At 50.8% G+C, this 68,452-nt stretch overlaps 4 protein-coding genes across 22 annotated transcripts in view; 2 read left to right on the top strand and 2 right to left on the bottom strand.

The window, feature by feature from the left end:
* Positions 1-8,816: 8,816 nt before the first annotated feature.
* On the top strand, positions 8,817-24,953 carry ARF1 (ADP ribosylation factor 1). 2 transcript variants are annotated; one of them, XM_063095292.1, is made up of 5 exons: positions 8,817-8,909; positions 22,728-22,913; positions 23,046-23,156; positions 23,367-23,491; positions 23,635-24,953. In XM_063095292.1, exons 2-5 carry the CDS (start codon positions 22,766-22,768, stop codon positions 23,794-23,796), a joined length of 546 nt encoding a protein of 181 aa, XP_062951362.1. In that variant the 5' UTR covers positions 8,817-8,909; positions 22,728-22,765; the 3' UTR covers positions 23,797-24,953. The 2 variants fall into 2 exon arrangements, with proteins under 2 accessions (XP_062951362.1, XP_062951363.1); XM_063095293.1 differs by lacking the exon at positions 8,817-8,909 and adding an exon at positions 21,953-21,974.
* A 1,476-nt stretch (positions 24,954-26,429) lies between these two features.
* Positions 26,430-28,813, bottom strand: C4H1orf35 (chromosome 4 C1orf35 homolog). 3 transcript variants are annotated; one of them, XM_063095273.1, is made up of 8 exons: positions 28,652-28,813; positions 28,416-28,566; positions 28,237-28,282; positions 28,053-28,132; positions 27,811-27,883; positions 27,571-27,656; positions 27,201-27,335; positions 26,430-27,111 (listed from the first exon to the last, which is right to left on the bottom strand). In XM_063095273.1, exons 1-8 carry the CDS (start codon positions 28,743-28,745, stop codon positions 26,991-26,993), a joined length of 786 nt encoding a protein of 261 aa, XP_062951343.1. In that variant the 5' UTR covers positions 28,746-28,813; the 3' UTR covers positions 26,430-26,990. The 3 variants fall into 3 exon arrangements, with proteins under 3 accessions (XP_062951343.1, XP_062951344.1, XP_062951342.1); XM_063095274.1 differs by having other exon boundaries at positions 28,237-28,273; XM_063095272.1 differs by lacking the exon at positions 28,237-28,282.
* Positions 28,814-31,077: 2,264 nt separating this feature from the next.
* On the bottom strand, positions 31,078-33,247 carry MRPL55 (mitochondrial ribosomal protein L55). Of its 2 annotated transcripts, none has more exons than XM_063095297.1 (4): positions 33,159-33,247; positions 32,284-32,368; positions 31,700-31,901; positions 31,078-31,307 (listed from the first exon to the last, which is right to left on the bottom strand). In XM_063095297.1, the coding sequence occupies exons 2-4, from the start codon at positions 32,307-32,309 to the stop codon at positions 31,149-31,151; spliced, it is 387 nt and encodes a 128-aa protein (XP_062951367.1). In that variant the 5' UTR covers positions 32,310-32,368; positions 33,159-33,247; the 3' UTR covers positions 31,078-31,148. The 2 variants fall into 2 exon arrangements, with proteins under 2 accessions (XP_062951367.1, XP_062951366.1); XM_063095296.1 differs by having other exon boundaries at positions 32,284-32,371; positions 33,159-33,245.
* Positions 33,248-59,024: 25,777 nt separating this feature from the next.
* GUK1 (guanylate kinase 1) overlaps positions 59,025-68,452 on the top strand; it is an 11,213-nt gene continuing 1,785 nt past the window's right edge. The window contains exons 1-10 of one of the 15 annotated variants that reach the window (XM_063095286.1): positions 59,298-59,312; positions 62,841-62,892; positions 63,241-63,337; positions 64,252-64,293; positions 64,780-64,911; positions 65,262-65,286; positions 66,783-66,896; positions 67,303-67,344; positions 67,854-67,950; position 68,452. The exon at position 68,452 is cut by the window's right edge and continues 138 nt beyond it. In XM_063095286.1, the coding sequence (XP_062951356.1) occupies positions 66,785-66,896; positions 67,303-67,344; positions 67,854-67,950; position 68,452 (252 nt within the window). In that variant the 5' untranslated portion in view covers positions 59,298-59,312; positions 62,841-62,892; positions 63,241-63,337; ... (2 more) ...; positions 65,262-65,286; positions 66,783-66,784. The other 14 variants (XM_063095284.1, XM_063095285.1, XM_063095282.1 and 11 more) reach the window with 14 other exon arrangements.

The raw sequence follows: 68,452 nt of genomic DNA, 5'->3' as shown, positions 1-68,452 counted from the left end.
AGATGCTGGAGACACAGAGATGCCTTCAGCTGGGCTTTTTAATTAACCTCAGCTGGCTGCTCTGAAGGGCCCAATTAAGTGGAGAATGCAATGGCAGAGTGAGGTCAAGTAGAGGGGCGGATTTTAATTAAAGTGCAGTGGCCTGGGCAGGAGCGCCCCCACCTGACTGCCTCCTCCCCAGATTGTGCTCCAGAAGGCAGTCACGTGCTTCAGACAGGCAAGTGACAGCCAGCCCTGACCTGCCTACCTGCCCTCTGCCGGGCGGGCTGAGACACAGCCGGCCCCAGCATCCAGTCCCTGCGGCCCCAGACATGCAGCCTGTCTCTGTGCCAGCGTCCCCTGTGGCCCCTGCTCACCTGTCACCTGCCCTGGAATAATTCCATCCACCTGCATGTTGAACAAGCAGTTGCAGAGGCAGATAAAAATGGTAAAGCAAATAAAGACATCGAATGTTCATGTATGATGGGAGAAAGCAGAGTGAGGGGCAGAGAAAGGCAGGAGGCTGTTCTAGCCATTAAAGGTGGCAGAAACCCGCAGGAGGGAAGGAGGAAGCTCACCTGAAGAGCGGATGGCAGTGCAAAGGCCCTGGGGCAAGAGCTTGGGCATGGCTGAGAGCGGAGGGGCCTGCATGGCTGCAGCCAGGAGCACAATGAAAGAGAAGACAGACATTTCTCTAAAGAAGATATGCGAATGGCCAGCAAGCACGTGAAAAGGTGCTCAGTACCACTAAGCAGCAGTGAGACACAAATCAGAACCACAATGAGGTATCACCTCATGCTATTGGGATGGCTTTTATTTTAAAAAAAACAAAAACCCCAGAAAATAGCAAGTGTTGGTGAGAAGACAGAGAATTTGGAACCCTTTTGTGCGGCTGGTGGGAAATGTAAAACAGTGCAGTTGCTATGGAAAACAGGATGGGGTTCCTCAAAATAAAAAACTTAGAATTCCTATATGAGCCAGCCATTCCATTTTGGGGTATATATTGAAAAGAACTGAAAGCAGGGACATGAAGAGATATTTGCAACCCTTCTTCTTAGCAGCGCTTTTCACCATAGCCAAGAGGTGGGAACAGCCCGAGTGTCCATCCACGGATGAATGGATCAACATGATGTGGTGTGTACACACAGTGGAATAGTATTCAGCCTTGAACAGGAAGGGAATTCTGACGCATGCTACAGCATGCACAAAACCTGAGGAATTCATACTAAGTGAAATAAGCCAGTCACAAAAAGATAAATACCATATGACACTCCTATGCGGTCTCTAGAGTGGTCGAGTTCGTAGAGACAGAAAGTGGAATTGTGGGTGCCAGGGGCTGGGGAGGGAGATGGGGCAGTTAGTGTTTCATGGGGACAGAGCTTCAGTTTGGGAAGATAAAAAAGCCCTCGAGATGGTGATGGTTGCACAACAATGTGAATGTCTTAAAGTCACAGAATTGGACACTGAAAAAATTGTTAAAATGTGGGCTGGCTGGTTAGCTCAGTTGGTTAGAGGCACTATGTCATAATACCACGGTCAAGGATTCAGACTCCCATATCGGCCAGATGCCAAAAATAAATAGATAAAAATGATTAAAATGGTAAATTTTGTGGTATGGGTATTTTACCACAATAAAACCAAAAGAGGGACACAGGGACTAATTGCAATTTGAGGTGGGGGGCACGCTGATGGTATTGATCTGATCACCACATCTTGGGCACAAGGGCTGACAGTCAGCTCTGTGCCGCACGAATATGTATAATCATCAACAAAAATAAAAAATAAACATAAAAAGAGGAAAAAACACAAGACAGAAGGCAGAGGGCTGTCTGAGCAGGGACCCTTGCTAGGTGTCTGACCTCTGACAAGACCCTCCAGGCCTTGTGCAGCAGAACATGCAACAGGACCAAGGGCCAAACGCTCAGGGGCCTGGAAGGGAGTCTGAGGGCGGCGACCGGGCAGGGCAGCAGCAAGTGCATCCTGCCCACAGCTGCCTTTCTTCAGACAGCTCTGCAGGAACTGCCCCTGCAGGGCTGAAGTCCTCCACACCTGGTTTCCTCCAGACATGGAGCTTTGGGGGACGATGAGTGAGGGAAGTGGGGGTGGGGCAGGGTCTCCTCCAGGGCCCTCATGAGCCCCCTCACTGCCTAAGAGAGCCAAGCCCCTGCCCGGCCCTGGCTCTCCCCTTAAACCTGAGTGCCCAAGGACCACCCGCCCTGACAAGCTTCATGTGGAGGGCTCCCCCTTGGTTCTGCTGCAGGCTGCAGAGCAGGGTGGAGGGAGGCAGGAGGGGACTGGATTGATTCAGAGAGCCAGAGTCACCCTGGTGACAGGTGGCAGTCAGCCGAGCAGCCATGAACTCACACCTTTCCAGCTGCCCAAAGCAACCCACGGGGGACACATGCCCAGCTGCCCTGTGACTGCCATGTGCAGAGACCACAGAGGGGAGAGAAGGTGTCTGAGGAACCTGGACCCTTTTGGCCAAGTACTTGCCTGTCCCAGCGCAGGTTCTGGATGTGTGAGTGAAGAAGCCTGCATTCATGTCCCAAAGTGGCATTAACAAGTTACCCAAAACTGGGTGGCTTAAAACAAGAGGAATTTAGTGTCTCCCAGGTCTGAAGCCTGGAAGTCCAGAATCAAGGTGTGACAGGTTTGGCTCCCTCTGAAGGCTCCGGGGGAGGATCCTTCCTGCCTCCTGCAGCTCCCAGTGGCTCCTGTGTGCCTGGGCTCCAGTCCCTGCCTTCATCTCCCCGTAGCAGTCTCCCATGCCTGTGTGTCTGAAATCTCCCTCTCTTCTCTGGTATGAGGACACCTGTCACTGGATTCAGGGCCATGCAGATTCAGGTTGATCTTTTCTCAAGATTATACAGTAATTATACCTGCCAAGACCCCATTTCCATATAGGGTCCATTATTAGTCCATTTCTGTTGCTTATAATAGAATATCCAAAACTGGGTAATTTATAAAGAAATAGAATTTCTTTCTGACAGTTTCGGAGGCTGGGAAGTCTGAAGTCCAGAGAGTACATATGGTTAGGGTGTTGTTCTTGGCAGTGACTCTACAGCGATGCAGGGTGTCACATGGAGAATGGGCTGAGCAAGAGAGAGCAAACCTGCTCATCTACTCTCCTTTTAAAGCCACCAGAACCATGCTCATTACTGTATGAATGGATCAATCAATACATTCACCAAGGCATAGTCCTCACAATCTGATCACCTTCTAAAGGCACCACCTTTCAAACACCATGCCAGGATTTCCTACCCTCTTAACACTATTACAATGAGGGTCAAGCTTCCAATGAGTTTTGGGGGGACATTCAATGCACAGCAGGTCCCATTCTGAGATTCCAGGTGGACGTGAATTTAGGGGGCCCGAACTCAACCCACTACAAAGCCCTCGGGAAAAACCCAGGCAGTGCCATCTCCTTTGAGACCTCAAGGCAGAATCCTCTTGCTGAGACAGCCCTAGGTCTTGACCCCCAGGAACATGAGTGATTGTACACTGGGACTGGCATGCTAAACCACTAGGTCTGCAGAACTCATCACCAAGCATTAGAAACCAGATGGGCACCAATGGCTCCCCTCTCCCCTGTGAGAAGAGTGTGTTTGCTGCCAATTCCCATGTCCTTTTCCTCCTGTTTGTCCCATGTGGCACAAGGTCCTTCTGATTTCAAATGTCCTTTTCTGATGCAATCAAAAGTTGGCCACTCTACATGAGTCCTCGACATCGTGTTGAGATGTTACTAGTCAGTGGGGCCACCCATGTGTGGGGACATCACCCATGGAGTGCATGAGGCCACTCCACTGGGGGACATGGCCTCCCAGCCCAGGTAGGGTCCCTTGATCCTGTCATCCTCTGCCTGGGGGCTAGGAAATGGTCCCAGAGAGAGGGGCACAGATGCCAGCCCCCCTCAAACCTGGAGGTGGGCCCTAAGAGAACAGCGTTGTTCTGGGGGAGCCTGGCGTGGCACCCTCACAATCTGCCTCATCCCTCCCCTAGACCCGTGGGCGCCCCCATCCCCTTCTTCAATTCTCCCTTGCTGGGATGTCACCGCGGGGTTGCCACGGCTCCACACCCTGGCCAGCCTCCTGCTGGTGCCCTCCCCACATCCGCACATGGGGCCTCTCTCCCACCTTGAGCAGCCTCATCCAGAGGAGACACCTGCCCCTTGCTTCCAGACAGGCCCCGAGCTGTCCCTTTGCAGAATCTGAGAGAGGATCTTTCCCTACTTCTGAGGGACCCTTCTGAGGGTCCCTGGCTTGGAAGGAGATGGGGAAGGCCCCTTACCTTTCTGTCCCAAGGACCCCTGAGAGCTCAGGGCTCTGGGCTGGCCTACCCTGGCCCACCCAAGATGAGAATGGGCTCTGCTGCAGGAGAGAGGGCAGAGGGCAGTGTCGGGGGTCGCAAGGAAGGGCCAGGACAGTGGTCCCCGACAAGGAAGGGGTGTCCCCTGTGAATGGTGGAGCTAAGGATCTGTCCATGCCAAAACAAAGCTTGGGGGATTGGGTTGCAGGGTGAGAGTCTGATGTGGGGATGTTTTGAATCTTCCTTGGGGTGTGGGTTACACAGATAAATACATTTCCCAAAGTTCATTGGATCATTTGCTTAATATATTATAATATATTCATATTTGTGTGCATGTCATTGTATGCAAATTATACCTCAATGTATAAAGGGAAAACCCGATGTCACCTGGGCAGCCTCCTCCTGTCCTCCACCCTTAGTTTCCCTTTCTGCCAGGGTTGAACAGCCCTAGGATTCTAGAGCAGGATGAATGTCCCCAATGGGACAGGAGTTACAACGGGTCTCTCCTAGGACTTGGGTTCTTGAGGCAGTGGAGTTAGGGGATTCTGGGTTGACAGGCCCCCAGTGGGCCTGGGGCAGAGAGTGGTGACCAGACTGCAGAGTGCTGGCCATCCTGCACAGGTCAGGCCAGTGGCTAGTCTGTCCAGGTTTGTGTGTCTGAGTCCTGGTCAGGGAGGAGGCTTGTGTGTTCCCAGTAGGGCCCATCCTAGCTCCTGGAGAGGTTTCACTAATGCCTAAGTAAATGACACACTGTGGCAAAAGACACACAGACCATTATCAAATGCTTTAAGATTTATGCAGCATGTCGCTTGGGGGTGACAGGTATTTTTCTATCCTGACTGGTGCCATGGATCTGTATGTGAACTTGTAGGTGAGCTCTTCTTTCATTATTGGCACCCGAAATGATAAAACCAGGCAACCTCCATCATTTCAGTTGATCAGAGAGCGTAAACAATATTTACAGATTCTTGCAACAGCTCTGACTGAGACAAAAAGTTCTGAATTTCTGAGTGACAAAAATCACAGGTCCTGCTAATATTCTGTTTGGGAATGTTGCCTGCATTTGAAAGGGGAAGAGATCCTCAGTGTCAATTGGGGGTTAATAAAAGCCAGAAGATGCCTACCAAGTCAGGAACTCACCCCACTCGTCTGCCTGGGGATGGGTTAAGGCTGGAACCAGAGAGAAAACCAGCCTTATGGAGCTGGCCTGCCAGGGTAGGGTTGCTCAGTGGGCAGGGGCCGCCCATCCTCAGCATCCCTGCAGAGGAAGCAAGGGCCCCCGAGAGCTGGGCCTGGGAGAGGAGGGCCACACAGGACCCTGGCATTCACCTAAGGGATGAAGGGCTGGCGTGAGACAGGGAAACTGAGGCTGGGTCATGTAGAAAGGAAAACAGGTGATGCTCCAATGGGATCACAGGTGAGAAAGGGCCCTGAGCCCACCCCCTTGTGTTCAGGAAAGTGGACCATGGTCCTCCGAGCAGTGTGAGTCAAGGCCTGGCTGGGTCCAGACCCCAGCCCAGGCCCAGGCCGTGGGGAAGAGATGCCCAGGATAGGTGGGAGTGGAGCCCACACTATCAGAGCAGCTGTCGTAATTCCTGTGGTGTGCTCCAAGAGTGACCAGCCAGAGAGTGGCTTTGGGAGGCCCAGAGGAGAAGAGGGGAGCATGACAGGGCAGAGGGAAAGGAGTGTCCTGTCCCCAGTCCATCCTCCAGGGAAGTCTTGGAGAGTATGAAGTCCTTGGTGCAACCGATTGTTGGATGTTGAGTGCTTGCACTAAGTGTGGAGTACAGGATGAAATAATGAATCTGGACTGAGACTCAATGCTGCTAAACAGACCCCCTGGCAGTGCTAAGTTTGCAATCCTTCAGCTTTCACTGGCAGCAGGCAGACAGGGTGGGGTGGGGGGAGGTTTCAGCTCGCAAGAAGCCGAACCTTAGCTGTGTGACGTTGCGTACTCATCCAACCTCTCTGAGCACCTATAGCCTGGCATGAATGCCACCCACCTCACGGCCCCAAAACAGAAGCTGCACAAAACACCTGCCAGGCTTGGGGGTGGTCCTGGGGTCATTGGGGATGTGACCGGCTTTTATTCCCCCTTCGCCCAGCCACAGGCCCTCCTGCCTCTGCCCCTTTGCTCCAGCTGGTCCATCCTTCCATCCACCTTCCCCAGGAGGCCAGCCTATTTGGCATCCCCGACTCTGACCTGGTCCTCAGGTGCAGGGATCCCCAGAGGGGAAGAGCCCAGCTCCAACTACTGGTTTCTGGTCAGGCTCAGGCTGAAGATGTGAACTGGAGGCTTCCAGCCGGACAGTGGAGGCAGCCACAGATGCCGGAGGATCCCCGACCAGCGCAGCCTCCAGCTGGCTCACCTCGCCCCCTCCTGGCCAAAGTGGGTCCCATCCTGGGGACCCCAGAGAAGAGGGAAAAAGGTTCCCGTAGGCAACCTTGGGGAAGTACCTGGGCCTCAGTTTCCCCAGGTAGCTGCCTGATACTTCCTATCTCTCTAGCAGGAGCAAGGAAATTTATGGAGGCTCCCTAGTTTTAGCCAGCGGCAGGGATTTATCCCCTGATAAATCTACCTGGGGCTGCCCCGTACCTGTCTGGCCTGAAGAAACCAAACCCCCTTTGCCCTGCTGGGTAGGGGACCAAACCAGGAGCACAGGATTGGAGGAAGGTATATTCCTTGACCTGGGGGTGGGTACACAAGAATCCATTTTATTAGTTTTTAAACTATGCGTGTATCTAACGTCCCCTCCCTCCTGTCTATGTTTTTTCACTTATTATTATTATTCTTATTTTTTTTAATTTTAAAGGAAGGGGAGATGGGCTCTGGTTCCCACACAGTTCCCACTTGGTGTCCCTGGCCACCTTCTCCTTTCATCTCCTCAGCTCAAAAGTAGCCGTAACTGCTGCATCCCTGTGTAGTGGGGCTCACACGACACCCTGTGAATGTCAGGCCATGGCCAGCTCTCTCTGTGGGAGTGGATAGCCACCACCACCAGAAAGTTCCCAGTGCCTCTGCACCCCTCCCTGGGCTTTCTGTCAGTGTTTGCTGTGTGCTAAGGATGGGAGAGACCCACCCTCAAACAGACAACACCATCACAGCTTGAAGGAAGTGAGATTTGAGCTGGGAGCCCCAGGCAGAGGAAAACAAGGGTCACCAATGCTTGGAGTCATCGCAGCCTCAGCAGGCGCAGCCCCAGGAAAGGCTTGGGAGGTCCCATCTACCAGAGCCCAGTGAGGATGTCCTGCCCAAGAGACAGAGTGGGCGAGGGAGGCAGAAAGGGGATTAGGAAGCTGCTGGCGAGGCTGAGTGACCCCTTAGGCCCTGCTTTGGGGTCTCAGCCAGGACACCACAGGGTGATTCCCACCCTCCCCAATATGTAGGGCACTGGGCTGAAAAGATGCTCCCTCAGCAATTTCACCAATGCCTCTTGATTGAGGAACTCTTGCAGCAGCACAAGGGTTGGAGTTGGGGAGACTTGAGGGTGGTGGCCAGAGCCAGGCCTACTGCCTGCAGAAATGGAGAGGGACCACGACAGACCATTGTTCCCTTCTGATCAGGCCAGGTGGGCTTCCTGGCAAGGGGGTGGGGATGTGTGTCCAAAACCTCACCTGGATCCAGGCCCAATGGCCAGGCCACCTCACCAAAGACCACCCTGCCTACCTCCTGGGAAGTACTGTCTCCAAGCCTGAGCTTCTGTCACCTGCTAGCCTGACCATCCTCCCGGGCAGGGCTGTCCCTGGGCCTGGGCTTCCATCCCCGGCTGGCCTGACCATCCTCACAAACAGAACTGTCCCCAGGCCTGGGCTTCCCTTCCCAACACCCTCCCGAGCAGGCCTGTCCTCGGGCTTGGGCTTCTTTCCCCTGCTGAACCCGACACCCTCCCGGGCAGGGCCACTGTCGCGCTTCTTTGTTATATCTGTGGCCTGCTCCTGTGGTACGAGCTGGGGAGGCACGCACGTGTCTGCTCTGATCACTGTGGTCTGCAGGGCGCTGAGGCCAGCTCGAGAACATAGCTGGCGTCCAATAGCCCAGCCTGAGCCCCTTCTCGCTTTGGCCACCTATGGGCGGCATGGGTCGCCACAGTACCCGGGCTTGGTGCCCCGCTTGGCTGAGAGAATGGGGACCCTGAGGACCCAGGAGAGGGGCACCGTGCCTCCGGCTCTCACACGGACCCCAGGACTCGCGGCGACTGCCGGACTGGAGAGAAGGAGGTTGGCAACCGGACCCCGCCACTCCAGTTCCCAAAGGACTGGCCGAGGCCACTGCTTCCGCATCCGCGAAATAGGCGGGGCGAGTCCGCCTGGCGCCTTCTCGGAAGACACTTAGGCGCAGGTGCAGACCGCCCCTGAGGGCACGCCCCACGGCTGGGGTGCGCGCGCCTTGCCCTGATGCGCATGCGCACGAAGGCCTCGACAGGGGCGGGACGTCGCGGGCTACACCCCCTGCAACCCGCCCGTGGTCAGCGCGCGTGCGCTGGGAGCGTGCTGGGCGTGGCCTCCTGTGTGTCCGCCCCTTTCCCCAGCTAGCCCCGCGGCCGCAGGCGCTGACGTGGCCGCCGTCAGAGCCGCCATCTTGTGGGAGCGAAACCAACGCCTGGCTCGGACTAGTAGCCGCCGAGGTGAGGGCGAGGGGTGAGGACCGCGGTGGCGGGCGCTGGCCAGGGCTGGCGGCGTCCGGGGGCGCCTTGGGACTCGCGGGGGAATCTTCGATCCTGGCGGCAGCGGGGCCGGGCGGAGGGCGGGCGAGGCCGGGGCCGGGATCTTGTGGGCCGGGGGCGGGCCGGGCGGAGAGGGTCGGCGGGTGCCTCGCGGCTCCCCGCAGGCCCCCGGCGTCGTCCCACGGTCTCCTTCCCTCTCCCCGCCCGTCCCTTACTCCTGCTGGCCGCCGGCCGCAGCCCGGAAGTGCGCCCGGACGCCGGGCTCTCCTCCAGGAAGCCTAAGCTTCCTGCTTCTCTCTCCTCCTGTCTCTCCTCCTCCTGACGCGCTCCCCGGGTGGAGGGTGGAGGGGAGCAGGCCACCGGGGTTCGGCGGGAGCCGCGCCCGGACGACAGGCGAGCGAACAGAACAGCCTGCGGCCGGTCCCCTCGCCTCGAGGACCGGGAAACTGAGGCTCGGGCTGCCCCGCGACGCCGTCAAGGTCACTCAGGTGGCGGGGACTTGCACGTCGGCCTCCCGACTCCAGTTCCTCTTTGCTCCGAGGTCGGCAGCTGGGGGAGGGGAGGAGGCGAGAGAGACCAGGTGGGCAGGGACCCCGTGCTCTGCCCGGGCTGCTGAACCGAGGGAGCATCTCCGGGGATCGCAGAGAGCCCATTTTTGTCCCCCGTGAGATGTGCTTTGGGCTCACTGAAGGCTCCGGTGGCCTCCAAAGGGCTGCTTTACCCTTGCTTTTACCCCAGGGTTGTTTCACGGATTGTCGTCGGGGACGGATAGGAACCCCCCTTCCGATCTGGTGAACCTTCAGCCTGCCAGCGAAACGACCTGCTCGTAGACTCTGGGCATCCTGGACAGACAGCAGAGGCCAGACCCAGTGCTTTCTCACCCGGGTGGTTGTCGCGAGTGAGACTGTAGCTGGACAATGGCACGGGACTGAGAGTGTTAGATAACTGCGAGGTGGCACTCTCATTCTTTGCAGACAGCGAGTTGCTGCTCTGCAGGAATTGAGCAGAATTACACACGAGACCGCAGGGGGGCGGGAAAGGAAGGGAGGTGGGAAGTTTTGGGTGGTCCCAGAAGTCACCAGTGCTGTTGTTGGAGTGGCAGTTTGTAGTTCTTGTTTCAGAAGTAGTGGTCAGCAGTTTTTCCTGCCGGCTGTTTGCATGGCTGGTTTTGGCATGTTCGTCAGTGTGTCCGAAGGAGTGTGAGGTGCTGGCTCCTGGGGCCCTGCGCCACACGTGTGACTGCATGGATGTGTGCTCACTTAATTCGAGTTTTCAGCAACTCCGCCATGTAGCCAAAACAGCGCTTGAAAGGCAAGGCATACTGTGATTAGCTGGGTCCAGAACTGAGAGGAACTGAGTTGTGAATGTAAATCACAAATCTGGTCGGCCACATTGTTAGAGGAGTGTTGTCTTTGAGGAAAGGTTTTCACAGGTTCACCTGTAGGGGAACATATATCACTAGAATCTTCAGGTATGTCTTATTGAAAATAAATCCAGATCACTGCAGTAATTAGGAATGTGCTGCCTGTGAGGCAGATATTCAGAATTACTACTTGAAAAAAGATGGAAAACGGGTGGTTTGGGTAACAGCTGACTCACTTGCTGTCTACTCATCTTTGAAAGTTGGTAGAAAGCAGAAACTGGTTCTGTCATGTGGTCTAGCTATTTGCTGTACCTCTTGCACAGTATGGGGAGGATATTCAGGCATCTTCACCTGCTGGTGTGCCTCTACTGAAGACTAGATAGGCTTGAAGCTATAGGAAGGTGCATTCGGCTTTACTTTTTCCACTTAAGTAAAATTTAATATGGATGTCACCTCCGATGGCCATACGAGTAAATCAAGAGAAAAAACCTGTTGTGCAAGTTCGCGGAGTAGTATATTTATGTGGTTTGAGAAGTTGAATCCGTTTTTTTTGGTTCTTCAAATTAAATGTTGCTTTGATGTATGCGTTTAAAATCTGCTCTTAATCACTGGCCAAGCTCACCAGTCTTTTCTACACACTCCTTGCAGAGCCGTGACCATTCTAGTGAGCAGGTGTCAGACCCAAGCCCGCCTGTGGTCTCTCATGGGCATGCTCCCCTTTGACCTTTCATCTTCATAAAATTAGGAGGGTGAAAGGAAATAAAGTGCACGTCTGTCAGAGGTAGATGGGAGAGAAACATGAAAATTCATTTCAGTGGGGAATCTTAAATTAGATAAGAACTTGCCTTTTTGTGTGTGCTGTATCTGTTGCTCATTGGCATGGATTGGTTGTTAGGGATGTCCTGCCTGCATTGCCTGAAGTGGTCTTTTGGGAAAGATTTTGGTCACTCTTGCTGGGAAGTAGAGGATGGCTGGGAGGCATGGGAGGAGTGAGGTATGTGTGTGCATACAAGGCAGGAGGTTGGGATTCCAGGTCACATACCACACCTCAGCCCTGCTTTCATCCTCAGGTTCACGTCCTCTTCTGATTGTTGTCAACCCTTTGAAATACAGTTGCAGCTCATGTTACAGCTGTGTTATTCTTGCAGGTGGTTCAGCATATACAGGTGGGTCAAGTGGCCCGATTAGCTGAAAAAAATGTGAAACTTAATAGACACATGTAAGCCCTTTATTCCTAGGAGGGTCTATCAGGCCCTCACCCAGAGTCCTGTCACTCCTGCCTCCCACAGGGGTTGGGATGAGTGGTGGGGCTGTCTTATCAGGGCTCCACCTCTGTACCGTCCCTGATTCCTGTTTCCCGTTGTTTACACATAGTGCTAACAAGGGCTTGGCAGCCTGTCATCAGCCAACAGACAGTGAAGAGTGGCACCTATGCAGGCCCCAATAATAGGGGAGAAGTTTAAGGGCCAAGAAGGGAAGAGACAGGAAAGCATAAAAGGCAGGTAGGGACCGGCCTGTGGCTCACTTGGGAGAGTGCCAAGTCAAGGGTTAAGATCCCCTTACCAGTCACCTTTTTTTAAAAAAGGCAGGTAGATTTTTACAGATATAGCAATTGGGAATGATCCGCTTTAGGAGGCAAACATTTTCCCACACCTCTGAGACACAAGGCGTCATTCAATTATGATCCATGCACATTTCAGGAAGTTAGAAGTGTGTTGTGTATTTTGAAAACTTTCTAATCGGAAACTATTAAAATAAACTAATCCTTAAAGGGACGCTAGCAAGCTAGAAGGATTCACTTCCAAACGGCTTCCAGTGGTGGTATGACTGTATGTAAAACAGTTAATATCTTTCCATTTGTGCCGTATGTCAAATTATTTTTGCAGTACCATATGTGCCAAAGGGGGAGTTCAGTGGTTCTGGTTCTCTATCTACGGAAGTTTGTTTTTTTTTTTTAAGATGACAGGTAAGGAGATCTTAACCCTTGGCTTGTCAGCACCATGCTCACCCATTGAGCTAACCGGCCATCCCTATATGGGATCCGAACCGTGGCCTTGGTGTTATCAGCACTTTTAACAGGAGAGGTTTTTTTTTTTTTTTTTAATTTTTATTTTGTTGATATACAATGTGGTTGATTATTGTGGCCCATCACCGAAACCTCCCTCCCTCCTCCCTCTCCTCCCTCCCACCCAACAATGTCCTTTCTGTTTGCTTGTCGTATCAGCTTCAAGGAATTGTAGTTGTTATATCTTCTCTCCCCCCCCCCCCCCGGTTTTTTTTTTGGTGGGGGGGTGAATTTATTTAATTTTAGCTCCCACCAATAAGTGAGAACATGTGGTATTTCTCTTTCTGTGCCTGACTCGTTTCACTTAATATAATTCTCTCAAGGTCCATCCATGTTGTTGCAAATGGCAGTATTTCATTCGTTTTTATAGCTGAGTAGTATTCCATTGTGTATACCACATTTTCCGTATCCACTCATCCGATGATGGACATTTGGGCTGGTTCCAACTCTTGGCTATTGTAAAGAGTGCTGCAATGAACATTGGGGAACAGGTATACCTTCGACTTGATGATTTCCATTCCTCTGGGTATATTCCCAGCAGTGGGATAACTGGGTCATATGGTAGATCTATCTGCAATTGTTTGAGGAACCTCCATACCATTTTCCATAGAGGCTGCACCATTTTGCAGTCCCACCAACAATGTATGAGAGTTAACAGGAGAGATTTTTAAATATCGTATCAGTGTGATTTAGGTACAAGTGACCAAGAAGATGATTTCTAGGTTTTATATGGATTGTTCCTGAAGAGTGGGAATGAAGGCAGAGTTAGATGTGCCCACTGTTTAATGTCAGGGTTCAGAACAAAGTGCGTTGACTTGTCACACCTTCCTGTCTTAGGTAGATAAGAATGCAATTACTAGTTAAGAGATTGAATCCATTATTTTATAGTAGTCCCCCCTTATCCGCAGGGGATGTGTTCCAAGACCCCCAGTGGGTGTCTGAAACTGTGGTCAGTACTGAAACCTGTATATACTCTGTTTCTTCCTATACACATATATCTTTGGTAAAGATTAATTTATACACTTTGCACAGTAAAAAACGAACAATAGCTGATGATAAAGTAGAACCATTATCACAATATACTATAATAAAAGTTACACGAAGGTGGTCTCTCTCTCAGAATATCTTACTGTACTGTACTTACCTATTTTTGGACAGAGGTTGACCAAAGACACCTGAAACCCTGCATAAGCGGGGGGTCCACTATTTTTAAAATACTACATTTTTTGGCACTTTTGGTGGTGAAACTGCTTAAAATATTTATAGCTTTCAGCATTTCTTTTCTGTCAGAGATACAAAATGGTGAGAATTAGTGGGGGATGAAGTGAAATGTGTTCTTACACTGGAGGCTCCTGGGGCAGGTGTGGAAAGCAGGTTTTGTACCTACACCCTCCCTCCTGGTGATTGGCATCGCTGAGACACCAGGCTTTTGTATTCTGTAATCAGCTGCATTTCTGCACCCCTGGGTGTCCACATTTTACAGTCAGAGCAGTGTTCGGAGTGCACAGCGCATGTGTTCAACTTTAAAGCAGCATTACATTCATTGTTGACTGTATAAGGTTTTTTCTCACCAACTGAGTTTTAGGGAAAGCATATCTATAGATGTGTGTGATTGATCTTTTTGATCCCTGAGGGCCCTGATAAGCATTCTTTTACCATTGTTTTCTTCTCTCCCTGAGGTGAGTCACTTGTGAGGTGCCCAAGGGAGGAAGAGGGGAGGGGTGGGGAGGAAGGTGTGGACTGGGCAGAGGAAGCCCTACTCATCGAGAGGGCCGGGCTAGGCGTGGCAGCGATCAAGCTCTCAATACTTATGGAGCGTCCGCCCTCCTGGGGAAGGCAGGCAGATGCTGAGACCTCACCTGACAGGTGACATTTGAGCAGAGGTGTGAAGGAGTGAGGGATCAGATGGATCTGAGGGAGAAACTGGAAGCTTGTCTCTCACAGGCCAGGACAGCCAGGAGCAGAGTGTGCGAGGGGTGGGAAGACTGCTGACCTGTGGTCCCTGGAGGGGCTAGGTCAGTGCAGTCTCCAGAAAGGAGGTTTGGGAAACTCATGGGAGCATTTTGGTACTCTCAGGTTGAGTGAGGCAGTGCTGGACCTCGTGGCAGTGGCAAAAATGCACCTTATATGTCTGTACCATAGCTAGAAAATCTGTGCTTCCTAAACCTGGCTGTTGTACACACAGGGGCACGACTTTTTTTTTTCTGCATAGTTTGTTATAACAGATGTTCTGAATTTTCCAGGAACACAGTTACCTTGTGAATCAAGGGTGATTGTGTTTTGTTCTTTTCAGAACCTTACCAAGAGTTGTTCTCTGCTTCCAGAGGAGAGCAGCTGTGTTGAGGGGCCCAGCCTGCTCCATTCGCCTTGCAGCGTGGTTGTGCCCAGTGCTGAAGTGCATGTCCTGTTAAGAGTTGCATTCCTGTACTTATGGGCCCCATCCCGTTAATGCTAGGCCAGGGCACTGGGGCTCCTCATGGCATTGGTTGTGTTGTCATTGGCTCCCTTGTGGGATGGCAGAGGAGGGGTATAAAGGGCATTGTGGGCAATGTGTTGCTGGCCACTGTGGCCATGGTAAGGACCCTGATGTGACGGGCACAGACTGCTGGTTCACCTGACTGAGAACGCACGTGCTGTGGGGTGCTGGCAGAGCACAGGGATGCTGGCAGAGCACAGGGATGCCAGGCGAGGTGTCTTCAGGTGCAGGTCTGAGGAGTGGGGAGGGAGTTGCTCGACCACAGTGGAAGAGCCTGGGGCTGCTACCTTCAGCAGGAAGGTTTGGGTGGAAAGGCTGTTGTTTTAGGGGAGGATTTGAGAGGAGGGGGTCTATCTGGGAGTAAAAACATCGGGGGGTCACTGTAGGGGTCACATCACCTAGAAAGCATGGCAGGTGCTGGAGTGTGATGGGGCCTTGTCACCTGAGGGGGGCCTTGGAGGCCCTTAGGTGGCATCAGCAAGTGTGTATTTCAGAAGTTTCCCTGACCCCAGAGCTGCTGGCGGCCTGTGTGTGGCTAGAGATCAGAGGTTGTAGCTGGGACAGTGGCCTCCCAGGGCTTGTGGGGGGTGATTGCTCCAGAGCTGGGGGGATGTTGGTGACAGCTCCAAATCCCTGCCGCACTTGATGTTTCTGTCTCCTCTGGAAGAGCGAGACTGCCATTGCTCAGAAGAGGAGGTGGGGATGCCTTTTTTTTTTTTTTTTCAATTTTATTTTTATTTTTTATTATTATTATTTTTTTTTTTTTTAATTTATTTTTTTTAAAGATGACCAGTAAGGGGATCTTAACCCTTGACTTGGTGTTGTCAGCACCACGCTCAGCCAGTGAGCGAACCGGCCGTCCGTATATGGGATCCGAACCCGGGGCCTTGGTGTTATCAGCACCGCACTCTCCCGAGTGAGCCACGGGCCGGCCCCTCAATTTTATTTTTAAAATGAAAGTTACCTGAAGGCAAAAATCAAGTTTGGAGATTGGCTTAATCATTCATGAAGCCACCACATTATTTTTTGACCTTGCACTGTAAAGCGTCTGAGGGGCCCTGCCCACTCCGAGCAGTTTGAGGAAGAGAACTTGGCTCTCTGAGAGGTTATTTTATGAGAGCATCACTATCCATTTGCTCTTCCAGTTCCCCTTTTTCTTCAAGTGGTGTGGAAGGGGCCTCTGGGATGCTGGGTTCCCAGCCCCGCCCTGGAACAGTGGCTTGCAGCTGCTCGGTGCCCAGCATGTTCTGTGGTGACCACATAGTCACAGAAGTAAACTGACAAAACTACATGGATGCATCTAACTTGGCTGCAGAAGTCAAGAGTCCCCTTACCCTTCTTGTGGGCTCTGGCTGCCCCACCGGATGCTGGATGGTATTGTGTAGCGTAGGTGTGCAGGAGCAGCCTGGCCTGTGTGTGCCTGCCCTCCTTGAGGAGGTTGTGGCCGGAGCTTGTGTCCATCAGCCTCCAGTCATTGCCAGGGCCAGAAGCCTGTGAGCAAGGTGTGAAGAGATGCACTCCTGGACCATTGTGTTCAGCTCAGCTCCGTGAGCGTCTGTTGGGCCTGTCTGTGCCTGACATGTCTCCACTGCACAACTGCTTACTCTTTATCGGTGTGCACCAAGAAGAATGTGATGAGTCAAAGGCTGGTCAGTAGGGAGTGTGGGCACAGCCTGAAGGCTCAGCTGGGCCAGGTCTTCCTGTTAGTGCCAGCCCTGTCCCACACTGCATGTCCTCTGCCCCACTGGGTTGGTGGAGACACAGTTCCAGCTGACTTTCCAAGGTCTGCTAACCAGCAGCCTCCAGAATCAGTTGGGGAGGGGCCTGAGCTGGGGCACTGTCCGCTGGTGGTTTCTCAATTGTATCTTTGCATCATCATTGTAAATTACTGTGGTTTCCTCCATTTTCAGTTTGCGGTGTGCTTTTTTTTTTTTTTTTTTTTGAATAAAGATGACCAGTGAGGGGATCTTACCCTTGGCCATCCCTATATAGGATGTGAACCCGTGGCCCGTGGCCTTGGTGTTATCAGCACCACACTCTCCCGAGTGAGCCACAGGCAGGCCCTGGGGTGTGCATTTTAATGTTTTGGGTGGTGCAGATTTGTGCTCTGATCTTTGGTTTTTTTCCAGCTTCAGGTCCTTCAGGCTTAACTTGATTTGGGGTCAGAGAGAGGTTACCTGTGCCCTTCTTGCCAAAGTAGAAATTTTGCTCATTAGTTGCTAGGCTCTGCTGCTCCATGGGCGTGGAGGCCAGAGCTCACTCACCTGGGTGTGTGCTGCTGCAGGGAAGGCCAGGAAACTGGGCTGTATTCTGGAAGGCCTATGGCCAGTGACAGATCAGGGTTCTGCTTCTGAGAGAGGAGGGAGACCAGTGCCTGTGACGAGGACACGTACACAGAGCTGGCACTCAGTGGGAAGACGCTCCTGATGCAGACACCACAGCCACCACAGTCCTCAAAAACTTGCAGATCTTGTAAACTATTTTAGCTCCCGTCAGAGGCCATGTGACAGAGATGGGTCCTGATAGCCTCCCTGGTTATTTGCTCAGAGCTGCACATCTGTAGATTTCAGAAGGATGTAAGTGTGTTTGGTGAAGTGCTTTGAGGACAGTTCTGTTAAAAAGTACTAATAAATATGAATAAGGAAGACATACAGAATATAAGTTAGCATTTAGTCAATGGACAGTGGCTCTATGGTATTCATCTTGCTATAGTAAAGAACTTGGTTCCTGGGATGGAATCACATGAATGAAACTCATTTCTAGCTGTGCACAACTATTTAAGGATTTCACCTTAAAGCTTAAGCTGGCAAAGAGCAACCTAAGTTGAATTTTACTGATTACCCCATCTAAGAATCAGACCTGATAGGTATTGTCTCTGTCTTAACTCAGAAGGCCAGCCACTGTGGGGAGGCAACGTGTGCAGAGAAACAGACATGTTGTTAGCAAGGTCCTTGGCGTTGAGGAGCTGGCCTGGGTTCCGGGGCATCCCTCATTTTCGATGGGCCTGGAGGGGGCAGTTGGTGCCTACTGAGTTCCTACAAAATGTCCTGAGAGTTTTATTTTTAAAAAACAACTGCAGATTGGGTGATGACTTGAGGATTTATTTAGCTGATGTGCCAGAGTCCTGCGTTGATGTACAAAAAGCAGTTTGTGTGATTTTAGTATGTGACCATATCGCATTTGAAAGTAGAGGACCCCCTTTTAAAATCAAAATTCTCATGTGTGTTGGGGATGATTCAGGTTTGCCTGTAATTGATCATCAACGTACACATGACTGTTGGAAGGCTGTTGCTCTTTAAATGAAACCCTTAAAGAAAATATTTTATAATGTACATATGTTCCTCTGGAAAATCTTCACCTTTGTTAATTTTCCTCAAATTAGATATTAAAGCTGACATTATGAACTATTGATCTGTGCATTTTACTAAATGTAATTTACACTTAAATGTGATTTTAATAAAAGAAAGAAAGCATTCTTGAAGTCACCAGGTTTCCATTCCTGTGAGTCCTGTTCGCAGGAAGATGGGAAGGAGTGGCCATGGGTCAGCAGCAGAGAGCAGAATCGGGAGCATTGGAGCTTGCTCACCTATGCTCTGAATTGGAGGTGTCTCTTCGTGGTGATTCCTGAAGGTTCAGGTTATTACTTAGGGATTCCGTTGAATAGACTAGCTCTGACAATTTGAGGGGAACGGCGAGCTTTCTGCCAGGGCCTGTTCCTCTGCACAGCTGCAGTGTGGCGAGGGCTCTGTCTTGCGCTTGTGCTGAAGTGTCCCTGTGACTTATGGGGACAGTGGACAGTGGCAGTCACTGGTGCCCGTTGGTTACTTTTCAGCAGCTAAACAGGTTAGGTTGGATTCACTCATTGATGTGGAACGGGTTTGGACTCGCAAAGCAACATTTCTCCTATCTCCTGTTGGGAGGTGGCTTCCTCCCCATCAGGCCCCACCTCTGGCAGTGATGTGTCAGGAACATACTCACCAGAGTTCAGTGTCCTGTTCTTTACTTTGATGCCTAAAGGCCACCCCTACCATTGTTCTCTGCTCCTAACAAAGTAACAAAGAGTAAAACCGTTCTTCCTGAAGGTCCTTTCTTCACCTAAGGTGGAGCCTGCAGTCTGGTCAGGAGAGAGAAACAGGCCGATAGTTCCTCTTCTCATCTGGGCTGCGTCTCGTTTAAGTCCTCCTTCCCCGGGCAGCCCTCTTCTGACGGGTGTGGCATCGCACCATGCACAGGCAAGGGGGCTCTCTGAGGAAGTCGGGGTTTTCACTGCTGACTAAGACACAGGATAATTCAGATGGACCTGAAAAACGGGTTTTGGCTTCTGTGCGGTGGTTCTGGTGGAGAAAAGGGTGACACAGGCATGCCTGGGCTGGGCATTACACGAGTTAGGGCCTGTGCCGAGAGGCCTGGAAGTGACTTTAGTGGTCAGTGTGGGGCTTTCCTCCAACCACAGAGATTGTGTGAACCCTGGGCCTCTTATGAAAGCAGCAACAGGGCCAGGGCCCCAGGATCAGGAGCGGCCAGGACCTGGGCCTCGTGAGGACACTGACTGTGTACACAGCAGGGTGGGTACCTGTGTTTGTGGGTCAGTGTGTTGAACCTCAGACTGAGGGAGACTGCAAGCTTACCCCATCCTGGATCCACCACTTTCCCCCTTCGGGGGCCCCAGTGCTCTTATCTATTTTAATAAGGAAAAAACAGCCATGGGGAAAGGCTGGGGTCATGTGGTCATCAGAGGACCCACTGCCTCTGAGGGTGGTACGACTCCAGAGCACAAAGAGGTGGCAGCAGCAGAGATACATGGACTGAGGACAGTGCTTGGTCCCTGCTGCTAGATGTGGTTCACCTGGCATGTTCTGTCCACTGGTGTGGTGGTTGGAGGCAACACGGACCCTTTTGCCCCTCAGTGCCCAGTTTTGTGATTTTTATGGACATGATACTTCAACAGCCACCTCTGCCCACCCCACTCTACCCACGCCCAGTGCCTTTCACCACCTGCCTGGAACTCCGTTCTAAATTGACACACCTACACAATTTCTTGGTTTCTCCATCTTAGATGTGTTAATTTGGACAGTGATGATTGGCCTTTTATCCCATAAGTTTGCACCTCAGCTTCCCATTGTCCCATAGCAACAGTCATAGTGTTAGGACTCCATGCTTATCATTTACTGCTGAGCCAGGTCACCACTGGTTCATGCTTTCCTGGAGTAAATTGCAAAAGGACCTACCTCTCTTTCTGTTCGGTTTCATCCTTGAGTTTTTCTGTGTACCTATTGTTTTTCCCAGCTCCCCCAGAAGTGCCAATCCCCATCATGAAAACATTCAGGTGGTGTGCCCCTGTTCTGCAGGTGTCCACTTGCCTGCTCCAGTCTGCATAGTGGCGACTGAGGCTGCTGCTCTCCCTCTATGTCGCTTTGGGCTCCCACCTTCTCTCTTGTTCCCTGGGTCCTTGTGGGAGCCTCTTGAGGAAGGGGCACAAGAGAGGCCTTGCAGTCTGATATTGTCTTTATTCTACCTTCACAGTGATTGATTCTTTGGCTGGGTGTAGAATTAGAGGTTGAAAATTAATGTTCTCAGAATTCCAAAAGCATCACTGAAATCTTCCCTTCTGGGGTGCTTGTAAAGTGTTGGCTCTGGGTGTCCTGGACTTTGCACTGTATCAGGTTCTCCCCCGTTCTGGAACACTTAAGAATGTCTTCCTCATAATTCTCTAGCTTTTTAATTTTGGGGATTTCTGTTAGTCACATGTTGATCTCTTAAGTTGCTTCTCATTTTCCTTTTTTATCTGTGTATTTTTGTTCTGCTTTCTGAGAGCATTGAATTTTTCATTTTGGCTGTCTGTAGTTTCTACCAGGTCGCTCTTCTTTTCCTTTGTTGTAGTATCCTCTTCTTGTTTTATAGACTGTCTTCTGACTGGTTGATGCTGGTGTTGCGGTGTGTGGTTTTTGTTTTTTTAATTTGGTGTTTTGTTTTTTTTCTTCCTTTTGAATAGTCTCCTGTCTTGCTTGCTGCCCTCCCAATCCCTTGTTTATGTCTCTTATGTTGGAAGCCTTCAAAAAGGAAACAGGGGCTTGGCTCTTTTGGGGGCCTCTGGTTGCTCGTGTGCAGATCTGCTGGGGCACACAGGCCTCTCAGTTCTGGAAACTGAATGGGGATCTCAGGGCTCGAGTGTGTCCATGGGCCCATGTCCCTGTGGTCAGACCCCCATCCCGTCCTGTGTATCTCCAAGCAGTTCAACTTTCTCTACTTGGTCAGGCATTGCTTCCCTCCTCTTTGTCCTTACAGGTCTGTAAGTCATTTTTATTTCTTTATTGGCTATGGTTTCAGGAATGGACTGAAAGAGGTGTATATGGAGTCTATTCTGTGTTCCTGAGGTGTTCTTCACCCTCTTTACTTAGGAAGTTTGGCTGTCCCAGAAAAAGGATTGACGTAGTAAAGGTCTAAGTTTCAGAATTCATGTAATTTTTTGAAAAGGTAATGTGGTTCAAAACCAAAACGAAGAACAAGCTGTCCAAAGACACCAGAGCCAGCTTGCAGGGCCCTGGTGGGACAGGAATGTATGGGCTTACACAGGGTTCAAGAAATGGAGAAGAGGGGGCATCTCCTTTTAGTAGGGTGCTGTAGTGACTGGATCAGAAAGTCACCATCTGACCATCATTCCAGCCAAAATCCAGCCGAGAAACAGCGGGGTGCCGGGAGGAGGCTTAATGAGGAGCTGGCTGTGTTCACAGTCACCTGGTGTTACCCACAGAATGCTCCCTCAGCACCTGGGGGAGTGCCCGGCGGCCTGCCCTACGGAGCCCCAGCGATGCGTGATCGGGGTCTTTGGCTACTGTGTGGCCATGCACATGTGTAGTTGAGCTGAGCAGCTCGGTGTTTTTGAGCACCCCGTCTGGCACCTTGTTTAGTTTTCTCTGTCAGTACATAGACAAATTTCTTCCATTTTGAAGGCTGCATAGTCCTCCGTTGTTTGGTTTTATTAGGTGCTAAAAATCTCAAAATTTTCAGTAATCAGCATTTGAGAAATTGACCTTTTTTTTTTTTTTAAAGAGTCTCAGGACCAGCTGACTGGATTGGTGTCCCCCACATTTGTGCTTTGCTTGGGGACCCTGCAGCCACAGTGTGAGTCAGACACCATGCACATGTCCTCACAGGGGCATGCTACTGAGGGCTTCCTGCTGTCCCCAGCAGAGCCGTGGCTGTTTGGTCCACCTGAGATGCACAAGCACTGCTTTGGCCCACTTCTCCCGAGAGGGAGCTGCAACTTGAGCTCAGGGACCAGCCTACCTACCTCGCACTGGAGGAGCTTCCTGCCCTCACAGAGTGGGCTCCCTCCCCGTCCCTGTGTGCGTGAGAACCTCCTAGGCCCGTGCTTCAGTTGCCCAGGGTGGGGGTGGTCATGATTACTGTTACCTACCAGTGCAGTGGGGAGACATGTTGGGTGTGTTAGGTTGTAGAGATCTTTAATGCCTCCGAAAGCACAGTTTTTGACAGTGAATGCCCCTTCCTCATGTGCGAGTCGAGGTTGGTTGTAGTGGCCATCCTGCATCCTGATAGCCACAGGTTGAATGGACTTGTCCTTGCGGTTCTCTGCCTCCTTGGGAGTGGCTTCCTGAGACGATGGCTACAGCTGCTCACATTGTGAAAAACCCTTTCCTAAGCTTCCCAGTCTCTTGGTCATAAGGTAGATTTGGGGAGCTGAGCAGACAGGTAGGCAGGGTTCTCTTTCTGTTGCTCGGGAACCCAGATTGCATCATATCTCACCCTGTGAGTTTTCAGGAGTGACCAAGTCCCTAGGTGGGTGGCTTTTGAACCACTGCTGCAGGGTTCGCGCCAGGCAGCAGAGACAGAAAGCTAGACATCTTGTCTCCACAGGTTTCTCTGGCTAGTGTCACTTCCACCCATCCACGAGAATGGGGAATATCTTTGCGAACCTCTTCAAAGGCCTTTTCGGCAAAAAAGAAATGCGCATCCTCATGGTGGGTCTGGATGCTGCAGGGAAGACGACGATTCTGTACAAACTGAAGCTCGGTGAAATTGTGACTACCATTCCTACCATAGGTGAGAGGCCCAGCCCTGGGTGCCGAGTTGGGGAGGGCCCGGGGTGAGGTGGGCAGCCCCTGCTTGTTCTCCCGTGCTCCACTGGCACCAGGGGCACAGAGGTACCTCATCCTGCAACCCTGCCCTTCCCAGGTTTCAACGTGGAGACCGTAGAGTACAAGAACATCAGTTTCACTGTCTGGGATGTGGGCGGCCAGGACAAGATCCGGCCACTGTGGCGCCACTACTTCCAGAATACACAAGGTGAGTGTGGATACCGTGTGCTGCTTGTCCTGGAGCCAGCCCTTGTCCTGTGTGGTCTCATCTGCTCTCATGAGACAGAGGCCGGCCTCCTGGGGGGCCCATAGGCCTCCATACCCTCTATGGTTGTAGTGGACAGTTAGAGCCCCAGGAGTTGGATGAGGTTGGGCAGATGTGCTTTCAGCATTTGCAGCAAAGACACTTGTGTTACAGGTTTGATCTTCGTGGTGGACAGCAATGACCGGGAGCGTGTGAATGAGGCCCGCGAGGAGCTCATGAGGATGCTGGCCGAGGACGAGCTCCGGGACGCAGTGCTTCTTGTGTTTGCCAACAAGCAGGTAGGCTCCTGGCCCAGCCCTTGGAGGGGAGCAGCTGGGTCCAGAAAGGGACGAGGGCAGGTTTGTGGCAGATGGGACTCGTGCTTTCTGTCCTGGGGGCAGCCTGCTTGCGGCCTTTCCCGTTGACCCTTCATCCTTCCTAGGACCTTCCCAATGCCATGAACGCAGCCGAAATCACAGACAAGCTGGGGCTGCACTCTCTGCGCCACAGGAACTGGTACATTCAGGCCACCTGTGCCACCAGTGGGGACGGGCTCTATGAAGGACTGGACTGGCTGTCCAATCAGCTCCGGAACCAGAAGTGAACGTGAACACTCCCCTCCCCCTCTTCCTTCTCTCCGCCCTCTGCTTTACTATCATGTGGCAAATGTGCGACTCTGTGGTATTGAGTGCCAGAAGCTGTCTCCATGGTTTTGGTCACAGTGTGCATCGCACCATGCTGTAAATGTGGCAGACGCAGCCTGCAGCCAGGTTTTTTATTTAATGTAAATAGTTTTTGTTTCCAATGAGGCAGCTTCTGGTACTCCTATGCAATATTACTCAGCTTTTTTTATTGTAAAAAGAAAAATCAACTTACTGTTCAGTACTGAGAAGGGATGTAGGCACATGGGCACCTGGCCCCCAGGTGCTGTTGTGTTAGATGAGCTGGATGCTCCTCCTGGCTTATATCTGTGTTGAGATCCATTTTGGTGGTTGGTTTTTAACCCAAACTCAGTGCATTTTTTACAATAGTTAAAAATACAAGATAAGGAGAACACTTGAACACACAGAAGGGAGACTATGCCTAGTGTAGGTTTTGCAGTAATGGTCTGAATACTAGTCCATCGGCTCGACTGTTCCCCTTTGGGAACGTGAGGCAATGACAAAACCAACGGAATCCATCCTGCATGGTCACAGTAGAGGCCCCGTGACTTGCTCGTCTTTGGGTCACCCTGCATTCCATAACCTTGTGCTTGTATCTGTGCTCACACGGTCACTAAGGGGATGGACTGGGAGGCCACAGGGGGCCAGCCTTCCCCTGGGTCAGCGTGTGGCCGCAGCTGAGCCCCTGCCATTCCCAGCGCTCACACGCTCAGACACATTGGCGGACTGTCTGGCATCTCACCAGCAGGAGTGTGTGCGCGCTGGGAGAGTCGATCCATTCTAGTGTCGCCGCCCTCGGGATCACCCCCATCTCCGTGTGTGAAGTAGCTTTCTCTCCCTCAGCCTGCAAGGGTCCGATTTGCCATCGAAACGACGACCTCTACTTTTTTCTTTTGTATTTTGATAAACACTGAAGAAGCTGGAGCTGTTAAATTTATCTTGGGGAAAACCTCAAAACTGGTTTATTTGGTGTTGTGGAACCTCTTACTGCTTTCAATACACGATTAGTAATCAACTGTTTTGTATACTTGTTTTCAGTTTTCATTTCGACAAACAAGCACTGTAATTATGGCTATTAGAATAAAATCTCTTCAGTATTTCACTGGCTCTCTAGTGTTTCAGTGTCACTGCCGACGGACAGACTGCCTCCTAGAGATGAGAGAGTGGAGAGGGCCAACCCCGGGCACTGCCAGCTTCGCAACGTCAGCCTCCCCAACTGCTGTTCTCGCTGCCCTCCCCAGACCCAGGGATTCCACTGCCTGAGTCGGGTCGGGGTGTGTGTGTGTCAAAACCTTCTGGAAACATTTCATTCCTCTCTCTAGAGGTCAGACAGGGCAGCAGTGGCCACACGGGAGGGGAGGCAAGGGTGAGGGCCCAAGGGTAGGGGCCATGAGTGCCTGGGGGCCACAGCTCCCCTCACTCGACCCACTGCTGGTCCAGAGTGCTTTGTGCCAGCTAGGGAAAGGGTTTCCCTGAGTGAGCATAGCCCCTGCCTCATCAAGGCACCATGGGTGAGGGTGGGGAGCAGCTGGCCCGGGGGGGTGTGGCAACCAGCAGGTCCAAGGTCTGCCCTCCCTGTGGGCCATTTCCCTGGGCAGGGGCTGCCCTGTGTGGCAACCTAGAGCTGTGCTTGGCCTCTTGCCTTGGCCTGTTGGCCTGACCTTCATCCCTGAAACAGCACCCAAGATAATGTGCTCTCCACTGAGGTGGGCCATGTGCAGAGGGCAGAGGCCACTGAGGTACACCCCAGGACCACAAAATGTTCTCCACTTAATTTCTTTCAAAATCAGAAGCAGGGGCTGGCCCATGGCTCACTCAGGAGAGTGTGGTGCTGATAACACCAAGGCCACAGGTTCGGATCCCGTATAGGGATGGCCGGTTAGCTCACTAGGTGAGGGTGGTGCTGACAACACCAAGTCACAGCAACACCAAGTCAAGGGTTAAGACCCCTTACCGAACATCAAAAAAAAAAAATCAGAAGCGGAAGAGTAATACATATTAATCAAGCCTGGGTTCTGTGTGTCTTGGCCAAGGAGGGTTTCTAAGTTGCATGGAGCCCAGTGGCTATGCATATGGTGAGCAGCCCTGGCCTGCATCCTGCATGCCCCTTTGTGGGGACAGGCAGAGGTGGGACACCCAGCCCACCACCCAGGAGGAGGTGAGCTGGACTCACACGGGCAGGCAAGAAGATGGTGGCCCCCTTGGTGGCCTCTGGGGGGCACAAGGGTGGCCAAGACTCCAGGTACCAGCGACAACCCCACCCAGCTGAAGCTGCTCCTCCATGGACTTAACCTCACCTGCCCCCAAGGTAAGGTAGTCCCAGGGGCCAGGCTCTTGTGCCTCAGCCCGCAAACCTGCACTGACTACTCCCTGCTGGCTCTTAACCCTCCCTGGGTGTCAACCCCAGGTCAGCTGGGCTCTGGAACACTGAGGTCCCACCCAGACCACCAATGGGGAGGACTTGACGTGGGTCCCCTGAGGGAACATCACAGGAAAAACAGGGCCACTCTGTCCCCCTCTCAGTGGCGTCTCAATAACTCCTGACACTGACCTTCCACTTAGTATGATCATGTACTTTCCTTTTAAAATAAATTTATTTAAGTACAAAAAGTGAGTCCATATAAAGGAAAAATAGAAGTAACCATATTTGGTCCAAGCTAAACCTCTTGGCAGGGGCAGGAAGGAGAGAAGCCCAGGGCTGCTGTAGCAAGGACAGGACGGGACAGGACAGGGAGGAGTCTGGTCTCTGCTGGAAATTTCCAAGCAGGCTTACCTTCACCTGGGGAGCTAGGGGTCATTTAGCAGAGCCCTCAGAGAACCCACTGGGCTCTGCAGGCAGCCAGGCCGGGCTCTGCAGACCCCAGTCACAGTGACCTGGAGGGGTTTCCCCAAAGTAGGCCCCTCCTTAGCCGGCCAGTGGCTCCCAAGGCCCAGGAGGCATCAGCAGGCACATGCTCAGGAGCAATCCACAGATCAGCTGCCTGCCTCGCCCCACCTCACATGCCCACAGGCAGGCCTGGCCCATGAGGAGTGCCTCCCTGGGGGGGTCAGGGTGGGAATGTCCACTCGGGAGCCCAGTCCTCAAAGGGCTCCACATGCTCTGGGCTCTGGCGTCTGTGGGTCCAGCAGCGTGCTCTCAGGCATCAGAGTCCCTACCGTGCCGATGGTGGGACAGGCTCCTCCCACTATCCCTGCTGTGTCCCCTCTTCCTCCTTTTGCAGCAGGGGGAGGAGGAGTCAGAGTCATGCCTGCGGGGCCTGGGGAGACAGGGACAGACAGTGCTCAGAGGCAGGTCCCTGTGTTGGGCAGCAGGAGCCCCCTCCCTCAGAGCTGGGCCTGGGCCCACCGTGCAGGAGCTGGGGATGAGGAGGAGGTGCTGGCCTCCCTCCTGTGCTCTTTGTCTTTCTTTTTTTTCTCTTTCTTGTGTTTCTTTTTCTTCTTTTTCTTCTTTTCTTTCTTGCTTTTCCTGTGGCTCTCAGAGCTGCAGGGGAGGTGGAATACAAAAGGGCCTCAGCCCCCAGCCCTCGGGGGACAGGGCAGCTGAAGCACTGCCGGGTCCCATTTGGCGAGGGGATCTGCTGTGGTGGCCGCCGCCCACTTGTGCCTCTTTAAGTTAGGTGAAATTAAACCAGATGTCAGTTTCTTAGTCTCCCAGGACACCTGTCGTGCTGGAGTGCCCTGACAGACTCACCACGGGGCAAGTTAGAAGACCCTACCATGGCTCCGCCTTGTCCTCCGCGCGGAGCTTCCTCCTGGCCGAGGCTGGGGAGGACCTGGGCCCTCTGCTCTCCACGCGGTGGTGCTGCAAGAGAAGCCGCACTCTGGGGAGGGGGCTGCAGGATGGCCCCACACCGGAGACGTTCCAGGGAGTGCACTCGGGTTTCCTGACCTCCATTCCCCACCCCACTCCCATGGGACAGGCTGCTGCGTTCCGTGGGGGGGAGGAAGGGGGTTACCGTGAACACCGACAGCCCCAATTTGGCGGCCTCCTTGTCCTCCCGGGACAGTGCCACGCGGCCCGCGGAGCCACTGCGAGGACATGGCGGTAAGAATGCCCCCTGCCCGGGGTGTTGGGAGGGGAGGTGCACCGCGGACCCCCGAGGACCACAGCCCAGTCCCTGCCCCACGCAAGTAACTCAGGCCCAGCCCGGTGTCTCAACCCCTCTCCCCCACCCTCCGCCCCAGGACCCTGCTGCACCTGGTGCTGCCCAGCCCCAGCAGCCGGTCCACGCCCTTTTCGTAGTCGCCTCCTTCTCGCTTGCAGACCTCCACGAAGTCCTGCGGGGGTGCGTGGCGGTAAGACGGGGAGGTGCTTGGGACGAGCAAGGGCGGCCTCCCAACCCTTCCTGGGACCCTGGGCGCTGCCCACCCTGGGGAGTTACCTCCTTGCTCAGGCCCGTTGGCTGTTTCTTCACGTTCCTGTAGCCGCTGAGAGAGGCCGGGGTCAGTGTCAGGCCGCTGCGGACCCTCCTCGTCCTTCCCTAGCCGCCCAACTCCGGACGGCCCCGCCCCCCGGAGACCCCCTTCCTGTCCGGCAGCCCCGGCCCCGCGGGGCACTCACAGCGCGGCCAGCAGCGCTTCGCGCTCCGCCTGCCGCACGGCCGCCAGCTCCTCCTCGCGGCTCGGCCCCGCGCGCGGCGCCCGGCCCTTGGCGTACCAGGTGAGGTCGCGGCCCTTCTGCCAGCGGCCCACGGGTGCCATCAGCGAGTTGCCTGCGGACAAGGCGCCGTGAGCCCCGGGCCCACCCGCCCGCCCGCCCGCCGACCCCGGACGCCGGCCACCGCCGCGCCTTCCCACCCAGGTAGTTCTCTCTCTGCTTGTCCGTCTTCACGTCCTCCCAGTTAAACTGGTCCTGCCCGCCACGCACGCCGCCGCGGATGGAGCCGAACATGGCGCCGGGGCCGCCGCAGCCAGCACCCGCGACCCCCGCCCCGAGCCCCAGTCCGAAGGACACCGGCCCTGCCCCGCCGCCGTCCCGCCCCGTGCGCCGTGACGTCACTCCCGCGCCGGCCTTGCGCGTCTGCGCATTTCCCCGACTCCGGCCGGGCGTGGGAGGGGCGGCGCGGGCAGGGACCGAGCTCTACCCCTGTGCAGCAGACAGCCGTTGTTAGGAATCCCACCGTGAAGGGGCGCCAGTGCCGGGCCGGCCGCAATGCCCCGAGGCTGCCCGCGGTGTGTGGGGACGAGGGTCGGAGCTGCGGGCCCGTCCTCGGTTCCCCCGGGAAAACTCGGGAGTACGGTGGGCGGAACCCGCGCATTACAAGCGTTGCTCAACGACGGGGGGTCCCAGCCCACCGTACAGACCAGATACGACTGCGAGGTTCGCGTTGAGCCAAAGTACGGGCTGGACTGCACCTGATGTGGGTCGCAGTAGAGTCACAAGAGAACACAGGTCACTGCCCCGTGCAGGGAGGGTAGTAGAACGCGGCACAGAATGAAATCGAAGGCTTCCTAAGCCCAGGCACCTCTGACCTGCTCTGGAGGAGCTGGTGCCAGCCACAGTGGGCGCGTTCACGTTAAGTTACTGTGGCTTTACTAAAAACTTAAAACTGAGAAGCAAGACTTAACTATATTTTGTTCTGACGGGGCAAGCGGAAAAGGAAGCCTGCAGCACCCAAGAAGCTGCTGGAAGACGTGCCTAACACCGTTATTTGGCACTGCTTGAGTCACTGGTTGTAACTGTCAGCTAATGATTCCATGTCGGAGTTAAGCAAGTTAACGCACTTAATGATTTGTGTACTTTCTCTATATTAGCCAGGAAAACGTTTGGATAAAACAGCAGCCACCCAGATGTCTTCCGTGCACTCTACCCTGGGCTAGATCCACATGGCAGCCTCGGCTACCCTCCCCACTTCCTATGGTCTGAATGTTTGTCCCTCCAAATTCGTATGTTGAAGTCCTAACCCCCAAGGCGATGGTATTAGGAGGTGGCGCCTTTGGGAGGTGACTAGGTCATAGGGTTGAAGCTCTCATGAATGGAAGTAGTATCCTTAGAAAATGGACACCCCCACCCCCACCCCGAGAGCTCCCCTGCCCTTTCTACCATGTGCCTATAAGCCAGACAAGCCATTGGTCACTGGAAGAGGTGGGGCATGGGTGGAGGGTGCACTGGCTGGAGTGTTCTGGGCAGAGGGGGCACTAGGCATCATCAGTGTAGATGGCAATGAGCTGGACTGAGGGTGGAGGGGACCAGAGATGCGCAGCAGCACAAGGAGGGCTGGGCACAGTGAAGCCACTGCAACATTGGAGGAAGGGGGCATGGGACAGAGCAAAAGCAGACAGTGCAGCTGGGTGGCCAGCCCAAAGCTAGCAGGGACTGGAGCAGTGGCTGGAGGAACATAGGTTGAGGAAGGCTGTTCATGCAGTAACCATGTGGGACAAATGGGTGTCCTTGTCCAGGCTCTGCTCCGTGGAGCTGGGAGAGGGGCAAGAGGGCTGAGGAGAGAAGGGCCATGAACAGACTTCTTGGGAAGGGCCTGTGAGGTTAGGGCCCTACCCAGCCCCTTGTACTGCAAGCCCACACAGACCGCTGATGCCCACCTCATCCCAGATCCTCCCAGTGAATGTGTCTGGCTCTAAGCTGAAAGGGAGACAGTGTGGTAGCAGGCCCTGCGATGCCACAGGATGGGGACAAGGGACAGTCCCAGGGACCAAGACAGAGACAAGGGGCAGCCCCAGGCCTGGGTCTGGCGTGTCTGTGTAGTATGTGCACTCTTCTGTCTGGTAGAAGCCAGTGGAATGTGAAACCAACTCCAGGAACACAAAGTAATGGCAGACTGTGGAAGGCCCAGTTGCATGTATGTGGATACTGTGCAGACTAGACTGGGAGACAGCCAGGCCTGGCCACTCCCCTGGGGCAGCCTCATTAGGGAAAATCCAGGGAAGGGAATGCTGGGGAGGCCAGCTGCAGGCTATGCTCTGGATGGTCCCTACATCCTGGAATATCTGGCTCTTCAGGGCCACTGTGTTCCATCCAGAAAGTGGTAACCCCAGGCTCTCCTGAGGCTGGGAAGGCAGAGCTGGGGATGATGGTAGCTCCCTGCCCAGAAGTCCATGTGTGCCATGGCCCCGTAGCAGTGTCCAAATCCCACAGGTTTGACCTAAACCAATCCTAAACCCCTCTCACCTGCTCTGAGCCCCAGAGCCCCCTCTGAGCTGATGCTTTCCAGGAAGTCAAGCTGTAGGGCCAGGCACACAGTGAGAAGGAAGACAATAACAGGAGATAATTTAAAATTAATTTAAAGATGGACACCCTCCTGTTTTCACAATGTCCCCGGGTCATTACAAGCTGCAGTCACTTCTTGGTCTTGGTCCAAAACTGTCTGTAATGCTCCACATCAAAACTGTCGACAGGCTCTGGCTCCTCCTCCTTCCTCGGCCGGAGCTGAGCCTCGCGCCTCCGGAGCCTGGCCCTGCGCTCCTCAGGAGAAAGGGTGTCCAGGTCTATGGGCATCTGTCGGGGGAGAGGTCAGGGTGCATCCATGTGGCTGGGAGAATGCCAGAGCTACTGAAATGATGGCCCCAGCCTTCCTCTCAACTTGTGTCTTCCATCTTATACTAGCTCAATTTGTGTATTTTCTATGGGTGCTTCCTGCCCTTCAAAGCTTTCATTCTTTAAAATTTTAATTCTGCTCCTTTTCCTTAAATTCGATTTTTTAAAAAAGCACACAGCCTGTTAATCCCATCTGATTTTGGCACTTGGAGTGAGTTCTGGGTCTAAACCCTCCTCTCCTAAAACAACCTGCTCCCCGCATGCAGTGCAGTACAGTGACCAAAGCTCCCCACCCCCACAACTTCCTCTGCCCTCAAGCAGGCACCAGAGAGTGCCAGGTGGAGGCTGCTCACCACCAGTATGCGTCGAGGCTCCCTGTAGCGGATGTGGATGGTAGAGCCGTCCTGCCTGACCAGCAGCACTGGGTAGAGGCGTGCATAGGCCTGGCGGCGTACACGAGTGAGCAAGGCCCTGTTGCTGTCGGCCCACCAGGAGGATGTATGCAGGTGGTGAGGCACGGGGGTGGCTGCTTTCATGGCACTCTGCCGCAGCAGGCTGCAGACAAACACACGTGTGCTGGTGGAGGTGGTGCCGGGGCAGAGTGCCAACGTGGCCCAGGCCAGCCCTATGTGGGCATGTCGGAGAACTGCCTGACTGCAGGAGACACCAACAGAGCCTGGTGAACCACACCAAGGGCAGAATGGGCCTTGGCGGGGGATCCCTGAGGAACCACAGTCAGTGATCAGAGCAGCTCTGGCCCCACAGCCAGGATGACACTGCTAAGGGGTGAGCAAAGGCAGGAGGATCCCAGCACTGAGGACAGAGGATGACAGCGAGGACCAGGCAGGCTTAGAACAGCCCTCTCCTGGTGAAGAGCAGGACATTCCCTGGTGTGGCCCCTGACAGTAATTCAAGGGGCCTGGAAGTCCATGCTTACCCAAGCAGGCTGCCCATGGCCGCCATTCCTCCTTAGACCCCTGGTGGCACGTGGAGGTAGTCAGTCACTGGCCCTGCTGTGTGAACTGCTGGGCAAGAAAAGATGAGATCTTAAAGGAAGGCTCTGCCACCTAACTGATCCTCGTCAAATCACAGCCAGGAATGAAGCCACAGACCGAGGGAAATCTCGGACACCTATGGAATCACCAGATCACTCCCCCACCTCTCCCAGTAACCCCGCAGGCTCCTCAGATTAGAATCGCCTGGGAAAGTTCTCCCAAAAGCAGATGCTTGAGCCCTACTCCCAAAGATCCTGAGTCAGTCTGTGGCAAGGCCCTGTTGCCCTTCCATTGGGTCAGGGAGTCAGAGAAGCTACTCCAGAATGCAGTAAACAGTGGAGCTTGACCCATACCTTGGTCATTACTAATTTTCACAGAAAGCCAGTGAGGTGAGGATTATCACGCTGCTTACAGAATGGCAATAGAGGCCCAGTCGCTGCTTTTGCTATGCGCCAGGGAAGTCCGTGCTCAGGTATCCAAGGTGAAGGCCAAGGATTTCTAATACTCTATTGCACGGGCAGCCAAGCACGCGGTTTCCTTTGGCGTTCTCTACAACTAACCAAGGACGGGACCCAATGGGAGAGGTCCTGTGCTTCTAAACTGGACATCCCACTTGGTCAGTACCCTACGTCCACAACCCCACCGTGACAGAGGCCCAGGGCCAGCCCAAGGGGTCTGCAGGGAAAGCCCCCTGCCCCCTCCCGCCTCCCTCCCCCGGACCCCACCGCGACAGGGCCCCGGGCTGGTCCAGCCTCTCCCTGCCCCCTCCCCGCCTCCCGCCCCCCGGGACTGCTCTGCGCCCGCACGAGGCGCCAACCTGAGTCCACCACTGTCGCTGCGGAGCGGCCTCGAGGACGAGGAGTCCGGAAACCCACTGGCCAGATGGGAAACTGAGGCCAGGGACTGGGCCAAGCAGAGGGTTACGACCCACGGGGTTCCTGCGCCGCCGCCCGCGACGTCACCTGCAGGCGCTGAGTCGCGCGGAGATAATGTCACGAGGGGCGGAGCCGACGCGGCGGAGGCGTGTTCCCCGAGGGGCGGAGCGAGGCTGGAGTGGACGCAGCCGGCGCGGTTCTGTGTAGGACAGGGGCGGAGATGGGCCGGCGCGGTGCTGACGTAGTCCCTGCGGGGCGGGCGCCGAGGTACGGCCTGGTGAACCGGGGAGGGCGGGCGTGAGCTGGGCCGTGACCCCGGCACCGTAGGGCGGGGCGGCGGCTGCGGCGGTAGGACAGGGCGGGCTGGGCCGCGCGGTGGGCCCCACGTCCCCGTGGGACGACCGCTATCAACCTGAAAAGAAGCTCCAAGAAACCGCCTCTCTAGAACAAAAGATTTTATTTGGGAATAGCAGAGGGTTGCAACAGCCGAGGAAAGCGGGGGCAAGGGGGAGTTTTTTTAAAGACAAAGCCAGCCCGGCTGGTTAGCACAGTCGGTGAGAGCGTGGTGTGGGTAACACCAAGGTCAAGGGTTCGCGTCCCCATACCGGCCAGTCGCCAAATATTAAAAATAAATAAATAAATAAAGAGAAGCTCATGCTAACAGCTTTGGAACGAGGCTCCCGGTCCGGGGAAATCTTTGCAGGACTTTGTGGTTGCTCACTGGGGAAATAGTTGTTGCTAGGAGACTGCCCTGGTCTTATCTGAAGTGCTGGAGGCCAGGGGAAATTCCTGTGTTAAGCTTTGTTTGCTCTGTTCAGGAATTTAAGCCTCAGGGCTTCCTCTCCAACTTTCTTAGTAATTGTTCCAAGGTCTTCATTTGGAAATTTTTCCAGCCGGACCCGTGACAGAAATTTGATTAGTGGGACTTTTTGTTTTGGCGGCTGGCCAGTTAGGGGATCCAGACCCTTTACTGTTTTCAGCACCACACTCTACCATCTGACCTAACCCTCCATCTCCCTGATTAGTGGTACTTTTAAGATCAGCATTCTTTGCAGCGTTATCAGCAAGATGATTTCATTTAGTCTCCATAGAGTCTAGTTTTGAATGGCTTAGGATCTTAATAATGGCCAGGGGAGTGGATGTTGCATCTAATAAGTCTTTCACATATGGCCCACTTTTTATTGCGTCTCTACTGGAAGTGAGGAAACCTCTGTTTCTGTAACATTCCAAAATCATGAACAATTCCAAATGCATACTGACTGTCTGTATAAAAATTAGCAGCAGACTGGTCGACGAGCTCAGTAAGTTTCAGGGCAGGCTTGTAATACCATGGTCAAGGTTCGGATATCCTTACCAGCCAGGCACCAAAAACAAAAACAAAAAAAACATAGCAGCTATTACTTTAGAAAGAAGGCAGGCTCTAGTGATGGCAAGTACCTATGCCTACAAGGTAGAAGTAACTGAAGGCAAAGGGGCTGCTGACAGAATTTCAAGGTCCGTATTAATAGCATAAGGTGCAAAATATTTACAGTATCATCTTTTAAGTATGAGCCATCTGTGAACCAGGATATCTCAGCATTGTCCAAGGGAATGTCCTGTAAATCCTTTCAGAGAGTCAAAAGGTGGTCTGTTAAGGTCACATAGTTGTGTGGCATATTGTCCAAGAGAAAAGAAAGGACAGTGGCAGGATTGAGGTTATTACAGCTAGACAGAGTAATGTGGGGAATGATTAGTAGAGGGGTTTCATAAGAGCTGAGGCAACAAGCAAAAAGGTGTTGGGTATGATGAAAATTCAAAACAGCTTCTACAGCATGGAGCACAAAGATAGTCAACGGAGGTGCCATGACTATTTGGTGGATTTGACCAATAGGGACAGCCCTCAAAGGGGTGTGGCCATGGGCTACTATGTCTACTAGCTGCCTGTAATACCCAGGGGGCAATGCTGATGTCCATGTTGGTCCATTTTCTGTCATTTATAACCATACCTGAAACTGGGTGATTTATTAAAAAAAAAAAATCTATTTCTTTTAATTTTGGAGTCTCAGAAGTCCCAGGTTGCGGGATACATCTGATGAGGGCCTTATTGCACATAGCACAGGAAATCTCATGATGAGGGGGCTGACTTGCTCTCCTTATAAAGCCATTGGTGCCACTCCCATGGTAGCCCATTTATTCATTAACCCATTAATCCAAGAATGGATTAATCCATTCATGAGGGCAAAACACTAACAATCAAATCACCTCCAGAGGCCCCAGCTTTCACCTATGATAGTTGGATTTCCCAACCTAACACTGTTACAATGGAGATTGGGCTTCAACAGGAGTTTTGGAGAGACATTCAAACTACAGAAGATTCGTAGGGCATTTCTGTCCTTTTCATACACAAGAAGGATGAAGGATGTAAGGGTTGTGCCAGAGGGAAGTTAGGGATCTAGTTTTGACAGTGACCAGTAAAGCTGAGAAACCAATGAAGTTGGAGCTTAGTTTTGGGCTTAGGAGATCGTAAGATGCTTTGAAGTCATTCTGGATCTAAGTCCACTTTCTGAAATTAGATGACTGATGTATTTTACTTGGGTTTTTCCTAGCTGAGATTTTTCCTTAGAAACCTCATAGACTTTGGCAGTTATGAGTTTTAGCAAGTGTTCACTGTCCTCCTCGTGTGCTGAATGTGAGAGATGGCAGAGGAGGCGGTCATCCACACAATGAAGTAAAGTGGAGCCTTGAGGGAAAGTAGCTTGCTCTAGGTCGGTCTTTAGGATTTGCAAAAAGTGCGAGGGGTGTTCAGGGAAGCCCTGGGGCATGGCCAGGTATACTGTGGCCTTCCCAAGAGAAGGCAAAAAGGGGGCTGGCTTGGCTAGCTGGAATACTTAAGAATGCACTGCATGGATCAGTAACAGTAAAGAATTTGCTGCCAGTTGGAGTCAAGGTCATCAAGGTATGAGGGTTTGGGATAACTGGATGGCCAGGTATAGCAATATTATTTGTTGCATGAAGATCTTGAACAATCTCAACCCACAGCCATTAGATTGTTTTATTGACTGCATTGTACTATCACAAGGACTAGTACATGGGATAATAAGACCTAGTGTCTTACATTCTTTAGTAATGGTTTTCATGCCCCATAGGTCTGCTTATTTTAAAGGGTATTGTTTAATCCTGGGCAAAGGTTTCAATGGTTCAATCTGAATCTTAATAGAGGGTGCACTATGGATCCTACCTATATTTATTGAGGACTTTGCCCATAAGAAATGGGTATTTGATGTAACAAAGGGAAGTGTGTTAGTTTTTGTCTGAACAGGAACTGATATAGCAAATTGGAGAATTAGGAGAATCAGTCCAGTTTGATCTGGTTTGTTAAATTCTAAAATCATTTTCCCCTTTCTGGAGAAAGAGATTCCTGCACATTATTTTTCCAAAAAGTCCCTGCCAAGAAGGTGAACTGGAACAGAGTTACTAAGTAAAAAGATGTGAGTGTCCTGTAGGGGACTAAGGCAGAAAGAGGTAGGTAAAGACATGAAAATGTTTTGAGGTTCATTAGAGACCCTCACTGTTTGGAATGTCTTATTGCTTCAAGGCGGGGGCTGTTTAAGGTCAATGGGATTGAGTACTGGGAGCATTGCTCCAGTATCTATAGGGACAGTCAGAACCTTATTCCCAGTCTGAGAAGATTCCCTGAGGTGGGTAAGAGGAAGGAATGGGAAAGCCCCTGTAATTCCTTGGAGCCCCATTATTGGAACTACTATATCTTGAGGGTTTTGAAGAGAAACTGTTTGGCCTTTTTTTTTTTAGCTTGTAGCAATCTCTCTTACAGTGTCCAGGCTTTTTACAATAATATCAGGGGCCAGGAGGATTTTGCTTAAGGTTTCATTTGGGGGCTTCCATCTGTTGTAGCTGGACAGTAAGGATTTTGGTAGGTTTTTTTTGTTTGTTTTTTTTTAAATATCCTCTGGAATATGTGCCAGCTGATTGACTAAATTTACTAAACCTGAAGTAGGCAATAGTTTCCCATTCCATACAAGCTTTTTTTATCAAGGTGAGAAAGTTCTTGAGGCAGACCATTCACAAACATAGACTTGAAGTCTATTTGAATAGAATCAACGTGTACAGGAAGGCCAGAATTCTGCTTAAAAATGACTTGAAGTTAGTTGTGTTCATTGTATTAGATTCATTAGGTTCTTAGGTACAAGCTTGACTTTGATTCCAGTCAAAAGCCTTAGGAAATGCTTCAAGGATAGCTTTGTGAAGATTTTAGATAATGTTTGTGCTTGTTCCCAGTACTAGGCCATCTGTTTTACTAAGTCAAACTCAGGGTGCGTCCAGTCGGCTTTAGCCATCCAGTGTTGGTCCTGGAGTTCCCCAACAAGCATGTAAACAAACTGATATAAATCAGCATGTAAACCCACTCATATAAGTCAGAAAAACCTGGCTGATAGGCCTGGATTACCATGTTAACGTCATCAACAAATTGGTGAGGGTCTTCAGTGACTTTTGGAAATTCATTAACAATGGTTTGGAGTTTAGCCTTAGTCCAAGGAACACAGGAGACGGGGTTTTGCTGGGTTATCAGTGGGTTTTATTTTAAAGGGGCAGGTTTTAACAGGACCTCGTTGTAGAACAGTGAGGGCAGATGAGTTTGAAACTGGGGGGGTTGGTGAGAAAGAGTTCAGCTAGAGAAGGATAAAGAGGAGGAGGAAGAATAGGAGGAATTGTAGGAAAGGGAGGGGAAGTCGCTGGAACAGAAGATGTCTGAGTCTCTAAGGCCTTTTTGTCTTTTAAGTTTTCATTTGCCTCAGCTTTGAGACAGGATTTTGTAGTGAGGCATGTATTGAGTCTTGGCTGTGCTTTGATGCTTCAAGGGAAGTGGGTGACTTTCCTGATCAGAACTTTTCAGTCAAGGCACTTCAGTGAAGATCCTCTCCTAGCAATAGCCAGTACCACCAGTGCCACTGCTTGCAGTCACCTTCTGTAATCAGTGATCTTTTCTTTCACATCACCTGTGTGGATGTCTTAGTCCACTTTCTGTTGCTATAACAGAATATGTGAGACTCATTAATTTATAGAGGGAAAAGGTATATTTAGCTCACTGTTCTAGAGGCTGGGAAGTCCAATATTGGGCAGCCTCATGTGGTGAGGACCTCATGCTGCTTCATAGCATGGTGGAAGGGGAGAGGGAGCAGGCACACGCAAGAGAAAAGAGGGCTGAACTCCATGATAGCTAACCCATTCCTATGAAAAATGTTAATCCTTAGCAACTTAATCACTTTAAAGGCCCCACCTCCCCTCACCACCACAATGGCAACCAAATTTCAATGTGACTTTCATGGGGACAAACCATATTTAAACCATAGCAATGGTGGACTTCTTTTTTGCCTTTAAAAGCTTACCCTTGTCCCAGCCCCCTCAGATGTGCCTAGGGTCCACCATAGCATGTATATTGCAGGTTGCAAGCCCTTGCCGTTCCTTTAAACTCTTTAAAGAGTTGGCATCTCTGTCATGCATTTCAGGTTACACCAAGAGGATGAGCCTTTCCCAGATCAGCAACCTCTGGAGCTGTGTGCAGTACCCACCTGACTCTCTAATGCTCCCCACTTTCACCAGTCCTCTTTCCACCATGTGGTAAGTCCTCTGTTACATTCAAGCTTCCTCCTCTTAGTTGAGCTCTCTGACTGCTTTTGTTTTTGTTCTTCTATGGAGGACATCACATTCTTTCTGGTGAGTTCTCTTTTGGTTTTATTTTTGGCCGCTTATGGGCAAATTAGACTCTTTTTGTTCTGTTTTTGTTGTTCTAAACGTCTTTTGAGAGCCAGATAACATACCAATGGTGGGCACAGGTCAAGCACTTAAGAGCCATTGGGGCACTCACCACCATTTCATGAGAGACTCTAGTCTCTAAAATCAAAGACTCCTGTGAAAGAATAAACTGGTCACTGACAGGCAAGCTTAACACTAGAATATATTAATATTCTATGCAACAAGGGCCCCCATGGTCATGGGTCAAACAACTAAGGCAAAAACCATCCACGAAGCAAAACGAGTATCCCCTGAGAGGTGTACTTGTAAACAAAGAACATTTTGCCCTCAACCCCTAATTTCCTTGTAGGACCCATAGGATTTTTATTTTGCTTTCAAGCAATTAATAAGAAACAGAATGGGATTCCCAAATTCTGAGGCATGCCAGGACAACCCCCCTTAAGGGATTTCAGCCAGCTACATGTTGAAACATTCTGGCTTGTCCTCATGCAGATTTTTAAGCCAACAGGCAGATTACACCAAGGATAATTTAGAGCTCCAATGGCCATTGTGTAGATCATTCCAACTCCCCAAGCTTACTTTTCTTCATACTACATTTGGAGACCGTGGTTACAGGGTCAAAAAATCTGAGTGGAAGACCCATTTCAGTGAGCATCTTGAGGCTTTAAAGTGCACTCAGGAGCCAGAAATTGCCTTTTATGAAACCCTGTTTCAGAGCTGAGACAAAAAACTATTAAAAGAGCCAAAAATGCCTTTGAGGCCCAGGCTGTCTCTTAGGTAGAATCTCTTCCTCCCCTTCCTACTGCCCCTCCTATGAAACCTACTGATGACACCGCTAAACTCCAGGTCTCCTGTGTTCCTTGGGCTGAACTCCAAGCCATTGTCAAGGAATTTCCAAAAGCCACTGATGCCCCTCACCAATTTGCTGATGAATTCAACATTATAATCCAGGTGAATCAACCTGGTTTCTCTGATCTATACTAGTTAGTTCATATGTGCTTGTCAGGGAAGACCAAGCCCAACACTGGATGGGTAAAGCCTACTGGACCCACCCTAAACTAGACTTAGAGAAACAAACACCTCAGTCCTGGGAACAGGCTTGCAGTCTTGCCAGAAGTCTGTCCTTATAGCTTTCCCTAAAGCTGTAGATTAGAGCAAGATTCAGGCTTGTACTCAAGAACCTAATGGGCCTGTTTAGGATGTCAGTGGTACTCAAGTAGCCTTTAACACTGTGTGTGTGAATGGCCTAAATCTAGAGCTTTGCCAGCTGTGAAAAGAGTGTGTGTGAAGTGGAAAACCATGTCCACTCCAGATTTAGTAGATTGGGCCAGTCATTGTTCCCATTTCTAGACTGTACCAATAAAAAGAAAACTGCCAAAATCCTCAGTTGCCAGCAGCTGCAGATGGAAGCCCCCAAATAAATTCCTCCTAGCCTATGCAATTATGGTAAAAAATGTGGACACTGGAAGAGAGATTGCTGTAAGTTAAAGAAAGCCAAACAACTGCTCCCCCAAGACCCTCAAGGTATATATATTTGCAGCAATGGGGCTCTTGCCAGTCCTTCCCCTCAACCATCTTGGGGAAACAACTCTTCACATGGGGAATGAGGTACTTGCTGTCCCTATAGACACTTGAACCTCACTATCAGTGCTTAACCCCACTAACTTCAATTAGCCCTTGCCTTGGAGTAATAAGATAATACAAGTAGCAGGAGACTCTAACAAACTTTTATGTGTTTGTGTCCCAACCTCTCTTCTTCCACCTCGGTCCCTTACAGGACACCCACTCCATTTTACTTAGTAGTTCAGCTCCTGTCCACCTTCTTGGCTGAAACTCTTTAGAAAAATATCATGCAGGAATTTCTTTCTCTTGAAAGGGAGAAATAATTTTGGGAATTGACAAACTGGGTTAAACCAACTCAACCGTAAAACCTCCTGACACTCCTAATTTCCTCATCTGACCCATTAACAAGGAAGGTCTATTGGGCAACAAACCCGTCATCAAAGAATGTAAGGCACAGAGTCTCATTATCCCATGTACCAGTCCTTGTGATACGTGGAGATTTGCTTAAGACCCTCGGGCATTAAGTAGTATTGTTGTGCCCTGTCACACACTCATCCCAAGCCTGCATACCGTACTGATCTCACCCCCAGCTGACAGTAAGCTCCTCACTGTTACTGATCTATGCAGCACATTCTTGAGCATCATGGTCAGCCAGGCCAGTTGAAACCTTTTTGCCTTCTCTTGGGAAGGACAGCAGTACATCTGGATAGTTGTGGCCCAAAGCTTCACTGAATGCCTCTCTCAACTTTTCACAAATCCTAAAAGCCAACCTAGAGGATGTTGCTTTCTCTCAAGCTCCACTTTACTGCACTGTGTGGATGACCTCCTCCTCTGCTGTCCCTCACGGCAGCGTGAGAGGAAGACAGTGTATGCTTGTTAACAGTCTTTGGGGCTGGCTTGGTTAGAGCATGGTGTGGTGTTAATAACACCAGTGTTCAGGGTTTGATACCTGTACTGGCCAGCTGCCAAAAAATAAAAATAAAAATAAAATGAATAAATAAATAAAACAAACTCTTAGTTGCCAAGGGCTATGAGGTTTCTAAGGAAAAACTATACCTAGTAGAAACTGATGTAAAACATTCAGGCCATGGGCCAGCCCGTGGCTCACTCGGGAGAGTGTGGTGCTGATAACACCAACGCTACGGGTTCAGATCCCATATAGGGATGGCCGGTTAGCTCACTGGGTGAGTGTGGTGCTGACAACACCAAGTCAAGGGTTAAGATCCCCTTACTGGTCATCTATTAGGAAAAAAAAATATTCAGGCCACCTAATTTCAGTTATGACTACACTTGGTTCCCAGATTGAATACAGGGCATTTTAGTAATTCCTTAAGCCCAAACCTACATGGCAACTCTGCAGATTTCTTGGGCTTGCTGGTTACTGCCACAGGTGGATCCCTAACTTTCCCCCTCTGGCCCAGCTTTCTATTAAAGAGCACCAAACATGACCCCAATGTTTGGGAAGACCCTGAACATCCAGTTATTGACAAGCTAGAAGTGGAATTATTAAATTCCCTGCCTTAGGACACCCTAATTATGAACTCCCTTTCTTGCTTTTTGTGCATGAAAAGGAAGGAAGCAACTCAGGAATCTCAACTCAAAGGCATGGAGCTCAGCATTGCCCCACAGGATGCTATAGCCAAGGGTTGGACCTTGCCTTTGTGTATCCTCTTAACTGGTGGCCTCAGCTGTAGTATTTAAAAGTTATTAGAACATCCACCACCCAAAAATAAAACTACCATGAGAGGATAAGCTGGACACAGGACACGATAGTTGACATTAGGTCACCCCCCAGCTGCAAGAAAACCTCTACATGACCCAACCCAATGGCGCTTCCCTCGTTAGGCTCTTATCTATCTCTGAAAGATCCAAGATCCAAGTAAAAACAAGATCCTTAATTTTTAAAGATCTGAGTATTCCACTTTCCAGTATGCCTGCCTTTTACATGTATAAGAATTAAGCCCTGGAAGCTGAAGATACTTGTAAAAATGGCAAAATCTTCTAAAAATATTACGATTACAGGGGCCATTGTGTGGAATGTTCCAGATGATCAAGACCATTCACCTAAGAAGTAAGTGCACTTGAATACCAAGCCTCGAATTAGATAGGGGGAGTGGGATTCTTATTTTAATTGGCATTTAGAAACCTCAAAGACAACAAGATTCTAAGATAGTCTTTTCTATAAAAAAGATTCATTGTGAAAATTTAATGAGAAGCTAAAAATGCAAGCTATCCCCCATACCAAGGATGTAAAACCCACATGCTCCTACTGCCCTTCTCTAACCTGTTGCCTGAATATTGTCTGTTCACTCTGTCTGAATTGCATTTTTTCTCTGAAGAAACAGTTCAACTGTTTCCTTATAAGGTAAAGCCACCTATCTAACTAAAGAGGTTTCCAAAACATGCCTTTCTGGCATTCAGGCAGTTATTTTGCACAGGATTCTGAACATTCTTCTAGGCTCATCTCTGTACTTCTTTGTAAAATCCTGTACTTAATTCCTATGATTTGTGTGTGTGTGTGTGTGTGTGTGTGTGTGTGTGTGTGTGTGTGTGTGTGTGTGTGTGTGTGTGTGTGTGTGTGTCTATTTTGAACTCTCCTCTGTGTCTCACATAACTGACACACTCAGTCCTGGCTCTCCTCCCAGTCAGGGGTCTCCAAGAGTGTGGCTATCTTGAGAAGCACATTAGGGCGAGGCCCAGAGTTTCCAGTCACTCTTCAGAGAGAGACCTCAAGACCAAATTAGTGGAAAGTGCAAGAAATCCAGTTTTATCAAAAATAAAGTTTTGTCCACCCAGGTGAGGTTTGGAGATGTCCATAGCTTCTCTGAAAAGTCCCCTCATATTTCTATTTAATAGGCCTTTGGTAATAGGCACCATGCCCCAAACTCCTTCTTGGAAAAACTTGCATTCTTTGTCTGTGCCTTTCAGATGTAAATTTCCTATCCTGTCTTCTCTATTACTTGATGGTTATCTTTTAGAACTCTAAACTTCAGGGAGATTACTGTCATCAAGGAAAAAAAAAAACTGCTTAGAAACTGGTCAAATGAAAAATCTTAAAAGCCTTCCACAAAAAGTATTAATAGAAATCTTTAGCCATCTGAGCAGGTCACATTAACATTTCTCATTTACCAGGTCCAGCTGGTGAGCCTTGTGATTGGATTTGGCATGGAGCTAAAAGTTTCAGACTGAGAGCTGTAAGATCTCAGATGTACATTGTTGCCTGGGTTTGCTGATCAGACAGGTTTGTGTTATCTCTGCTAGATGTTTAATGGCAGAAAACTGTAAATCCAACCGAAGAGTAGAATGCATGGTAAAATTAAATTGCTGTTGTTTAATGCATGTCAGATGTAAGGGGGAAGAAAGGAGAAAAACATGTTTAGCTTTTATTTTCTTTGCTTCTGTGTTTGATACTTGCCTGATTTGTAAGCAAGAAAAAACTTAAGATAGCGACTGATGTCAGAAAATTCTCATGAACAGTTCAAGCATAATTGTTAAGATTAAGTGAATTAAGCAAAATATAAGTAGGATGATTTTTGTTTTTTATTTATGTGTTTGTTTATTTATTTATTTATTTTTTTGTGGCTGGCCGGTGCTGGGGTCCTGACCCATGACTTTGGTGTTACAAGGCTGCACTGTAACCAACTGAGCTATCTGGCCCAGCCCTAGATGAGTTTTTAAATAGTACTTATGTTTTATAATATATGAGGAATCTTCACAAAGTTCATGGAAAGTGCATATTATGAAAAATTCTGTGCATGGATTACAAAATGTTTTTGCAGCAAATAACCTTGTACTAACTTGTTACAACATGTCTGAACAGGATCTAGCTTGAGGCACTAAGAAGGATGACATCCATTTGAAAAGAGCCTCTATCAGAGCAACATGAATTCTGCTAAAATTGAAGCACGAACAAACATCAAATTTATGGTGAAGCTTGGGTGGAAGAATGGTGACATCACTGATGCTTTACAAAAAGCGTATGGGGACAATGCCCCAAAGAAATCAGCAGTTTACAAATGGATAACTTGCTTTAAGAAGGGACAAGATGATGTTGAAGACGAAGCCTGCAGTGGCAGACCGTCCGCGTCAATGTGTGAGGAAAAAAATTAATTGTTTTACTCTGATTGAAGATGACCAACAATTAACAGCAGAAACAGTAGCCAACACCATAGACATCTCAATTGGTTCAGCTTGCATAATTCTGACTGAATAATTTAACTCAAGCAAACTTTCTGCGTGACGGGTGCCAAAACTGTTGTGCTAGATCAGCTGCAGACAAGAGCAGAGCTTTCAGTGGAAATTTTAAACAAGTGGGATCAAGATCCTGAAGGATTTCTTGGAAGAATTGTCACAGTAGGTGAAACATGGCTTTACCAGTACAGTCCTGCAGACGAAGCACAATCAAAACCATGGCTACCAAGAGGTGGCAGTGGTCCAATCAAAGCCATCGTGGACTGGTTATGAGCAAAGCTCATGGAAACAGTTTGGGGATGCTTAAGGAAATTTTCTTATTGACTTTCTGGAGAGCCAAAGAGTGATAATACCTGCTTGTTATCAGAGAGTTTTTGAGAAAGTTATCCAAAGTTTTATCAGAAAAACACCTGGGAAATCTTCACCAAAGAGTCCTTCTCCCACATGATAATGGTCCTGCTCATTCCTCTCAGCAAACAAGGGCAATTTTCTGAGCGTTTCAATGGGAAATCATTAGACATCCACCTTATAGTCCTGATTTGGCTCCTTCTGACTTCTTTTTGTTACCTAATCTTTTTTTTTTTTTTTTTTTTTTTTGGCAGCTGGCCAGCATGAGGTTGTTTCCTAATTTTAAGAAATCTTTAAAGGGTACCCATTATTCTTCAGCTATTAATGTAAAAATGACTGCATTAACATGGTTAAATTCCCAGTACCCTCAGTTCTTTAGAGACAGACAAACAGCTGCTATTATTGCTTGCAAAAGTGGCTTCAACTTGATGGGGCTTTTGTTGAGAAAGTTTGTGTTTTTCATGTTATCTTTTAATTTCATTTATCCATGAGTTTTTTGAAAGCCCCTTGTATGTCTAAAAATAATTTCAAAAATCTTTTGGTAGCTTGAAATTATGGAGTGAAATCAAGTAATAGTGCTCATGAAATGTCTGGGTCATTTCCCAGTAGGGTAAAGTACTGAAACATTAGTTACTAAGCATAACTAAGTTTTTATACTTTGGCATCTTGTTTTTATATACTGTAGAGAAGCTAAATATGTTTAGGTCCATTAAATAAACATGAAAAATTGTTTCTAGAAATTGTAAAATGGTGAATGCTGATATGAGTTTACAATGCTTGTTAATTTTTACTAGAAATTAAGGTTATTTAAGAGAATATATATAATTAGTATTTGTAATTAAACTACTAGAGATGAAACAACTGTTTGCAAGGAAAATAAGATGTGTTTGATAAGGAAAGTTATGAAGGACACATTTTTCTTTTAAACAAAAAGGTTAAAAAGGTATGTGGAAATCTTATCTTTTGTGATCAGAGCTGTCAGAGTAGATGGAATTATTTGAAAAGATTTACTAAAATTATCTTTGGTGTTAATAGTACACTGATGTGAAAGTAGAATTTGGTCTTGTCAGTTAAAATGACAAAGTTTTCTTGGATTATTGGTCTGAAAATATGAAGAGTTTTTCTTCTTTCCTTTTAAATAATTGGCATAAGAAACAAACATTTTGTGTTTTATCAAGATAATTTCTTGTGTTTTTGCTGTCTTTTATTATGTCTTTGGCTACTTAGAAAAATGTCTTGGTTACTTAAAAATATTATGTCTTTGGTTACTTAAAAAAATTCTCAATATTAAAAAGCTAAGTTTAGGGCCAGCCTGTGGCTCACTTGGGAGCTGATAACGACAAGTTACCAGTTATAGTGCTGATAACACCAAGGCCATGGATTTGGATCCCTGTATAGGGATGGCTGGTTTGCTCACTTGGGAGAGTGTCTACCTGCTGACAACACCAAGTCAAGGGTTAAGATACCCTTACCAGTCATCTTAAAAACAAACAAACAAACAAAAAAAACAAAGTTTTTGTTGACAACTATGGAATCTTCTGTATTTGCCTTTTGAAGTCTTTTATCACCTTGGTTAAATGACTTATTTCACAGTGACCTGTGATCCTATTTTGATCAAGTATTTTAAACTTTTTGACATATTTGACAAACTTCTCAAAATCTAATTCTAAATTAAGTTTTTTGTCCTTGAACTAACTTTGGGATATTTCACAGGGTCCCTGGAACATCCAAAAGAGAGATGTAAACCAATTTGGCTTATTTTCTATTTTGAATTATATGGGGAAAATTGTCAAATAAAAATTATGCTAAACCTTCTCTGAGCTGTATTTGTATGGGTATGTTACAAATGTGTGTTCCAAAAGTTGTATAAAATACCTAAAAATCTGATAGGTCATCAACCAAAATTTTGGTTAAGTTGTGTGCCACAGAAATAACCAAATTTTCTTGTCAGCTGCATCATTGTTGAAAGGACGAGTCTGAGTCAACACCAGTTGACGATCCACCGGAGAGAGCTCGTTTATTAGGCAGCACACACACATATATATACACACATGGCTTTAAGGGAAAGCTGATTGGCTTAAAATACAATCCCTACTTAGCATACCGCATGGGGCTTGGGGTGGGTGTGGCCGAGAAGGATCAGGGTGTGATCCCTTGGGGCATTTGGGTTCTTACATTCCTCAGTGTGATCCCTTGGGGCATTTGGGTTCTTAAAATTGTTATAACGAATTCTCATCAGTTCTTCATCCATGGCCATTTAAGTCTTGTTCACAGTCAATTCCTTTATTTTGAAGTGTTTCTGCAAGTTTTTTACAAGCAACTGTAACCCTAAAGTGTTGTGTCTTCAAGGAGATTCATGGAAAGGATGGAAAAGACTCTGACAAGTACAAGTTTCTGATAACTTTAAGATCATAGCACTGGACTGGGGAAAAATTTCTAGAACTCCGGTGGAAAAACTATTCATAAAATTGCTAACCCAACATCAAATGGAAGAAAAATTATACATAAGACTGAACTGATGAAAAATTATAGAGTTTTGTGGCTTTTAAAATTTGAAATATAGCTGGATCTTTTAATCTTTTGGTATCTCAGTTTAGGAAGATACAGAAGCTTCAAAGCTATCTGCAGCGTATAGCAACTAGGTAAGGTATAACTTTGTGAACAGAACTTTAAACATTTGCCTTTTCCCCTACCTAATCCCTGCAGAATTTGAAAAAGTATTCATACACACTCTTATTTTTCTAACAATATAGTTATTTGCATAAGTTCAATAAGAACCTGCTGTCTTTATAACAGGATACAATTGGAAATATTGATTATATTACCAAAGCTTTGACTGGGATGTCATATTTGAGAATGTACATAGAATGAATTTATAGTTGTAACAGGTGAAGTCTGAAATCTGCCTTGTTTTGGCTTCCTAGGTTGGGAGGGTTTTAAGAGTTCATTTTGAGGTTCCTTATCAAAAGTTCCAGCAAAGCAAACCTAAAAAGTGCCTCTGTGGTCAATTGCTATTCTTGCTGCACTTATGTAAATAATCAGACCAAGTTTAATGAAGCTAATCTTATTTTTGCAGACAAGTTAGTCTTACTCTGATCATCTTTGGTGGAGATGGTGTGACTGTAGAGAGAAAAATTATGTTTCAGAAGAAAAACTATAGTACGCCTGTTATTAGATTGTAGCTTTGTTCACTGTTTTGAGTTTTTGTTATCTACCTGTAGGCTGTATTGGATATTGAATTCTAGGTTCTTCCAAGATCTGTCTATAACTCTTCAACCAAGAGTAAGACCTGCTCTGTTCCTAAATGTTATACTTTCCTCTGTGTAACTGAGACGGAGAAAAGAGAAAGAAAGAATTCACTCAAAGTACCAGCAATGAGGCCTGGAGGGAATGCCACCCATAAGGGGAGCAGCCCCAATCCAAAATCAGCCGTTCTTTTTATTGACAAAACTAGGAAGTTTCACAGGAAAAATCAGTTGATTCAGTGTCGGGTCCGCCACCGGCCAACCCGAACAGCCCTAGCCTCTTTCCTTTTGGTGGGCGAGCAAATGGCCCGGATTCCTCTTTCCCTCTTGTCCCCTTTGGAAGGGGACGGGGGAAGAGAGCAGTGAAGAGAGGTGAGCACACCGCCGGCCCCAACCAGCCCGGTTAAAGGACACTCAGACGCGGCGGGGATTCTGTCGAGCAGTTCGGTTTATTAGCACACAAGCACTTTTAAAGGCAAATGGGGAAGGGAGGTTTTTTACATAATCCAATCAGCTTAAAGGTCAAGGGCATGTTTCCTGTCTCAAGGCCTAGCTATTGCAACTGCGCAGTGTTCACGAGCGTGGAAGCGTGTATTTGGCCAATAAGGGCTAAGGCAAGGTTCCCGCAGACACCCCCACCCTACTTCCTCCCGGCGCCGGCGCCGTCTTAGGCTGCCACGTTAATACACCCTTGTGGGCCCATAATGGCGCCACTTGTAATGTCACTTAAGGTGGCGTTAGTTTTTAAGGCCCGACATCTCCCCCTTTCTGTTTTAATAAGGCAGCTGGAGGTGGCTAACCTTCCCAGCCTCGCCTCCATTCCCTCTGGTGGCTGTGCCTGTCTTAGGTTGTTTCCCTCTGGAAATCTTACCCGTCATTGACTATCCAGCCAAGCAGGGGCGGGGTGGAGCCTTAGAGATTGGCGTTGGTTTTTTAAAGGGCCATATTGACCCAAGGGCTGTCGGGGCTTTCATTATGGGCAACCTCCTCTACCACCTGGGTGAGCATTACGAAAGAAGTGGTGTTGCGAAGGGACACAACCTGGCGAATGGCGTAAGGCCCCAAGATGATTAAGACAATGAGGACAGCAGGGTGGTGAGCCATGGGGAACCTGAAAGCCAGCTTTGGAACCAATTACTGTTGGCTTCTCGCTCTTTTTTGCACTTTTCTAGCCCTTCTCTAAGCTTAGCTAGGGAATCTTTGACCACTCCAGAGTGGTCAGCGTAGAAGCAACACACTTCTTTGAGGGCAGCACATAATCCTCCTTGCTGTAAGAACAACAGGTCTAGTCCGCGTCGATTCTGTAAAACAACTTCAAAACTGATGTTAGCAAATTTTTTTTAAATGTGATACAGACACCTCCAAGCGGCCAAGATCTATGTCCAGTGCCTCCCTAAGGGAAGCTACCTGTTGACGTGCCAAGGCTATTCCGGCGGTCCCAGTACCCGCTCCAATAACTCCCAAGAGGGAGCTGATGGCCACCGCAGCTGCCCCTGTGGCCTGCTTGTTTCGGGTCTGCTTATTTCAGGTTTGAGATTTTCCACAGTGCTGCAAAAGGGTTTGTTGGCACCTATGCAGGAACCTTTGCCAAGGACCTGCAGGAAGGTGAGTCCAGGGTTGGTGGCATTGGGCAACGCTACTGCTTGATTTATCTCTGTCTGCACATGGCACTCTTCTTTAAAGAAGGCACAGAACTCGATAAACAAGTTTGGGGGGAGGACAGTGTTACAGAGCATTTTCCAATCTTGGGTCGTGCAGGGTTGGTGCACTAAGCCCTGGAGGATGGTTTCTGCCCATGGGGAATTGGGCCCATCCTCTGCGACAGCCTTTTTCAGCTCTTTAAGGTCATGAGCTTCCCAAGGGTACCAAGCGGCCGGCCTATTTCCACCAGGGTTTTGTCAAATTTGGACCTACAGTCCTTTTTCCAATGTAATCCTTTTTTACATCGGGGGCAAGGTGTGGTAGGGGGTTGTTTGCCTTTAGCCTTGGGACATTGGCTTTTAAAATGACCTTGTCTTCGGCAACCAAAACATTGTGCCTTGAAGGGTGGGGAAGTATTGTTTCCGGAGGGGATCAGGGCGGTAAATGCCTTGAAGGCTTCGGTTAAGTTTTGTGTCTGAGCCTGCAAGGTTGAGGATAAAGTCCTGGCCTCGGCAACAGCCTTTTTTAGTTCTTTTACAACATTGACCGGATAGGCCTGAGGGGCCACTTCCCCCCACGGGCTGCGGACGGCTGAGGGTTCCCAGCGAGCCATGACAGGGAAAACCTGCGGCTCTGCTGGGGATGTTTTTAAAGGGGGGCTAGCCTCCTCCACTTCTTCAGGTGCCGCTCTCTCTCCTTCAGCTAAACTTTGGCGGGGTGAGTATGCCGGGAGAGGAGGGTACAGGGTAGGGGCATAGGTATCACTCAATGGCTCAGGGCCTTGCATTGGCAGCTTTGTTTCCTCTTTTCTCTCCTCATCGAACTGCGCCCAATCCCTTTCTTCCCCTTCCTGATGCTTGGGACGGAAGCAAAGCTTTAGGGCAGAGATGGTTGGGTAGAACCCTAAGAGGGGGCGTCTAGCCCGTGACTAATCTCGTTCTTTCTGGCCAGGGTCTGAACCCGGTCCCAAGTCTCATACGAGAACAAGTTGGACGAAGGTGCCCAAGGGGCCACCTTCACCACATGATGCCAGGCATTGGTGGCCGTGGAGTCAGATATTTCTAGGCCTCTGCTTTTTAACATGTACTTTAGAGCCTCGCAGGCTGTCTCATCACTCTTTCCACACACACCTCCCATGTTGCCCTGTGAGGAAGGGACAAAGGGAGCAACAGGGCAGAGAACTGCAGGGACTTCCCCCTGTTATGGTACTCACCCTGACACGCAGGCGGGTTACTTCACGGCGACTACCGCGGTTGCGGGGGCCACTCCGCTGGTTGATCACCCTTTGTTGACCTTCTTTCAGGACTGAGCAGCCAGGGGCCTCATTCGCTCACCTTTCACCCATGAGTTTTAACAAACGACTGACACGGGGCACCACTGTGTCGGGTCCACCGCCAGCCGACCCGAACAGCCCTAGCCTCGTTCCTTTTGGTGGGCAAGCGAATGGCCTGGATTCCTCTTTCCTTCCAGTCCCCTTTGGAAGGAGACGGGGAAGAGAGCCGTGAAGAGAGGTGAGCACAGCCGCCGGCCCCAACCAGCCCGGTTAAAGGACACTCAGACGCGGCGGGGGTTCTGTCGAGCAGTTCCGTTTATTATCACACAAGCACTTGCTTTTATAGGCAAATGGGGAAGGGAGGTTTTTTACATAATCCTATCAGCTTAAAGGTCAAGGGCATGCATCCTGTCTCAGTGCCTAGCTATTGCAACCATGCAGTGTTCACAAGCACAGAAGCATGTATTTGGCCAATAAGGGCTAAGGCAAGGTTCCTGCAGACACCCCCACCCTACTTCCTCCCGGCACCATCTTAGGCTGCCACATTAATACGCCCTTGTGGGCCTATAATGGTGCCACTTGTAATGTCACTTAAGGTGGTGTTAGTTTTTAAGGCCTGAAAATTCAGTCATCAAAGAAGGACATAAGGACATGGGCAATGTTACAAAAGTTGTCTATGGCTAAGTATAGCTTAACAATGGAAACTAGTAACATCAATAAAATAAATTGACATTCCAAAGTACAATTAGCAAAGAGCTAAATTGGTCAAACTGGCTCATTATCTAATGTATGACCTCTCCTTAAGCAAAAGTTACATTCTTATGATGAAATCTAAATGCAGTTATCTCTAGTTTCCCCCAACAGACAGCTTGCCCCTAGCAAACATTTTTTCCACCACTTTCCCTTCAGCAATTCTTAAAATCTCTTAACAGGATTGGTATGACAACCACCTGTCATTTCTAAAACCATTAAAGTATACAATCCCATACCTAAACAGTGATTAAGAGTTGATTAGATGGGCTTTGGCCACGCTATCTGTGGGCTGTGACCCCCTCTCCAAGGGCTTTTGCCCCATACATGCATTTACCTAAAAACCCTATTCTAAAATCAAATGAGAATCAAGATTTCTAACCCACTACACCTGAAGCTCTACAAGCTGCAGCTGGATAGTATTAGGTCGTATGAGAACCCTACCCCCAGGCACTACCAACCAACAGGCTGAGCTTATAGCAGCTACAAGAGCCTGTATTTTAGCCCAAGGTAAATCCCTCATGCTTTACACTGACTCCAAATATGTTTTCCACATCCTGTTGTCCCATGCTGCTGTGTGGAGGGAACGGGGACTACTCACCACAAAAGGAAACTCAATCACTAATTCATCCCTTATCACCAAACTGGTAGAGGCCTCTCGTCTGCCCATCCGGCTAGGGGTAGTTCACTGCAAGTCTCATCAGAAAGACAACTCCCCTATCACACAGGGCAATTCCAGGGCTGACGCGGCTGCACGAACAGCGGCCATGAATCCCGAACATAAACCTGCTCACCTTTCAGCCGCCCTCACTGACATGCCCCCCGCGGACAACACGGCCCTGTTCCAGCTTCCACATGCTCTCTTCCACATTAGCCCCCAAACTTTAACAATCTTTTAAAATTTCCCTTACTTGTAAAGTCTGCCAGCGCTCTAACCCCAACACTCCTTTAAAACCTAAACCTTTCCCCTCCCACCAGGCCAGAGGTCACACACCTGCAGCTGATTGGCAGGTGGATGTCACTAACATGCCACCTGTACGACGCACCAGATATCTCCTAGTGTTCGTAGACACCTTCTCTGGACGGGTAGAGGCCTTCCCCACATCTAATAAAAGGGCTATTACAGTGGCGTCCATCCTTCTCTCTCAGATTATCCCTAGGTTTGGAATGCCCACTTCATTACAGTCAGACAATGGTCCTGAGTTTATCTCTCAGATTACCCAGAAAGTTTCCCAAGCTCTCTCTTTTCAGTGGCACTTACACTGTCCCTATCGTCCCCAGGCTTCCAGAAAGGTAGAGAGATCCAACAGAACTCTTAAAAATATTTTACCAAATTATCCTTAGAACTACACCTGGACTGGGTTCAGCTACTCCCGTTGGCCTTACTCAGGATAAGGTCTCTTCCAAAAAACCCTCTCTGTTGTCTCCTTTTGAAGTAATGTACGGGCGTCCCCTCTTACCTCCAGGGTTCACTCCCTCCCAGGGTCCAATACCGCCAGACCTCAGTTTACCTCTCCTTTTCCATCTCCGCTCTGAACTTTGGAAATTTCAAGATTGGCTTCTTCCTGACCCTGCTTCCTCTCAAAACGTCTTGCCTCTCCACCCTGGACAACTAGTATATTTACAACTCCCCAGAAGACAAAGGACCTCTCACGCCCAAGTGGGAGGGCCCCCACCCAGTGATTCTTTGCACCCCTACAGCCGCCAAACTCCCTTTACCTGGTAACCATTTTACTCCCTGGATTCACATTTCTAGATAAAAACCAGACACCCGGAACCTCGTCCCCACCGGCATCCAGGATATCTCAGAAGAGTCCCGAGGCTCCCCTTCATCTACTCCTGCTCCCTCTTATTCTTGTACTCCAAACCCATCTAATCCCCTGAAATTGCGATTTTCCCGCATTCCTGCCCTTCCTCTCCTCAACCACAAGGATGCTCCCTTTTAGTAATCTTAACACTTTCTATATCCTCCTCCTCTTTCTCTTTATACTTCTTCAAAGTTCCTCTTCTTCTCCGTCTTACGTATGGAGATTTAAGGTGAGAGAGTCATACACACACACACACAAAACACCAAAGTCACCCATTTGGCCGCTACTGTGGACTGTTCCATCAAAGGTTGCTCCGAGGCTGTCACTATCACTCTTTCCAATTCCAAGTTAGTTAAACAAGCCAACCGCCCTTACCTTTGCTTCCTCTTTGATCATTCCCGCAATTACGGCCGCTGGTGGCCTGACACCTATGGCGGCTGTCCGTATTGGTCATGTAAGATCCACTGGGGGTTAGGGTATATGGGACAGCCTACTGGTAGGAGACTTTTTCAGTGTGACGGCAAATGACAGTGTTCTTTAACCATTCAGGACCCATGGGAGAGCCGATGGGCTACCAGGGTCCTTGCTTCTGTTTACTGTAATGGCTGTGCTTCACACCCCTGCGGAACTTTTGAAATATCCCGTGAGTATGTTCCTCTTCACGACCCTATATCTTTTGTCTCTACAGACATAAAACATCATGAACAGAACCTCATATCCTCTTTAGAAAATGCCCCTTCCCTTCATGCCCGGGGCCCCCCTATATATACTTGGTTACAGATCATCTCCGATACCCTGTCATTTTTAAACCAGACTGTTCCATCCATTTCCCCCAGAAATTGCTTTTTGTGCACCTCCTTGGCTCGCCCCCTGCTTGCCGCTGTCCCAGTCAACAACACCGACTCACTCCTTCGTCCAAACCCTTCCCAGGCCCCACTGCCCTCTTCACCCCTACCCAATGTTCCTTTGTGGGAGCCTGAGGATGGCAACCACACCCTCCTCCCTAGAACATGCCTTTGTGGCCCCACTATTTCCAAATCTTTCAATGACCCCTTTTGCCAATACAGTCTGAACCTCACAAATACCACTCATGCATCGCCTGGAACCTTTTTTTGGTGCAATGGAACCCTTATCACCACTTTCCTCCCCAACATAACTTCTTGCCTTCTCGTAACTGTTGTTCCCCAGCTCACCCTATACACCAGCTCAGAAATGTTTCACCTTCTTAATCCCCCAGACCGACAGGAAAGAGCAGCTTTCCTCCCTATCTTGGTTGGTATGTCTTTAACCATCTCCGTCGCCAGTGCCGGCCTCTCGGGAGGAGCCCTGGGTCGCTCTCTGTGGGCTGTCGAAGACATTAAATCCAAGTTAGAAAGGGCCCTCACATCCACGGCAGAATCTCTAACCTCCCTACAAAACCAAATAACTTCTTTGGCCCAAGTGACCCTCCAGAACAGGAGAGCCCTTGATCTGCTCACAGCGGGAAAAGGTGGCACCTGCCTCTTCCTAAGAGAAGAATGTTATTATATTAACCAATCGGGTGTGGTAGAAAATAACATCATTAAACTCACTGAACTAGCTACCAGCCTGCATGCCCCACCCGACTCCAGCCCATTCTCCTCTCTAATGTCCAACCCTCTCCTAACCTGGGTTTGGCCCATCCTCGGCCCCCTCTCTGTAATCCTTCTGGTATGCCTTTTTTTACCTTGTATACTCAAGATTTTACAAACCCAAGTGGGCAAAATTTCTAACGAGACTTTTAACCAGCTTTTACTTAGAAACTGCCAGCTTGGGCCGGCCCGTGGCTCACTCGGTAGAGTGCGGTGCTGATAACACCAAGGCCCCGGGTTCGGATCCCATATACGGATGGCCAGTTCGCTCACTGGCTGAGCGTGGTGCTGACAACACCAAGTCGAGGGTTAAGATCCCCTTACCGGTCATCTTTTTAAAAAAAAAAAAAAGAAACTGCCAGCTCCCAGCTACTGATGAACCCTCTGCCTCTTCTCAGAAACTCCTCACCACATGCTGATGAAACATACAGGACGCGATAGATTGCCATCCTAGATGCCCTTTCCTCCGACGCCTGGCTACTACACCCGCTTTTTACACATCAGGAGTGGACTCAACAGATTATCGACTTATGGCTGCAGGGAACTTTCATCCATTTCACCCCCCAGGAGGTTCTTTTATATTCCACCATATTATGGGGTCTTCTGACCATATTTCTCTCTGACACTCCAACCCCTTCCCAAACGACGCCCCCTACCAGCAGGAAGTAGCCAGAGAGAAAAAGGATGTCACCCCTATTCTAACAAAAAGGGAGGAATATTAGGTCGTATGAGAACCCTTTTTCGGCTGCGCCCCATCGTGGTGCTGGCTACCCTTCTCTTCCGCTTTTTTGCTTCCCACTGGCGCCATAATACCTTCCTGCTGGCATGAATCACATGCCAATCTGCGCAGGCTCCCTGTTCCTGGCCCCTTAGCAACATGATCTATCCAATCCCCAAATGCCTCGTGTCCCCTGTAAACCTATCAACTCTCTTCTAACCCTATAAAACAGATGTACTCATTAAATAAATAGGAACTTCTCTGGCGAGCTGCCTTGTGTTTGTGCCTCATCCTTCCAGATAGCTTGATGTAAATTGCAAGGGACAAGTCTTGTGCCTGACGTATGGGTTACAAAAAGAGCTCACCAGAATGCCTAATACCATAACCAGAGTCATTCAGACTGCAAACCAGGATGAGAAGTTGATGACTCCATGCTGTCAACAGCTTTTCCAAAGATGTCAGAACAAGACTAGACTCTTACCCCTCTTAATTTTTCCTTGCTTTATGTGTATCTTTTCCACTTGGAAGGATAATAGTGTAGTTAGAATTTCACAATCAGCAGCTTCTGCAAGGTTAATTGATGAAATGTTGGACCTATCGTGCCAGACTCTAATCTTTACATGACTTAAGAGATCCTTTAGTAAACCTAGTGGACTAAAGCAGCATACCTAACACAACTGTTTTTTAAGACCTCTATACTCACTTGTTCTCACTCCGTCTTAATTTAACTGTATTACCTACTAGCTGGGCAGGGAAGATCTCTGCCATTGCTAACACTTCTTGTTGCATGTGGATAAATATATAGGGTATTGAAGAGACTCAGTGGCAAAAAATTAATCAACAGGCTACTTGGTTAAAATGGGAAGACTCCTTATCTGGCTCATTCTTTGGTCTATTCAAGTCTTGTTGGTTTGACTCATGGGCACCCTGGCCAAGGAGCTGGATTGAATGTGTCCTCTAAAGTTGCGTGTGTTGGAAGCTTAATCCCCACTGTAACGGTTAAGAGGGCAGGAACTCCTATTATGGTATGTGAAAGGTGGGGACTTAAAGAGGTGATTAGATTGTGAGGACTGTACCCTTGTCATTGGATTGACCTATTCCTGGAGTAGTAAGATGGTTTAATGGGTGGTAATGGATGTGGTTCTGATGGCTTTAAAAAGAGAACAAGTGAGGCGGTTAGCTCTCTCTTGCTTAGCCCATTCGCCATGTGATGGCGTCTCTGTAGAGAGAGTCACCAACCACCAAGAACAAGGCCTCACCAGATGTGTCCCCTTGACTTTGGACTTCCCAGCCTCCAAAACTGTAAGGAATAAATTTTATTCCTTTTAAAGTTATCCTGTTTCAGGTATTCTAAGTAACAGGAAACAGACCAATACAGAGCATACTCCAAACCCTTAGTATTATCCTCCTGATAGTCATAATAGTAGTCTCCCTGGTGTGCTGTATTAAATGTTTGCATGCAGCCATCCCACAAATGTCAAGTGGTCTCTTTCGGCTGGAACAACTCAAAGAAACGAGACATTCATAAACTATGAATGATGTGTTAAGACCAGAAACCTAGAATGACAATAACTGAGAGTAGCACTGAGGCCCTGAGTTTTGTCACATTCTTACCTACGGGAGAACCTGACCAAAAGGGGGAAATTGTTAAACAAAAATTATGGAAAGCCATTTTGTTGGACTGAGCTTCTGCACTAGGCCCCAATAGACCAGACCAAACCAAAATGGAGTCACTCATGCTAAATGCCACATAAGTAGATAGATCCTGAAACAGACCACTTTTTCCTGAAAACAGGAGATTCCAGTCCATCTGAGTCAGAATAACGAAGTCCTCTCTGCTTTAACCCTTACCAAAAAAGTAGCCTGAAGTAAGCTTATGTTAATCAGTCAGTTTTTATATTGTTCTGTTTCGTCTCCACCTTACAAAACCCACTGTTCTGCTATTCCTTGGTGGGGGCTTTCATTCTGTTTTTTAGACTGGGGCTGTTCTGATTCATGGATTGCAAGTAAAACCCAATTATATCTATAACAACATTTGTTATAATTTTCTCTTTCGACAGCAGATTTCCCTTTTGCTTTTAAGAGCTTCCCCTAATCCCAAGCCCCTGGGACGCGCCTATGGCCCGCCGTTGCGCAGGTATCTCGGATTGCAATCCCTTACTATTCCTAAATAAAATCTTTGGTTTTGCAGAGTCAGTCTTTCTCTCGCTTAATGTAGGCTGACAGACATACGTGCCTGCAGGCTGGGACATGCAGCGGTGACCTGTGTCCCTGCAGATAGAGGTGGGGACGGCAGGGCCCTGAGGTGCAGATGGTCCCTGGCTTAATGATGGTTCAATTTAGGATTTTTCCTCTTTACGTGGTGCGAAAGCGGTACCCATTCCATGCGCTACCCACACGACCGTCGTTTTTTGCTTTCAGTACAGTATTCTATAGATTACTGAGCTCTTCCACACTTCATTATGTTGGATGACTGTGCCCAACCTTAGGCCAGTGGAAGTGTTCCCAGCACGTGTCAGGTCGGCTAGGCTAAGCTAGGACCTTCGGGAGGCTGGGTACACTGAGTGCGTTTTTGACTTAGGATACAACTTATAATGGGTTAACAGTGACATGAGCCCGCCCACCGCAAGTCCAGGAACACGTGTACTTTCCTGTGGGGCGGAGCGGGCGCAGAGGTGACGCACCGCACTGTGGGGCGGGGCGAGGCCGGAGTGAGTGGGATGGGCTCAGCGGTGAACTACGTCACTGTGGGTCTGGGCGAGGCTGGGGTGTGCGGGGCGGGCTCAGAGGTGATGTACGTCATTGTGGGGCGGGGCTGGCGCGACAGTGACCCGCGTCTCTGTGGGGCGGGGTGAAATCGGGTCGGGTGTAGCCGACAAGGCGACGAGTATGTCCCCAGGGCGGGGGCGGAGGCGGGGCCGACCCGGCACTAACATACTTATCGGCTGGCCCGGAAAGACGAAGCCGGCGTCGGCAGGGCCTACGCGGCGCCGTGACGTACGAGTGCGAGGCGACCGGCGCGGCTGGTGACGTAGACCCCGCCTGCGGAAGCGGGCTGGCGCGGCTAGTAACGTAGGCCTCCCCGTGGGCGGCCGGCCGGGCTCTGTGACGTAAGCGGGCGGCGACGGTGGCTGCCGATGCTGCGGCGCCCGCTGGCCGGGCTGGCGGCGGCCGCCCTGGGCCGGGCTCCTGCGGAAGGTGAGTGCGGGCCCGGGCTCGCGTGGGTGAGCTGACCCGGCCCGGGCGGCGGAGGCTGCGGCCTGCGCGTCCTGTCAGCCGCCTCCGGTGGCCCTCCTGGTCCGGATGCCTGGCAGATAGACGCGTTCCCCTGTCGACCCGCAGCACGACGGAGGAGACTGGGCGGAGCCCGGCCGTCCTGTGAGCGCGCCTGCGCCCCGCCGAGGCCGGGAGCCCTCCTGTGGCCCGGCACTCAGCTCCCGGCTGAGGTTCCCCCGAAATTTCATACCAGGCACACAGGTCCAGCGGCCTGTCCCCAGACAAAAGCGAACCACTTCAAAAGCCGAGTGTCACCTGTCACTCAGGAATACCAGTGACCGGAGGACAGGTGTTGGGCTAGCCCGTGTCCCTTGTAAACCTGAAGGTGAATGACCAGACCAAAGCAATCTCAAAGACTCAGATTTACCGAGATTTTTTTTTTCCTATTCTTTTCTTACTGAGGGGTTTTTTAAGAGGGGGCTGAGGGAGTGGAATGTGGGAAGTGAAAAGCAGAAGGGAGGGGCGTGAGCAGGAGGGCTTCATGCACGGTCTCTGGTGCAGAGTCTTGCCGAGACTCCGTCTTGTTTTTGCTCCCATTTTTGCTCTTATCTCAGGGTGTGGGTAGTACCTGTGTCACGGCAAGTAGCACCTCCAGGCTGGCTGGAAGACAACTTTACATTAATGTAAATAATGTCGTTTTGCTCCATAACCAAGGTTCAGAATGTCAAATAACCATGGGATAAGAGGAAACGCAGAAAAAAAACTGTGTCCTTTGAAAGTCTTTTAGAACCCATGTGGTTTTTAGGTCCCAACATGGTTTCAGTACTGCTCACTCCAGCACTCCCGCTGGGCTGGTTCTGTGTGGGCTTCAGTCCCCCGCTTCACCTGCAGTCCCGTTGGGGGTGGGGGGCTGGGCGAATGGAGCCGGCTTCCCCTGAGCTCCTGGGATTGCTGCAGGTGGGTTCCTTGTCTCTCCTGGCCCAGTGCAGATGCAGGGGCTTGGGGAAAAGCATATCTTTGGTGCAGGCCTTCCCAATGCGTGGGCGTGGCAGTTCAGGTTTACCTTCTCCCATGAAAAGAGAGCCCTAGTTGGGGCACCTGAGTTGCTTATCTGCCTATTCTAAGCATTGTATTAGAAGTAATCAGAGTGTGGCGGGGTACAGCGAGTGGGAGTGAGCTTGTTCATCTAGGTGGTGACTTGGGCAGGAGCAGCTGGAGCGTGCCACGTGGTTATCACTCATGAGAGTAGAGAGGAGAAGGTTGAAGCCGAGGTGATGGCTGGCCAGTCTTGGGTGGGGTTCAAGGGGAGAGGAGGAGGGAGATTTGCTTCCATGGGTGCCCCTCATGTTCACCCTTGCGTGGGTCCCCTGGAATGGCCTCTGAGCAGCACAGTTGCCCAAATCTCGGCTTTTCAGACTCTTCTGTCACTTTTATTTATTTATTTATTTATTTTATTTATTTATTTATTTTGTCGTTTTTTCGTGACCGGCACTCAGCCAGTGAGTGCACTGATCAGTCCTATATAGGATCCGAACCCGCGGTGGGAGCGTCGCCGCGCTCCCAGCGCAGCACTCTACCAAGTGCGCCACGGGCTCGGCCCTCTTCTGTCACTTTTAAACCTTTCTCTTCAGCACCAGGAAAGGGTGGGGCTAGGTACGGATCTGGGACTGAGCCCCTCTCTACCTCTTCACGCCTGCCTGCCCACACATAAGACTGGGATGGGAGGTGGGGTGGGGAGGTTCTGGGAACCCATCAGCCCAGCACTTTGTCTTTGGCTGGAATGGGTAAGACCAGCAGTTTTTTGGAGTAGCGGAATCGGGGAGTTATAAACGTGAACAGTGTACACTGCATTCTGTTCAGCCACATGAAACCTCACCTCTCTGTGTTTCAGTACAAGCGGTGTAGTCAAGAAATGGGGTCGAGGTGATTTGAAGAAGAGCAGGGAAGAGGAGGTAGGGGAGAGTGACTCCAGCCGCCCAGGAAGGAAAGGGAGAAAGGGGTGCCACTGGGAAGCTGTGGTGTGGGAGACAGTCGGCTCTGGGCCCCACACTGATCCTGCGTGTGCTGGGCCTCATTCTCCCCTCTGTATGAGAGAGAGGCCAGCCAACCCTGCAGGGCCCTGAGCTCCTTTCCACTCTTCCGTCCTTAGGCTCTGATTCCTTTCGTTTGGGCTCGCTCTGCCGTTGAACATAGGGTTGGTGCTCAGGACCTTGCACAAGCCTCAGCCAGCTCATTTCCTTACCGTCTTGTAGCCGGAACCCTCACACGGTGTGGCCTCTGGCCATCTCCTGTGCTGGGGCCTGGCTTCCTCAGGAGTAAAAGAATGTTCCCATCCCACTGTAGGAAGAAGAAGTGAGAACAAAAACACCCTGGGTGCTCCCAGTGTTGTCCCACTTAAAATGAAGCTCCAGAGGGCAAGGTGGTCTTATGTCACATGCCTAGAACGTGTCACACCAGGACAGATCCCCTGCACCCAAGGGTGGCTGGTCCTACCCACACTGCCTAGCAGGAGCAGGACTGGCCTGCACTTCCTGGAGTTGGCCCCAGAGCCTCTTGTGTCTGTGGCTTGCATCTCACAAGGCTGGAGGAAGCTGACTTTTTCAGGTTTCAGAAGGGTCACATCCTCTCTGTTGGTGTCTCCTGGAAGAGTGGGGAGGGAGGTGGGGTGGTGAGCACGGCCAGTTCTGAAGACAGGCTGGGATGTTGGGAGAAAACCAGAAGGAGGATCTTCTGCCTGGAGCTGCATGGGGAGCCCAGTTGGGGAGTGTGCTAGCAGGGAGTGTGTGGGCCACGGGTTTGCACTGGCAACTCCCAAGAGACCCTGTCTCTCGGAGCTTCTGTGGAAATTGCTTGCTGCGTTGTGGGGTTTTTGGCTTCTTGCCAGGCAGCTGAGGTTTAGGACTGTGGGATAGTGAAAGAGTAGAGGATCTAGGATGCTGTTGGTTGGAGGGCTTCTATCTCCCCAAAGGAAGACACCTCTGACCTGTGTGTTCCTGTGAGTCCTGCCAGGTGCTAGGGTGAAAGTCAGGCTCAGGGGTTTCCATCCCATTTGTGGATACCTGGAGGCTTGAGGTCTGGGACTACAGCTCTCCCTGAGGTTAGATGTGCTCCTGTGGCAGGTGGCTGTGGGGTCAGCCCTGTGATCGGTGACCTGAGGCCCCTCCTCAGGCTGGCAGCCCATCCCCTCATCTCCAGTGGTGGGTGTGCTTCACAGGGCCATGCTGCCCCAGAAGTGCCTGCATCCCCTTGTTGTCTGCCCATGGTACCTCCTGGACTGGCCAGGGTCCCCAGATGAGGTATGTGTGGTGTGCTCTCTGCTTGGGCAGAGCCGATTGCAGGGGATCCAGGGAGAGCAAAGTGTTGGTTCCTAGAGGGCTCGCAGCAGCCGGTGTGCCTGCCCTGTGCTCAGGTGAGACAGCACAGCTGCACAGATGCCCTGTGAGGTGAGGCCGGAGCCATCTATACCCATCCCTGGAGGGTGGCAGACTGAACCAGTGTCTTCCCACCCAGGAGGGACGGCACCGACACTGGGAGAGGCCCGGAAGCCTGGACTCGATGAGAGGTGAGGGTGGCTCAGGAGGGAAACCCTGTGGGGCAGAACAGGCTGTGATGTGGGTGATTCTCAGATGTCTGCCGTGTGCTGGGCACTGTGTGAGCTTTTGCTTCGTCTGACGTTGTCAGAGCTGTGGGTAGATGGATGCCCTTAGGGGCCAGGACAGTGGGGTGCTGGGGCGGGCTTGGGGGCGGGGCATAGGGTGGAGAAGAGGGTGGAGACCAGGGTCTCCAGGTGACATGGTGGTAAAAGTCTGCTGAGTGCAGCTCATCTTCGAGGATGAGCCTCAGGTGTGGCCGCTTCTGTTTGTTGTAGAGCATTGTGTTTGGTTGCTACTGAAGCGCTTTTATTTTCCAGGTGGGTTTGCGGTCGGCTTAGTCTGTTTCAGGTCTTAGGAGCTTAGAGCCAGTGGCCCAGGGAACAACATTTGGGGATCAGCCTGCATGTCCTGAAGGTGGGCAGCAGTTGGAGACCTCGGGAGGGTGTTGTAGGGGGAGCTGGTGGGTCCTGCTGGTGAGTTTACAGTTGGAGACCGCAGGCGCTGGTAAGGAGGCTGCCAGGGTCCCCATGCAGGTGGTGGGTGCCACGGAGGTGTGCCACAGGTGCCTGCATTGCCAGTTGCTGTGAGGCTTTTGCGGGCGGGAGGGGCAGATGCCACTCCCTGGTGTCCACTCTGGGGATCTCGCTCACAGCCTCCTTGCCTCTGGAGAGTCCCTTTGGATTCTCAGCTTAGTAACCCACACAGCCTAACTGCTGTTGGTGCTAAGCTTGGGGCAGGGTCCTCAGGCCCTCTCACCCATCAGAATCACCAAGGGCCCATTTCTTGGTGGGGGCCACCCTGTGGGTTGGGTCTCTGAGAGGCCCTGCTGTGGGGTCCCTAGATTGGTCCTTGGCCATACAGAGGGGAGCAGGGACCCGAGTTTGGGGGTTTGACACAGGGAATTTAATATTCTGGCCTAGGGCTCTGAGAATGAGGGTGGGCAGGCCTGCCTCCCTCCCCTTGAGGTCAGTGTGGCCCCATTGGGGATCGGGCTGAGGATTTCAGATGCCATGTATTAGTGGGGATGGGTGTGGTGCTGTGCCCTGGGGCACCCTGCAGGCCACAGCTCCAGTGAGGTCAGAGGCCAGGAACATGGCATCACAGAGGCCAGCTAGAGAGTGCCAAGGAGGGGTCGGGAGCCGAGTGGCCACTGGACCTGGCAGTGGGTTGGCAGGAGGTGACCTGAGATGGGCCAACTCAGTGGCGCAATGGGACAGAAGCCCACAGAGCCCAGCCCTGGGAGTCCCACTCTTTTGCCTCAGTAGCCCCCCTGCGTCCAGCCCTTCAAAGCACACAGCTCAGCTGTGGTTTTCTATCCTGTGCTCCAGTGGTTCTTGTAAGATCCGTAAGTCTCCACTTCAGTGGTGTCGGTAAGTGGTGTAGGTGTGCTGTGAGGGCTTGCTGCTGTGTTCCAGGAACCGTGTGGCCTGCCCCTCAGCAATGCTGGTCTAATGGCACTGTTTACTTATATGTGGATTTTTTGTCTTGTGGTGTTTTTTTTGCAGCTGACCGGTACAATGACTTTGGTGTTATAAGGCTGTGCTCTTAACCAATTGAGCTAACCAGCCAGGCTGCGGATTTTTTAAATAAACATATCAGACCCTTTTGGTTAGATATGTCTCAAATGCATGACATCTCATTGAACAATTAAGTGGCTTGATTAACAGTAAGCTATTAGTAGATAAGTAGTTACTACTTAAGGAGCTGGCGTCTGCCCCCACACCCCTACAGTGCTTGAGTGGGGAGGGGTCAGTGCCCCTAAGCCCCCTGTTGCTCAACAGTCACCTGTACATTTAAGCTAAAAAGCCCCATAAGTAAGCACTACCTTTAACCCCTTTTATTTGCGGGGGATCCAGGAGCTCCAGAAGTTGGCCCAGGTCCCAAAGCTCCGGTGTTGCAGGAGACTCCAGGGGCCATGTGGCTCGAGCATTGAGTAGCTGAATGTGCTGAGACAGCCTGTGGCAGAGCTGCTCGCAGACAGCCTCGTGGTAACTCGGGGAGCTCTTCGCTCAGCTGAATGTCCTGGTGCAGTGGGCAGAGAGGCGAGAGCAACCCTGTGGGGTTAAGTACGGGAGCTGGGGTGGAAGGAGTGTGTGGGGTCGACAGGGCATAGTGGGGGCGCTGGGCACCAGGAGGAGAGGCCTTAGCTGCTCTGTGGGTGGGAGAACTGGGAGGCCAGAAAGGAGTTGGGGGCCCCCAGTGGGGATTGTGGTTAGGTTAAAATGACATGTTGTGATAGGAAGCCTCAAAAAGGCAGAAAAGAGTGAGGACTTTATCATTTACAGATAACACACTTAACCACTTGGAGGGTTCCCTTCTTCCTGTGTCTTTTTACTAGGTGGTCCTGTGGGTTTCTTCTAAAGGTGTGTGTGCATACGTGTGTGGTGGGCATCCGTGTGTGTGTGTAGGGTGTGTGTGTGCAGTGTGTGCCATGTGTGTGATGCTTTTGTGAGATTACCTCTGTGGCCTACATTGGGGATTAGGAGCTTGGCCCCAGGGCCCTGCTGGAGGCCGTCTGGGCTGATGCAGGCCCCCCCACCCACTGTCAGGTACTTCTGTCTTCTGCTCCTCTGCCCTCCCTCCCCCACCTGCATAAGAGGCTGTCCCAAGCTCTTGAGTTGCGGGGAGCCCCTCCAGCTCCTCACAATACCCTCTGGGGACTCCATCTGCCTAGGCCCCAGCCCTTGGCCTTATGCACAGGTCAGCTTACGTGGGCTGAGTGGCAGCTGCAGTCTCAAGGGCAGGGCAGGAGTGGCCTTTTCATTCCAGCACAGCCAGAGGCAGGGCTCGCTTCCCTGTGAGGGCGGAGGGCGGAGGGCGGAGGGCCCCCTGCCCTGGGGATTTATAGCTCTAAGGGTGAGGAGCAGGCCTGGCAGGGATTAGGGATGCAGCACCTCCAGCCTCAATCCAGAGCAGCCCAGACTCGCCCCAGGCTGACCACAGACGCCACACCCTATCAAGCAGGTGGGTCCTGTTCCCGGAAGGTGGGAGGGGGCTGCCTACGCACGATCCCCTTGAGGGCTGCTCTGGAGGGAGGTGGGGTATGGGAGGGGTGCAGGTGGAGTGGGGGGGCAGCCAGAGCTCAGAGCTGGGATTCCTGTCTTTGGAAGGGGTTCCAGTCCCTGGAAGGTGCTCACCAAACCTTAGGGAAGGAAGCTGAGGTCCCAGATTGGAGCTGATTCCCAGACCTCAGCTCCTTCCCCCTGGCCTCTCAGTTCCCTCACTCGCAACAGGGTGAGCCCATACTAGTTCACTTTCTTGGAGGGCTGGCGGGGCAGGGCTCGAGCATTGGAGATGGGGTCCCAAGTCTAATGGGAAGTTTCTGGAATGGGCTCAGGTTCCTAAGAATTTAAGGCCATGTCTGCTGGGCGTGGTGCCTGGAGACGTGCATAGAGGCAGAGATGGGGCACTTCCATCCAGCTCAGCAGCCCAGTGGGCAGTGCACACATAGGAGCCCATCCAGGCTCCCAGGTGGGGTTTCAGGGTGGACGGCATTTGTCTGGGCTGGGGACACCTGGCCGAGGCAGACAGGGTCAGGCCATGCAGATGGGCTTGATGGGCTCCCTCCTCAGAGCCCTGTCCATGCGGCTGTCCCTCCCTTGCTTTTGCTGCATTTGTGAAAGTGTCTGGTTTAACTGCTGTTTTGTGCATGGTGTATGTTACAATGTGACTTAGCCGTGGAAGACGAGCCCCAGGGTCCCATGAGCCCCAGGGTCCAATAAGCCCCTGCGTCCACTGCCCCCTGTTCCTAATCAGATGTTTGCTGAGTGAATAATGAGGACAGAGGCTTGGGGTGCTGTGTATGCCACAGCCTGTCCCAGGAGCTCCACCCATGTCCGCAGCTCCCCCTTCTCCACAGTCATGTCAGGACCCAGGCCCGTGGTGCTGAGCGGGCCCTCGGGGGCTGGGAAGAGCACACTGCTGAAGAAGCTGCTCCAGGAGCACGGCAGCATCTTTGGCTTCAGTGTGTCCCGTGAGTGCTGTGGGAGGGGAAGGGTGTCTCCAGAGCCGGGGGTATGGGGGGGACTGTCCCTACACTGTGACCAGTCCTGCAGACCTCCCCTCACACACACACACAGCTGGGGACTGTCCCTGCCCTGTTAGCACTCCTGCAACCCGCCCCCAAATACACACACACTCTCTTGGGTGGAGTGCACTCAGCTCCCCTCTTTCCCTCTGTCTTTCCTCTCCCGTGGGGCTATGGCTTGATGACCCACTGGCCGCCTAGGTGGTCCTCTGAGGACAGGGTCGCTGCCCCGACTGTCTCTGGAGCCCTTCCTGCTACACCCTGGAGGGCTGAGCTAATCCTCATAGGGAAGGCCCTATGGTGGGGGTAGCGGCTTAGTGTCCCCACAGTGAATGATAGGGCTTTTTCCTAGATACCACGAGGGACCCACGGCCTGGAGAGGAGAACGGCAAAGGTGAGCAGGCCTGGTGGGTCTGTGGGCCCTGCAGGCTGCAGCTGACATGCGGGTGATGTGGGAAGTCCCATGAGGACCCTCAGTGCCCTAAAAGTACAATGAGGCCTGCCCATACCCTCTTTCTGTGGGTCACAATGCTCATGGCGTAGTCTGCTCTCTATTAGATGGGTCCCTGCCTCCAGGGGTGCGGACTTCGTTAAGTTATGTGTCCATCTCTTAGCTGAGGTGGCGTGTTGTGTGGCCAAGAGCATAGCTGTGCTACATTCTCTGTGGTCCTGCTAGATGGAGCTGTTCCTCCGCGGTCTCCATGTGGGATATGGCAGTGTCCAGCCCCCCAGTGTGGACAGTGTGAGAAGTAGCGTCTGCCTCCTCCTGGCCTGGCATGGGCCTGGCCGGAGCAGCCCTGGGGTGGGGTAGACGGAGGGACAGCACCCATGCCGGGGGGAGAAGGATGCTACTCCAGCTGCCTGGGCCGCATGGTGCCCTCTGGACAACCCCCTCCTCTGCAGATTACTACTTTGTGACCAGGGAGGTGATGCAGCGGGATATTACAGCTGGTGACTTCATTGAGTATGCCGAGTTCTCAGGGAACCTATACGGAACAAGGTGGGCCACATGGTGCTGTGCCCTGGGAGTTGGGTTGTGAGCAGTGATCAGTCCTCTCCCCCGCCTGCATTCACATCTCAGCTGCACTGCAGCCCCTCACTGAGCAGAGGCTCCATGGGCTCCTCCCCACAGGGCTGCTGTCCTGGCTGGGGGGCTGGCAGGCCTGGTCATGCCTGCACGCAGTGGCTGACCCTGGGCTGTCCTCCTGGGGTGAGGGGCCACACAAGACACCTTGCACTTGCTGCAGGTGCAGTGGGAGGGGCAGGCAGTGGGCTCTGAGGGTGTCATTGGGGCTTCTGTGCTGCCTAAGATGGCAGTGCCGCACAGCCTGCCCAGGGTCTCTGGCCATGCAGTGCCTGCTGGGGACAGCCCCATCTGTGGCTGGGACTTGGCTGCACAGGGTGATGGGCCCTGCAGGCAAAGGCATGCTGGGTGCCCCTGAAAGCATGCTGGGTGTTGGGGTTGGGGCAAGCCATGGCTGACCCACACCCCCACCCCCAGC

Source organism: Cynocephalus volans, chromosome 4 (assembly GCF_027409185.1).
Source record: "Cynocephalus volans isolate mCynVol1 chromosome 4, mCynVol1.pri, whole genome shotgun sequence".
In the NCBI taxonomy this organism is placed as follows: domain Eukaryota; kingdom Metazoa; phylum Chordata; class Mammalia; order Dermoptera; family Cynocephalidae; genus Cynocephalus; species Cynocephalus volans.
Note: the sequence above shows the minus strand (reverse complement) of the source record. Positions and strands in the feature narration are given on the sequence as shown.

Bases quoted from the DNA above. Each gene is read 5' to 3' on its own strand.
- MRPL55 (XM_063095297.1), bottom strand. From the start codon at position 32,309: ATGGCGGCCATGGGCAGCCTGCTTGG. The intron at 31,902-32,283 runs GTAAGCATGGAC...GTTTGTCTGCAG, and splicing joins GCCATGGGCAGCCTGCTTGG to CCTGCTGCGGCAGAGTGCCA. The intron at 31,308-31,699 runs GTGAGCAGCCTC...CTCCCCCGACAG, and splicing joins AGCCTCGACGCATACTGGTG to ATGCCCATAGACCTGGACAC.
- ARF1 (XM_063095292.1), top strand. From the start codon at position 22,766: ATGGGGAATATCTTTGCGAACCTCTTCAAAGGCCTTTTCGGCAAAAAA. The intron at 22,914-23,045 runs GTGAGAGGCCCA...TGCCCTTCCCAG, and splicing joins GACTACCATTCCTACCATAG to GTTTCAACGTGGAGACCGTA. The intron at 23,157-23,366 runs GTGAGTGTGGAT...CTTGTGTTACAG, and splicing joins CTACTTCCAGAATACACAAG to GTTTGATCTTCGTGGTGGAC.
- C4H1orf35 (XM_063095272.1), bottom strand. From the start codon at position 28,745: ATGTTCGGCTCCATCCGCGGCGGCGTGCGTGGCGGGCAGGACCAGTTT. The intron at 28,133-28,415 runs GTGAGTGCCCCG...GCACCCCCGCAG, and splicing joins GAAGCGCTGCTGGCCGCGCT to GACTTCGTGGAGGTCTGCAA. The intron at 27,112-27,200 runs GTGGGCCCAGGC...CTGTCTCCCCAG, and splicing joins TCATCCCCAGCTCCTGCACG to GCCCCGCAGGCATGACTCTG.